The sequence below is a fragment of the Parambassis ranga genome, chromosome 4, assembly GCF_900634625.1.
Source record: "Parambassis ranga chromosome 4, fParRan2.1, whole genome shotgun sequence".
In the NCBI taxonomy this organism is placed as follows: domain Eukaryota; kingdom Metazoa; phylum Chordata; class Actinopteri; family Ambassidae; genus Parambassis; species Parambassis ranga.
The window spans coordinates 15,181,904-15,253,992 of NC_041025.1; the positions used below are offsets into that span (position 1 = coordinate 15,181,904).

At 42.8% G+C, this 72,089-nt stretch overlaps 1 protein-coding gene across 10 annotated transcripts; it reads right to left on the reverse strand.

Moving 5' to 3' along the window:
- Window positions 1–2,043: 2,043 nt before the first annotated feature.
- On the reverse strand, window positions 2,044–53,531 carry ephb3b (eph receptor B3b). Of its 10 annotated transcripts, none has more exons than XM_028404857.1 (16): window positions 52,822–53,531; window positions 27,469–27,533; window positions 23,014–23,686; window positions 19,915–20,070; window positions 18,643–18,978; window positions 16,351–16,475; window positions 15,641–15,803; window positions 15,397–15,505; window positions 13,800–13,852; window positions 13,508–13,630; window positions 11,289–11,536; window positions 10,546–10,761; window positions 9,670–9,819; window positions 8,717–8,916; window positions 5,801–5,956; window positions 2,044–3,937 (listed from the first exon to the last, which is right to left on the reverse strand). In XM_028404857.1, exons 1-16 carry the CDS (start codon window positions 52,883–52,885, stop codon window positions 3,829–3,831), a joined length of 2,946 nt encoding a protein of 981 aa, XP_028260658.1. In that variant the 5' UTR covers window positions 52,886–53,531; the 3' UTR covers window positions 2,044–3,828. The 10 variants fall into 10 exon arrangements, with proteins under 10 accessions (XP_028260658.1, XP_028260663.1, XP_028260654.1 ...); XM_028404862.1 differs by having other exon boundaries at window positions 13,508–13,642; XM_028404853.1 differs by having other exon boundaries at window positions 13,424–13,642.
- Between the last annotated feature and the right edge of the window lie 18,558 nt (window positions 53,532–72,089).

Sequence of the window (72,089 nt, forward strand, 5' to 3'; positions counted from 1 at the left end):
AAATAATTTAATTGCAAAAAGGGTCTTTTAAAAATATTTCTACAAGAATGCATCATCATCATCATCATCATTTTTTAGTAATTTGTTGTGTATGTCTGCACCATTAAATACATCTCAATGCTTTTTTAACGAGGAGTTAACAATTGCATTTCTCACTTCTTTGTCCACCCCCCCAACCCATAGACAATACTCTCTATAACATGGTTTTCTGAAGAAGGATTTTTAAAACTGATGTGCAGTGAGTTTGTTAGAAGACAGAATAAAAGACAGTACTGTATATGTTCTTCTAAAGTAAAATGGAAGAAAAGCCAAAGAGGGGCTTCAAGGTGAAAACAAGGTGTGAGGAATAGTCTGAATCATGTTGGCACACACAGATAACCACAGCCTAAAGCCTGTTAATCAAAATGTTTCTGTATAAAATGGCAACTGTTTTATTACACACACACTCGCACACACACATACAACTCTCACCGTCCATCTTCATTTCAGCAACATGCAGTCAGACGGACGAACAAAAAAAACACACACACAGGAGGCCCGTTTCCTCTCTGTGACTGTGTTAAATATGAAACACTCCCATGAATGTGTGAAAAATCCCCTCAAAGATTCATTGTTTGCAGTTGAAGTGGTGGCGGTTTAATCTTTTAAATATGTGCAATTTCTGCCAGTTGAGCTCATCACTCACAGTCGGTTTGACTTTGGTGAACACAACTCCCAGAACCCAGAACAGCATGTGCACCTCATCAATAGTTCATGCGAGCCATAAACTACCATTTTTCATGAGTAGGCATGTCTGCCATCTGATTGTGTTTAGCCTCGTTTATCCTCTTCCCCTTCTGCTTCTTCCTTTTTTTCTAAATATTATTATGTCTATCAACTGTGTCTTGTTTGGTGCCGCATGTTTGTAACAGCGGGGCTTAGCCAAGTGAGTGAGTGATTTAGATTCTGATTAAATTAATTCTGCTTCTCTGTCATTTCCAAATGTTTCAAATAAAGGGATTTTTCTTCAGCGGGAAATGACTTATTTTAAAGTTTTGGCCAATACTTCTGATTCTAAGCATAATATGAGAATTACAAACTATGTTACTGTTAAATAAAATCTCCTACAGGTTAGTAAGCCCTTAACAGAGTGTGCTAACAGACAAATATGTGAAATAAGATGTAAAACAGGAAACACATTGACCTTTTGCATAATATCTTCCATGACTTCTGAAGGAACTTATGAGGGGCTGACAAACTGGCGTTACACACCTAAGTAATAATGTTCACATATTGCATTGATAGTTCCAACCCAAACAGTATGGAGAATGTCTGGAAGATCAGTCCCAGTCCTTAATCCAGCACCTTTGAACGTAGCTGTGTGAGAACAGCACGGTCTCAGTGATGCAGCTGCTATCATTTAGAACGAGGGGAGGGTATGCGCTGCAGATTTTGGCTTGTCTGCATGACAGGGCTGTTGATCCTGCACTGTACTAATCATGCAGCAACCCGAGCTGAGACAGGATGATTGCAGGCCAGACAGGAAATGAAGAGAGATAATGATAGGTCAGCCAGCCCTGTGTCACTGCACGATCATATCCTCGAGATGCCTGATTGGCTGCTGCATTAATCGACCTAACAGACGGACACCAATAGATTTCTCTTCTGACAGGTTCTGCAGGGAAGTCTGGTGATGGAGCTCCAAAATCTGTGGCTCTGTGAAGGGATTGGCAGGTGGGCTGATAAGGACAAACTCTCTTCTAATAACTTCTTTACAGTCCTACATAAGCTGCATTGGACTATATTTGAATTGAAAAATAATGTGTTTGGAAGACGATCAGTAACAGCTCAGTGCTTCACAAATGCTTTTTAGGGTTAAGAATGGATTGAGGAAGCTTAATATTGTTCAGGCAGTGCACGCTAAATCGTCACAAAATCCCACACAACAAAGTACCATACTTAACTTTCCCTCTTCTTTCCCACATCCCTCCCTTTGCCTTCAGTTCATTTCACTCTGAATCAAATATTTCACAACAACACTTCCATTTTTTTGTCAAAACACCATTTTTCTTTTGTTATTTATCTTATTTTTGTTACAAAACATGTACAGGCTGTTTAGAACAACAACAAAAATACAATATCCAATTTATATGCAATTTCATTTGTTTAATAATCATCAATTCATTAGGTGAATCCTTTTGGAGCTCCTTCTGATTGTTTCAAGTCCATTGTCCCAAAAGGCCTAACTTCCATCTGGGCGTTGGTTGGTAGGTGGGGTGGGGGGGTTGGTGGGCGAGGTACAAATAAATACATAGGGCAGGATGTCAAGAAATTAAAATAAGGATTTTGATTATTTCTAAATCCAGGTAATAGTAAGTAGAAATTAAGGTGTCCATCAGGGTTTCTCTCAGTTCTCTGCATGAAGCATACATATATATAATTTTCTATATATATATGTGTGTGTGTGTGTGTGTGTGTGTGTCCAAAGTCCATTTTTTTGGATTCGATAAAAAAAGAATGTTTAACAGTTGTCCACAGAATATAGCGTAATTGTTTCAGATATATTTGCTCCTTATCACAGTTCAGTTCATGCGTTAATTCTCCATGATGGCAAATAGCAGGAAGCTGTATTGTACAGTATACTCGTGTGCAACTTAACACACTCACGCATCCAGGCACACTTAATCACACTTCCACGCATTCACGCACACATACAAAAAAATGCACACAAAAGGCCAAGGGGTCTTTCTATAGTGTTGCCACAGTCCTCAACTGCCCCCCCACCACCACCATCAATCACATAAAGTGTCCTGCTGATGTGAGGGGAGGGGGGGGGGGTTTACTTCGGTTTGACCGGCCGTTTTGAAACCACAAATCTCTCTCAAAAAAAATGTAAGAAAGCCAAAAAAAAAACAAAATTGAAAATAAAACAACAACAAAAATGTAGTGTGGACAAACAAAAACATTTCTTATGTGTTAAAAAAAATAGTTGATGAGCAGGTATTCCAAACGCTGTGGAACTATCCTGAGTCGCAGCAGGTCAGAGCGAAGAGGTCGTCTGGTGACTTGTTGAGGATCCAGCAGCCAAAATAAAACACGGCCGCCTTCCTTTGACCTTCTTGACCTCTGTCATCCTCTCAACCTTTTGACCACAGCCCATCATACTTCCTCCTCCACCGCCTCACCCTTCTCCAGCAAGTGCCCTTTTAGATAACACACCTTCAATATGAAGATGGAGAACAACACACGTGCACAATAAAACAACTTCTATCAGGGAAAGAATTGTCCTCTATCTCCTGTGGTCTTAAACACACCTCTTTTTGTTTGTTTTTGTTTAGTTTTTTTTGAAAATGTGTGTTTGCTTTTTTTTTTTTTTTATACCAGGGTGATAACTTCTTTACTATGTCCAGCTTAATTGGGGCGGGGGTCAAGGGGAGGAGCTCTAACGTGAGGATCAGAGAGTGACATTTCAGTTACAGTACTAAGGCTGACCTCACTATAACACACATGCATGCAGACATCAACCCACTCCAGAGCTGGTGAGGCACGCATTGGGGGTTAAAAAAAAAGGTTCTCCTCTTTGAAAATAAAACGCACAAATTCAGTTTGGATGGAAAAAGAAACAAAGAATAACAAAAAAAGGCAGGAACAGGAAATGTAAGTGGTAATGAGAAACAGAAAAAAATATATTCAGAGGCACTGCAAGCCAGTTTCATAGTGTCTAATTGGCAGAGATGGGTCAGGCAGCTAGGGTTTTCCAGTGGCCCTCTCTGGCACAGTTTTCACCCCCCCCCTCTCTATTCCTGTCTGGCTGTCCTTCGACTGCATCGGTCTGTTGTGTCCTGTTGCTCACACCTGGACAGGAAGTGTTTGGTTCATCTGTAGTCTCATGTCCTGAATGCTACCAAGAATCTTCTTCTGATGGCCAGCCAACGTTACCCCTATCCGCAGCAGGTCTCTGTGGAGGGAGGGAGGGAGAGAGAGGAGGAGGGGGGAGAAAAAAAATAAGAACAGGTGGCTCAGTCATAAAGGCAGACAAACATCACGTGACCTAAGTTGAAGTGCAAATTTTACTTTTCACCAAACACTCTACCAGAACGGACACCGTTGCGTCACCTTGGCAATCACCCATTAAATGGTTTCCTGAGAGAATATTAGCAAAATGGGGACACTCATCCGGCTCTGTAGTGAGTGTTAATGCAACGTGCTTATGTTACCCAGCAGGTGGGCCAGAAGAAGGGAGTCAAAAAGTCCATAATGATAGTTAATGATTAAAGAGCAAACTTCTGCTACTGTTTGGCAGCTGGTAGATTTCACAGAATCCACACTAACCCAGTGAGAAAAACAGGGCAGCGAAGCAACAGCCTTTAAAAAAAAAAGAAAAATATTTCTCAGATTTCTCCATTAATAGGCTGTCATTCATACTTAAAATGGGCCTGCGTGTCAGTAAATCAGCTTTAAGTTGCCCACTGTTGCAAAACATTCCTCAGTGCTTAAAAATACATCCGTCAAAAGAAACTACAGCAAAGACTGTGGAAGTGTAAATCAGTCTTTCAGCAAAGAGCTGAAACCGATATGAAATTGTTGACATACAGCTGACATTACTACACTGTTAAAAAGGCCTAGGAGAGAGCACACCTGCTTTTGCCGTCATTAGTCAGACAGCATAATCTAATCATCGTAGCCATGTTGGTTTAACATTGTACAATAATATCACGAGAACCTCTCTTTTCCGCCTGCTTGTTTGATTTCCCCTGTTGATAGTTGAGGAGAGAGCAGACGTCGTCTGGGGCGGCGATTATCAAACTGTTGGGGCTCTGCCACTGTCTGCGTCCTCTCTCCTCAGTCACACACGCATAAATACTGGATAATCTAATATAACAAGCAGACACCATACACTGCTTGTCTCAATGACTTTGTGGCTTTAAAACAAACATGTGCATCCAATCCCACACACATGTCCTTTCCAAATCAGGTTGTATGATCGCGACTTCACACAAATAAATGGTGTATTTTAGTTTTTTTTCTTCTTCTCCGTATTTTGCCGTCCCCATCAGCACAGCGACGGAGGATGAAATGATAATAAATGGGCACCATTAGACGAATTACTGGCCATTAAGGGCAACAGAGAGCCCCAGTACACCACACCTGTCAGCCCAGCCAAATTGAAACAAATTACCCCCACCTCCATTGCCTATTATGCAGCTAATGAGAATGATTTATTTATCATTATAATCCTAATTCATTTATTTGATCATCACTGGCCCTTCAATTTCCATGACTACCATTACATCATTTCCTGTTTGTAAACATGGCGAGAGCTGGTGTGTGTCATCAGCTGGAGATTCAGGAAGCGACTAGTGAAAAAAAACATTCTGTGAAATTGTGTATTGATTTGTATTGTATAATTCCAGAGCAGGTGATTCCATTCTACTGCAAACCTATCCTGACTGAACAATTACATATGAAATTATTGAAAACAGAGTAGGAGATTTTCTGTTTCCTTATGTTGCTTCCTACATAATATTTTTCATCTCTTTCAGTTGCAACAGGAGTTGTGCTGCCAGTAGATCATTGCCTTTATAAAATCTGGTATTATGTCTTCTAAGCATAAAAACATATATTTACAGCAGAATGTCCGCTGTATGTAACAGTTTGGTCAAATGTCCTTTATTTTTCAGCCTTTGCTCACTTATCTATGTCTTATCGTGTTCAGTTTAGCCATGAGACTATTTTTACTCCCTCAAGGTCGGTCTGTACACTAATTTGACTCTCAAACTCAGCCCAGTCAATCACGTTAGGCCTGATTAGCTCCACTCACTCTGCTGTCATCTGGGCCACCAGGTCAAAGGAAGCGAATCCAGCGTTGACGAAGTTGTCACGGTAGCGGCTCATCTTGATGGCATCCAGCCAGTCCCCCACAGTAGTGAAAGTGGTATAGTCTGGCACACAGCGGTCAAGCAAGGGCTGGGACACCCTACATTGGAGGAGGGAGGAGGAGAGAGAGAGAGAGAGAGAAAGAGAGAGAGAGAGGGTTAAGGTCGTCACTCTACTGCCTCTACGGGCCAACCTCACCCCCAAACGCCCCCCTGCTGAGTGCCACCTCTCCTCCTCCTCCCCCCTCTCCTCTCCTCTCCTCTCCTCCAAATGTAAGGAGTTGTGTGCAGGGGTAGGGAGTACAGGGTGAGGGGGTGTTGGTGGAGCACTTTTGTGACTGTAGAGAGACTGGCTGGAGGCTTGGGCGGTGGATGCTGGTGCTGCAGCCGGTCAGGCAAGGTCATGTGTGTTCATTGAGAAAAGTCCTTTAATGAGTACTATACCCGCATTTTAATGCAGCTAAGAAATAAAACATATGTGCTAGTTACTGACTGGACATTTGTCAAAAGATAGAGAATGTTTTTAACATGAACTGTCACGAAACTCCCAAAGTATCCGAACAACTCTGTGCTTCTCTGGTGGTTCATGTTCTTCTTGTTGCAGTGAGATGTCAGAGTGTTGCAGTGGGATTGACAAGACAGTGAAAAAAAGTGAAATTCAATCTGTGCGGTTGTACTGAGTTGCACTTTTAAACCACCTACAAATGTGGTTTAAATCGGATCTGGGAAGATTAGATTCCGTGCGGTTTTTCTGGTCACTTCAAATCAAATTCGGACTGCCTGTATGAATGTGAGCTTAAACAGCAGGCTATAAGCCATATGCCTGTTAGTCCATAATTATTGCATTTGCAGTATATTCTCTCAGGAAGTGTCTGAATGTTTAAACATATGCTCTTCTGGGACATCCATACAAGGATGTGTGCAACACAAACCCCACAGAGGTGGAAAGACTTTGTCTGAAAACGCTTTGTGAAAAAGAGAGAAATATCCATGGCATGTAAACACAGATGTCGTTTACGCGTGTGTGGTTGCATGCTAAGACTGAGTCACGATCTTGTGGAGTCTGGAAGAGGTGACTCACAAACCTGTGCATCTGTTTAGTTGTGTAATTATTCCTTTAACCATCTTGGCTGTTTCTGAAAATGTGTTTGTTCTTGCATAGACCAAAAAAAAAATCCCCTCATGTGCTGATCAATGCTGTAGATAGAGAGGCCACCTTGGAAGTTTTAATAAAACTACGCAACAACTCAGAGAGTGAAGCAGAGCAGATGAACAAGAGAGGTGGAGGCAGAGAGGATGACGGGGGAGTTAAAGGAGGTGAAGAAACAGATGAAGGAGCAAGCAAAGAGAAAGAGCGCCACTGTCTCCTCTCCTCTCTGCTCTGTTGATCCCTGTCATCCTTTTTGATGGCATTAGATTCATTAACAATTAAAAGAGGAATGGGGAGCGAAAGAGGGAGAACAGAGAAAAAGGCATAGAGGGGGGAGTTAATAACAGTGGTACAGAGGCTCCATTGAGTGGTGTAGATGGAGTGATTTTTAATAAGGCCTGTGCTTTGGAGCCCAAGGCCTCAGGCTGTCGTTAACGCCAGACTCTGGCTTCTCTTAATGGAGTATTGTTGGTCCTCCTCCTCTAAAGTTGGCTTCAAAAAGGTTCAGACTATTGCTGGACACATGTAAGCCACAAGCACAAACACAGCAGGAAAGCTGGATAATATTGCAAGCTACTGTAGTAAGACTGCTACAGGCCAAGCAAAATCCATAATGAATACATGTCAAAGTTTCACAGAAAAGTTCGAATTTAACATTGTTAATTTCTGAAGTGTAAACCTCTCTATAGCACTTAACAGTAGGAACATGGATGTCACCAAAGTTCCTTAACGGAGTCAATTACATGCATTATATACAGTACACATACTGTACACATGACCAAATGACTCCTTTGTCAGACAGTGTTAGCTGGGGAGCTGTAACCTCCCGCCACCCTTCAGTGCCGACCAGGATGACTGTCATCCCTCACTCCTCCCTTGTTAGGTTTGTCGGCAGGAGGCCACCTCTCCGCTGGCCCGTTTAAAATCTCGTTAGTGGCTAATTAAAAGGCGCTCCCATCTCTTTTTTGCATCGCCCTAATCGAGCTAATTAACCGCAAGCTTAATCTTCTAAGAACGTCACTATGGTGGCCAACCGAGACCCCGGTTTTCCCCATGAGCCCAACCCAGGATTGTCTGCGGCCCTCCCTCAGGACATAAAGACCCTAATGCAGGGACAGATAGGTAGGTCACCCCCTCCCCCACCTCCTGCTATGCGCTCCAACTCTGCAACCTCCAAAGTCTTTCCAAGAAACAGGTTGCAAAGGAAGATAGTTCAGCTAAATGTAGATGTGACATCATTGATTCGGCTCCCATTTGGTGGAGGAGTGTGCTTTAAGGGCTTTATTGAGTGATTTGGATTTGCATAATGGCTCAGCTCTGCATTTGTGAGAACTAAAGAGTTGCATGGAAAGAAATCTGCACTTTATAGCAGTTAAGAGACTGTTACAGCTGAGTCAGAGTGACTCACATATGCTGTATCAACCTGGACAAGGAATATTTGCACAGCATAAATCATTATCACAGCCGCTGTGGCTAAGGTGTGAATAAAATAGCTCGGCCGGTACTATAATAACTGAAAGGTAAAGTGGCTTCACTCAATAAACTAATTACCCCCTGTACCGTATTACAAGAGGTCTTCTCCAACAATAACATACTAAGAAACTCCAGGGAAGCTGAGACACAGCCGCATAATTAAAAAATATTTCTGAAGTTCTACATAACACACACAACTTGCTTTGATAGGGCTTTCATTCTGATGACAAGGACTTACCCAGTGGACTGTGTGCTGTTGGTGACCACCTTCAGGCTGGCAGCGTTGCGAATGAGCTTATCCAGCGTGGCCACAATCTGGGTGAATTTAGGTCGTAGGTTCCTCTCTTTAACCCAGCAGTCTAACATGAGCTGGTGTAGGGCCGTGGGGCAGTCCATGGGTGGAGGCAGTCGATAGTCCTGTTCCACAGCGTTTATCACCTGAGGATGGACAGACAACAGAGAAATCACAACCACTTCTAAACACTAAGAATGATAAAGTGGGAGGATGGACAACACTAATGGCAGATGGGTTGATGGTACGTGTGAATGAGGCATGAGGGAGATAATGGAAAAGGCCATAAAAGAAGGATTTACATTATATACACAAATTGTGGAGATAAAGGCTAAAGTGAGTGGCGGCTGTGGGTGGTTAAAGATTTGCATTTCATATATTATATGTAAATGTGTGCCTCACAAATACAATTGTGTATATATATATATATATATATATATATATATATATTCAATTCAATTCAATTCAGTTTTATTTATATAGCGCATATTACAATCAGACATTGTCTCAAAGCGCTTCACAGGAACCCCCCTAAGAGCACTGTGGCAAGGAAAAACTCCCTTTAAGAGGAAGAAACCTTGAGCAGGACCCGTCAACTTAAGGGGGAACCAGTCCTGCTGCTAGTCAGAGAGGATGAGGGAGAGAGAGAGAGAGAGAGAGAGAGAGAGGATGAAGGAGAAAGAGAGAGAGAGAGAGAGAGAGAGAGGAGCAAACATGATACAAACATGATACAGTACAGAGCAAACATGACAGCAAGATGAAACAGTGATTATATTGCAATAGATATCTATATATATCGTCGGTCCATAAGTAGGAATAGTAATTTGATAGTAAAGATGAGCATATATATATATATATATATAGTACCACTTATGGGTTCAAAAAAAATCTTAACTCACATCTTGATTGCTCATATCCCAGTACGGTCGCTCGCCATATGACATTACTTCCCACATGACAATACCGTAGCTCCACACATCGCTGGCCGAGGTAAACTTCCTGTAGGCAATCGCCTCTGGAGCTGTCCAGCGGATAGGAATCTTTCCTCCCTGTGGATATGCGAATGAGTAGGTGAGCATGAAATACTGGAGGGATGGAGCACAAACACAGAGTCACACACATACGAGAGGGAGAGAGAGGGTGAGAAAAACAGTCTAAGGGAAACATTGATGCACAAACACATGGGTGCATGCTGTGCCCAAACAACATGCACACACGAGGTTAGTCGAACATTTACAGGAAAATGGTACGTACAAAACAAACATGAAAAAGATACAAGAATACTTGTGTGTTTTTCAACATCAATACATCACCACCATGTTAAAGTCAGCTGTTGCAGATGTATCTCAGAGCCGCAGAGTTTATTAAGTAAATTAAGACAGTTGTAGAAACTGTACACCCATCACTACTCCACCAATGCTTCAAGTGGTTTTTATGCCTGCTAAGACCATTGGAGTTGAATCAAGGCACACAGTTTTTAGGAGGATGTCTCTTTGGCTCTCTGGTTTCACAGAAAACATTTGGAAACAAATGGCTTTAAAATACCCAAAAGTCTAAAAATGGATGTAGCCATAATTCTACCATTTGTAGCCCTTCTGGAAGCTCTGAATTGTTGGATACATACAATATGTTTAAATGAACTGCTTTTACCATTAAATTCAAAACAACCGTGATGTATTGATGTCAAAAACTTGCATTTAGCATCTTTTAATGTTTCACAACACAAACACATATACAAAAACAAACACATACACACAGTGTTCACACTAACTTACCAGTGAGCTGGTGTAGGTAGGATCTGTAGGGTCATCCTCCAGGAAACGGGATAGGCCGAAGTCAGACACCTTACACACCAGATTACTGTTAACCAAGATGTTACGGGCAGCCAAGTCTCTGTGCACGTAGTTCATATCTGACAGGTACTTCATGCCTGCTGCGATGCCGCGCAGCATGCCAACCAGCTGGATCACAGTGAACTGCCCGTCATTGAGCTGGCAAAGGAAGAAAGATTTGTTGGTCAAGGTTGCATGTTCAAAGGAATACATACACAGTGTGTCTGTCTCTTTACCTTCTTGGTCTTACTTGTAGTTCTATTTTCAGTGTCTCTTACTTTCTTTGTATATGTCGTCTTACCCGCATCTTTCATCACAGTGTGATATCTTTCTGAGCCCCCCAATCCCTCCCTGCTCTATATTTTCTTGTACTACACCCTTTTTGCTGGCAGACAATCTATGATGTGACTTTGAGGTGGAGATTCATTTGAGACTTTGCTTTTTTACAAATGTCACCAACTGCCTGAATGCAGCATTTGTCAGATATCTATTGTGCCTCTGCACCTGAGCTTAAGAAGACCTTTTGAATTTCCAAAGAAAGTGAGATAACCAAAAAGACAGATCAAGCAGATTTGGATTGGCTGATTTGCTTGGTAGTGTTGCAATATTGATAAAATCTCATATACAGGTGTAGCCAATATCAGAGCTGTTTGTGTCCGTTTAACATTTGTTTTTTGTTTTCTCACCCTTAGAAAAGAATCCAGCGCCCCGTTCTCCATGAACTCAGTTACGATCATCACCGGTCGACTCTTGGTGACCACACCTTCCAGACGGATAATGTTGGGGTGGTCGAACTGGCCCATGATGGAAGCTTCGGACAGGAAGTCTCGCCTCTGGCGGTCAGTGTAGCCCACCTTGAGAGTCTTGATAGCGACGATGATCTCCCGACGCCCCGGCAGCTTGAGACGACCGCGGCACACTTCCCCAAACTCTCCTGCGAGAGCCCAGGTAAGATAGCCAGAGAAGGGAGAGGTGGAAGGACAGAGAGAGAGAGAGAGAGAGAGAAAGAGGGAGGGAAGAGAGGCATGACGGAAGAGTGGAGGAGAGTGGGGGGAACAGAGGGGAGAGGGGACAGTTAACTGGTTAGAACCAAGGAGCCAGGGAAGGGTAGCAGGAGGGGTGGGGCAGGGAGGGAGGGGCTGCAAGAGAAGCCAGAACTCTAGGACAGTCTCAAGGGATGGTGGTGGAAATGATGAGCATACAGTGACTTTGTACTGTTAAACTACAGATTAACAGAAACAACATGGTAAGTGAGAGGGATGGTGATAGAAAATATGGTGCAAAAACAACTAAAAACAAACAAAAACAAAGTAAAGTAATGATCTAAAACATAGGAGGGAGGGGTCAGGAACAGGGGGTCGGTGCTAAGCTTCAGAGGTGTTGGAGAAGCGAGCACAGTAAGAGGAGATGGGTGGAGATAGAAGCTTGGGGGTTTTCGGAGTTGTGGACGCTGTACGTTTAGAGTCTACACCAAGCGTGTGCAAGAAAAATTAGGCGATGAGCGTGACATGTGGCGAGATGGGTGCAAAGGTGACAAAGTGGGGGAAGTGAGGGGAGAGGGGTTGGGGGGGTGGGTAGGGAAGGAGGGTGGGATTGAGGTTGGGGGCAGAGGAGAGGAAGGGGACAGGGAAGACAGGGGTTGAGGGTTTGTCACTTTAAAGGCGAATGCTGGGAAGCGCGACGGGTTTCAAGTAGTAGCCTCAGCAGTAGAAGAGCTGTCGCAGTAGTAGTAGCAGTAGTAATGGTAGTAGCAGAAGCAGTAGTAGGGATTTCCCATCTCTGCCATCACAACGTCCTCCACTTTGGCTCAGCTATATTTGCCATAATAAAAAACCTCAACTTCACATGGAAAAGTCCTGCAGCTTTTAAGCAGAGATATTACTTTCAAATATATAAAATACATCAAATACTTCACTGTCTAAAAACATCATATAAGGGAGGGGCACTACAGGGGAAACACAACCACATAGTGGAAGAGAAGTGTCAGGAACAAGGGTCACATAGAGTTCTAAGCCCTCTTTTTTTAATAAGAGGTTCAAAAAAAGTGGGCATGATCAGAGGCAGCCGATCCTGGACTGAAAACAATTTAACATCACACACTACATCCAGATAGATTTATTATTTTCGGAGGGATGCAGCAGATAAATATTAGCCGTGCCCTTTGGAAACAAGACTCATGTTATGTAATCCCCAGGCTAACACACACGCACAGCGATTTAATGTAAGATAGCCATAACCTTTTTTGACATACTTGTATGTTTATGACCAAGGGGAGGCCGACTACTCCAATTCATCAATTCTGTTGATGTTTCTGTGTCAATTATACCAAAAAAAAATAAAAAATGTCAGAGCTGTAATTAGTACTGGAGAAGATACACATGTGCTCAAACAGGATTAAAATGTCCCCTTGAGAAATAAATCCTGTCTGTATGGTGTGGCAGTCTTACAATGTCCAAAATCTGTTCCCATTAGATTTACAAAGATTTTCAATCAGTTAAAAATGACTGTTATGTCATACTTGAACAAAATTAATTTCCATTCAGTGCATTGCTCTCATTCCAGGATTGGGCTGCATGTTTTCAGGACATGGGGTGAAACAGTAAACCACCATACCAAAGGTATTACAGCTACTCTAAAATCCACAATAAGGGTGCTAGCACTGTGAGTTACACTATGACTAAAGAGGACACAACTAGTAATACTTTAAACATAAAAGAGTGCTGGGGACATCTGTGAGACTGGGAAAGGGGATCCTAAGAGGTGACGAGTGCGGTAAGAAGGGGAGCAAGAAGAGGGCTAGCGATGAATTGAGTGAAAGTACCGCTTGGTGTGAAGTCCTCTAACGGTATGGCCTGGAGGTGACTAGCAGTCTTCCCCCTGTAGCTCAGGAGCTTTGCTGGGTTACCTGCGCCAATGACCTCCTCGATCTTCACGCAGGACACGTCGATCTCCTTGGCAAACTCGCGCACTGCCTCGTTGGGGTCCTCGTAGGTGAAGGGGTCAATGTAGACTTTCATTCCCGGCGTTACTATTGGGGATTCAGTGGCAAGAACGGGAAAGTGAATCTCTGCTGCCAAAACAAAATCTGCACAATAGATGGCACTGTGTAATGGTTTAACATGCAGAGTTATTATACACTGAAGTACGGGAATGTGGCGTAAAGAACAAAGAAGGGGAATCTTAGCAAAGACACTTACTGTACTGCTGCAGTTTTTCTGTGTACTCCGACTCTGAACCATTTCTCTGCTTTCTGTAGAGACAGATAAAAGACAACCTGAGTCACGTGGACTTAACACAGCAGGGCACAAACAGAGGAATGGAACAAAGGCAGGAGCAGAAAACAGATCCCTTAATAACGTCTGGTTGCAGCCTGAGATGCGATTGCACTACAATGTGGCTCGGTGAAGATGTTTCTGCACTGGGAGCGAAGGACACATTGATAAAGATTGTATCAATGTCTGTTGGTACAGTGATTCATACTTGGGGACTGTAAGGCAAGTCTAAACAAAAGGATATCATGCCATTGTCTAAGGCAGCAAGTGAAAGCCATTCACTGTCGGTACCCCCAAAATGAGCAGTCAAGACAAAAGCAGACTAAAACAGCAAGCTCAGCTGTCTGCCTTCCTCGCCCTACAGACATCACACTGTTCATTTTCATTCAACCTGAATCTTATTTTCTCCACACGGAATCTTTCTCTCTCGCTTCCATTTTCTTTTCCCTCCTTTTTTTTTTAATCACTTATCTGCGCTCAGTTTCTGTATACACACCTTCCTGCACATATCCCTCTTGCACTGTGGTGGGAGGGGGGGGGGCAAAAATAGGGGGCTGGGTTGTTGAAATTACATGTTAATGTGCTTCCTTTGTTGTCTAACGAGTAACCAGGGCAAAAATACCCGATGGTGATTTGCATCTTATTTCAAATTCTAATTTTGGTCTGGTATATGCCGAAGCTCCGTGTGTATTATTACTGTTTTTCTCCTTTTTCCTCCGTGGCAGGCAGAGCAGCGGCTAAGCCAAGACCCTGAGAGAGACACAATGTAGCGGTGTGAAAATAGAAGAGAACGAAGAGGCAGGAGGGAGAAGGAGAGGAGGGGGATCCAGGGAGATTATTATTCAGTCTAGCGTGACCGATGCCTACGCTTGTCAGCCGCTGCCTGAACTGGCTTGTGGAGGGAACCCAGTGGGCGCCAGTCAGCAGTGGGTGCCAACCTTTCACACACACATATATATATATATATATATATATATATATATATATATATATACACACACGCACTGAGCTCGCTGGTTGACAAATGAGTGGTATAAGGATAAACGAGTGTGGTTAGACCCAGCTGATTCAGTGTCAGACTTTTTGAAAGGTATGAGCAGCCACTCGCATCTTCCTAGTCAATTGGGCCCAGCAGACAGGGGCGCATCTGGGTTCTTTGTGGTCGGGCAACTGCACAGTTGATTCTGAGTGCTGGGCCATGAGGGCAGGCCTATCAGGCCCAACAGCTGCTCCACCATGCTGTGTCCAGTGAGCAAAGTAGCATTTTGGCCAAAGCTGTTTACTATTCACAGATTCAGAAGGCTAATCTGGCATTCAGTGGCCTCGCAGGTGTCGCAACAATCCACTGAGACTGTTCTGGGGTGGTTTGGAGGACATGCAAACAAAGTTGACATTTGAAGCTATCTCAGTTTTTTTTCTCTACTTGAAGAAAAAAATATTATGCATGAATGTTTCTGTAAGCCTTTTCTGTTTAAACATGACAACATAATGCAGATATGTTTTGCAACACTGAAATTCTGACCTGAGACAGACGATTGCAATGACCACAACTGCAATGATGAAGACCAAGGTGGCTGTGGCTGATCCGACAATGAGTGGCAGCTGCTCCTGCCAGGATTTTGGAGGGTCGGCTTTAGGGGGTCAAACAGAGAAAATGGTTACATATCTCAAACATATATAACATTCATTTTGCTGTTATAAAGCCATTTCTGCTGAGCCTGAAATATTCTAAAATATTCCAGGGTAATAAAGTAGAAGTAGCATACTTTGCAGATTGGTGCTGAAGTCAGCTGGGCTGCTGTAGCGACCATAACCAGCCACTGTTCGTGCACGGACCTGCACCACATAAGGCGTACCAGCCTTGAGGCCTTCAATCCGGGCGTTGCTGCGTTGGGCAGTCATAGTATGGGCGATGGCCTCACCTTGATCCTGCACACAGAAAGACAATGAATAACAGATAGAAATCCCTCCTGGTCATTCACATTTCTCATTCTTTCTTTTCTGATCCTCCACACTTCCTGACATAGTCTATACTAATCTAAGCTAACCATGCAGGCAGAGTAAGCACATTGTACACTGTCGATGGTATGTTAAACTGACAGAGGATATACAGTGAATGCCTTTGTTGTCTTCCCAAAGCAAATCCATTCACATCTCTCTGGGCCTCTAGAAAATACAGCAACTTTCCAATGCATGGATTGAGGGAGGATGGAGGACAAGAGGGGCTCAGAAAAGGGCAGAGCATAATAGAACCATGGGAAACGATTGAGAGAGAAAGCAAGAGGAAGTCAGGGTAGAGGGAAATAAGTAGAAGAGGATGATCACAGAAGAATGGAAATGACTTGCCTCACAGCAACCATGTGTTTATCAGCAGAGTCATTGTTTTCCACATTTACAGAAACACAGATGAAACAGAGACCATGCTAGTCAATGAAATTGGATTGAATTAGAGGCGTTCACTTACATTGCTGCTTACCTTCTCATGGTACTTAATCTCATAATCCAGAATGATTCCATTGGGTTTCTCTGGAGGCAGCCAGGACAGGCTCATGGTGCTCGCTGTGGCCGCCATCAGGTGAACTGTGGGCACTGCAGACGGAGCTATTAAACAAATAAAAGAAAATCCGCTTTATTTATCGTTTTCTGTGTTATGTCTTTTGAAGTTCTCTGCCCTTTGTGTTCCTACAGAAGCCTGCAGACAAAGTCTTAGGCTGTGAGCTTTGTGAAAAGCTTTGGCCAATAGTTAGTATGCAGAACCATTCCCCACTAATGCTCAAATTCTCCCTTCCTGGAGTCCTAGGGGAAGGAGAGGGGATGTCTAATTCTCCTGTGACAAGGGAATCAAACAGCAAAACTGATGGGTAGGGCTTTGGTACAAGCAGCCTCCTCTGTCAAACTCTAACTGTAGACAAGCTAAGAAGTAAGCTCACACATACAGATGTAGACCTTTCACACCTATAGCTGAACTAACATCATATGCTTCAGGGGATGTCACTATACTGCACCCATGCATGCATTGGTTTGTGCGTATACAACACACTGCCACTCCACCCACTTAAGCTTTCCATGCTTTGTTCGCATGTGCCTATTAACGGCCAAGCGCTGTCTGCCTCCATGTCTCTCTTTCCTCTTTTCTGAGTTCAGGCTTGTTCTGTACCTCTGACTCACTCCCCCCTCATAGTCTGCTTTTGTTTCATAACTTCCACTGTCTTACCTGGTATTTTCCTTTCAAAAATAAAATTCCTGTACTCAAATAATCATCTTTAATTTCCTTTTTCACATTCTTTTTTTTGGCCACTGCATATGAGATTTCCTCTCTGGTGTCTTAAAGTGTCACAAATGAGTCTCTGTCTTCACTCACACAGGTTAAGGGGTGCTGCTATGCAATCATCCAACGTGCAGTCTTGCTTTGGTTTCTCACCTTTCTCCTCACCCCAACCCTCTCTGGTTTAGTTAAGAGCACTTACATCCTCAGGTTTTAATTCTTTGATCCTCCCCCCTTGTATTTCCTTTCTCCCCCCTGCTGCCACTATGTGTGACCAGACAACCTTCTGTCTCTGTCTCTTTCTTTGCTGCCCAAACCTCCCCTTGCTAGAGTCTATCCCTCCCCTGCCATCTTTCCATGTCTCTCTTTCTCCTGCTGAAGACAATACTTCCTAGGCAGATCTCCTGGTTACTCCAGCCAAGGGATTAGGGGCCCTCCTCTGGGAGAAGACGTTGCAGTAACCATGGAGGTGGCCCCTGGGGCTTATCACAGCCCTAGTATTTATTTTGGTTCTTAAAAGGTGAATGCACACGCACACACCGATCGTCTTGGGACTACACAAATGGATAATCTGCTCCCAGTTGATGCTCTCCCACCCTGTCCTTTCCCTTCACTGCCGTCTCTGCACACAACTGACCCCAAGCGCCCATATGTGGACAGTGGTCTCTGTCAGCTCAGTGCTGGACCCCTCATAAAACAATGTGGCGTTCACATGGGGCCCTGTGTCCTTAAGCATCTTTTAAGAAGCATGCACACAGGGTTAGAGGTGAGAAGGACAAGGCCATGCAGAGAAGAAAGATGATGGGGGAGGAGCACAGGATAATCCATAGTGTTGTCTCAGAGCAAATTTAACAGAGCGACTAAACACAGCCAAGGAATAACTTAAGATCCCTGAGAGATCTTCAATAACAAGAGCATGAGCAAATGTGCAGGGTAAATTCAAGAGTGCTCAAAGTTATTCAGATTGTTGATGGTACACCGAACCTGTGAAGATAACGAATGACGAACGAAGCAATGTACCTATTTAGCTGTTTTGTATACATGCTTTATTAGCTGGGTTTCAATTTCCTGGATGCAAAATAATTTCGTCTCAGCCCTGATTGCTACATTGGCCTAGATACTGTTGTTGCTGTGAGCTGGGGGATCGGTGGGTTGGAGCCAGTGGGCAGCTAGAATACTGAAGGTTCAACACTTTGAATACACACTGCCTCGCTATTGCTATTTGCAGCAGTGTTAGTACAGAGCATGCTGTGGGCGTGTGGAAAAGGTCCCTTTTCTAAGCTCATTCAGAAGAATGTCTTCCTTCTCAATCCCTGTTCAAAGGGAAACATGTAACATACTCCTACATGCAGACAAGAAATTGATCTCTGCTTCTTAAGCTCAGAATGTATTCTCTGACATTCTTTTGTACCTTTTTTTTTCTCTAGCCTTTGAAAGTTGGCACTGCCCACAAGTTCAATATTGATCTTTGACAGGTAGCCACGAGGCTGCAGCTGTACTTACCGGCCTGATTTGTGGTGATGTTTACTGCAGAGAACTGAGGTGTATAGGGGCTCTTGTTGGAAACCCCATTGACCGCCTGGATCTCAAAGCTGTACTGAGTGTGGGCTTGCAGGTTACGGACTGCCACGCGACGCTGCGTCAGCCCAAGGTGGCGCGGCGAGATGTCTACGTTGTCATCGCAGCGTGAGCACATTCCCCGCTCGGGGAGGCACTTCTTACAGATGACGTTGTAGAATATATCATCACGGCCGCCCATATCACGCGGTTCACTCCATTCCAGCACGAGTGAGGTTTCGTTCACGATGGAGATGACACTGCGTGGGGCTGATGGAACAGCTGCAGAATAGAGGTAAAGCATAGATGAGATGGGGAAAATAGGTTTGGAATGAGAATGAATTTAATCTCCATGGACAATAGGTGTAAAGAAAAATGTCTTGGTGACACCCTGACAATAGAAAGAATAATATTGGAAAACACAGTTTACATATCATTATACACACACACACACAAACATTCATCATTACATAGCTGCAACTCATGACCCAAGAATAATGCTTGTGTGCTGGTATTAGTACATTTCTCATGCATTAACTAGAACATTTTTTCTTCTTCTTAACAAGACACTGTTCCAGCAGTTCTTCAGAAAAAAGAGGACAGGAGTTCCAATTTGAATTGCATGCTTATTTCTACTGTGTGTGCGTGTGTGAGAGAGAGAGAAGTGCTGGGGGGAACAAGCAAGACAAACTATTGGCAGAGTCTTGGCAATTCTTATCCAATTACTGGAGTCTTATCTCTCACTGCTCTGTGGGAGAATCAGCCCCCCCACCCCAGCAACACTATTCAGTGAATTTTCTCAAATGTGTGCATGTTTGCTCTTAACGAAGACAGTGCAACTAGAGAAAACTGCTCTACTTTAATGCCTGTAAAGGGGCGGTCACATAGTGAACGACTACATAGCGAGAGGGGGAGGGGCTGGATGATAACGTTTTTGATATAGTTGGGAAAGCAAGCAGACATGTTTGCCATCCGTGTGGGTGGTGGGAAACGTTGTCGTGAGTGCTGTTATCAGCTATTGTGGGCATAATTCAAAGAGGGAAGTTGGACTCACTCAACACTCAAACTACAGTTTGAGTGTGAACCCTGTTCTGATTTTGACAGGAGAAAAAAAACACAACAGATGTTTAAGTGTCTGACTGAAACAACAGTATTTTACTCTGTCCAGGAAAAAAATAAAAGATACAAATTCTACACTTAAAAGCAGACTTCACTTACTTGTGCAGGGTGAGTCTGGAGAATCTGTGTCCGAGCGGTAATAACCGTTTCGACAGGAGCAAACACTGGCTGCCCCTGAGCTGGCACGGCTGTTGGCTGGGCAGGGCACACAGAAGCTGTCCCCTTGTTTGGACTTAAAGGTGCCAGGGCTGCAAGCTGATGGAAAAACAGAGAAAGATGGAGAGAGAGGAAAAATATGAGTAACAACTTTAATAGAACTGAATTGTTTAAATCGTAGCCACTGGCAGCTGGATTGTGTCTACTAATCTCATTCTAGTAGGAAAGCATTTAACTTTCACTAATCCCCCATTTTAGTATGCAGGATGCAATGACTTACTATACTGAGGCTGAATGTTCTAGTCCAGTGGTGAAAATGATGGACACATCTTATCTTACAAGTTTAGCATGTGTTTGTGCACAATTCCCTCACTTATGGTGAGTGTAATTTTCCCCGTGGTGGCAAAATTATGTTTTTTGTCTGTTTGTTTTTCTTGTACTCAACCATATAAAACCATGTTAATCAGATAGGACCACTTCCATTAAATAGGCTATTTTAATTTATAGCAGTTGTTTGGATTTTTAACTTTGTAACTCAGGTGATAAGTTACAGACATACAGGGATATCTTTCATTAACTGTCTTGTTAAAAGATGAATAAGTTTGCCGCTGTCCATATATATTTATATATAATAAAAGACCGGAGCAGGTTAGACAGGCAAAGTTTACAAGGACCAGTTGATTAGCTGACCCACTAGTGTGTTAGCTCGTCAATGTCAAGGACATGCTGCTGTGTTTGTCCGACTGAATTATAATTACCACCACAGACTCTGGGTTGGATTTATGCTCCCTCTGCAACCCGAGGTTGGAGGTCGAATCTACAGCAGACCACTTACCGCCCCTGCTGTTTTCCTGTTTTTTTAGAAAGTTCAATATTAGCACAAAAGCACCAGTTGGCTGCACCGTCTACATTAGCACTGAGTGTATTTGCTCTTCCACCATTAATCAGAGTCATCCACACCACTGGCTAACAGGAAGTACCGCTTGATAAACAGATAAGAAATGACCTCCAGTTTTACCAGGTAGTAGAACGTCTTCAATCTGACCCGTGTGAGTTCATTTGAGTTCACACAAAGTGAACTACCAGACATTTTTCAACTCACAGGAGAATGAGAATATTGGTTTTTGAACAAGTTAGCCTGACCAAAGATGTCGAGAGAGCATTCACTTTAAAAGAAGCTGTTTTTTTCAGGAAAAGATTGAAAGTGCTGATCAATCACTTCCAGTGAGTAAAGGGGTCATCCTGTTCCTTTCATCCATTTTCCCTTAGAGGAACTATTAAAGAATGAGGAAGAAAGACAGACAAGGGGGTAGAGGAAGAAAAAAAGGGAGGAGAGGTGGAAGAGGTGGAGGCATAGAAAATGCTAATCCTGTAGGAGCTCTTTTTTCCCCCTCTCTCTTCCTCACTCCCCTGTGTCTTATCCTCTCATGCAGAACACAGAGCTTAAGGAAGTGATTAGAGTGTATGCTGAAATTGGAAAGTGTGAGGCACGAAAGAAGTAAAGAATATTGGGGGGTGAAAAATGTGTGGCAAATGAACGGAAAGGCAAAAATAGGAGCCTCATTGATTAATATTAATGCTGACATCCTTACTGTAAATCTGTTGGCTTATTAATGAGAGCAACGGCCTTCAGATTAGGCAGAAATTGGAGAAGTACAGACTGGTACAGAAAGAGGTGCTGGAGAAGATACTGAATGTTAAAACGAGGACGGGAAAGCTGAAAGAGGAGGAATCTGTGAAAGGATGATGAAAAATAGTGGGGAAAAGGAGGGGAGTGGACCTGAGAAGATGTGATGTTGGGAAAGAAAAAGAAGTGAGGGAGATTTATCTCTTGTGGTTTCCAGTGATTAGAGAACATTTTATCAGGGCCCAGTCACCAGGGCTTTAACCTTGAGCTGCCAGGAACAAACAAATGAGTTCTTAACACACACACACATACACACACCGCGCTTTAGATTTACTATGCTTTCTCACACATACACTATCCTTCTAAAGGGGAGCTCATATTCAATATCCAAGGGTCTGCAAGAAGCTGCTACAGTATCCACCCACTCTCTGGCTGATCTCCAGCATGGATGTTGGAGAAAAGGTCTACTCAGCTTCATCTTTCTTTGCTATAATAAAAAAGAATGAGCCCTCTGGACCCAAGCAAGCAAGGATGATGCACAAGACGCTCATGAACTGAACACCTTGCAATCAACCCCCCCCCCCCCCCCGATCAATATCCCTGCCAGCTCTTCCCTCTCTCCCTCTCCATTTGACCTAGACAACCCTAAGCCTAATTTTACGCCCCTGTACCCCTGAACACACACACGTACATTTTCCATTTATCCTTCATTCTTCTCCCTCTGTCACCTGCACTCCATTTCAGCCAAGACCTTGCTGTTTAAATTCACCTTTCTCTCAGCCTCTGTGAACCCGTCATGTTTTCCATCAGACCTCCCGGCTTTCATAAAGAGACAGCCGAACCTGCATTTCCATTTATTTAGTGAGCAGCTGCAAAGCAAAACTGAGGTCAGAGGAGTGAACAGCACCCTGCTGACAGCGTCATCTAGTGTGTATTATTCTGCCTTGTAATCATTGGATTAAAGTGTCAAAGACAACAAGGCAAATAAATGACTCATAATAATGTGGCAGCTGGACAAAGTGATAGAGACTGTAACCTGTATGCCACAACAATCCCCACTCAATCAGCAGCAATGTGTCCAGATGAGCTTTAGTGTCCTTTAGACTTTGACCCCTTTTGACCCCTTACTACACACCGATTGTAATTCACTCTGCATGCAGACTACGCAACTAAAATGTTGCAAATAGTGTATCTGTATCTCTGTATTTATAATGTGATCCATTATTGATTGCCGTTAGGAAATCCCCCGACTCCATGATCTTCCAGGAGGTGGGACTGTGGCAACATAGCACACTGTTCTTTAGAGAATGTTTGAACCCTGTGTAACCTAGTGAAGAATTTCTTAATCCACCACCATAAACACTGAGCAATAAAATCCTGTCCTGTCCTAAAATATCTGTTGTGAAAACACTCACCTTGACACTGTGTATCCTTCATAGCTGGTTCAAATCCTGCAGAGCAGGTGCAGGATCCTACAGGAACCATCCACTCCCCATCTCCGTTGCAATAAAGCTTCAGTGGAACAGACACCTCCAAGGCATTGGGGACACAAGTTCCTGGTGCAATGACCAAAGATGTCGCCTCAGCCCCTGTTGCTGTCTCAGGAAAAACTGCAAAGTTGGCAATCGTGGTGGAGCACTTCTTGTAAAACACCCTTACTGAGATCAGTGACATGCAAGCACCAAGGTCCTGGAAGGCCAAGTAGAACCCGGCTTTTGACAGCGGCCCGAAACTTCTGACTTTTGTGTTTACTCGTCCAGACTCGAGCATGGAGAAGCTCTCATCTGGGGCAATGGTGTCCACCTTCACATAAGGGTTCTCCATCCAGAAAGGGCTGGTGGCTGTGGCTGAGTCTGAGTCTGACTCATAGTAGAAGAGGTTGAAGGTCTCTTTGCAGGAACCTGGTATGTTGGGAATGCTGTTGCAGTCACGCACTGTGAATTTCATCTCCACGTACACACGAAGAACGTCTTTTCGTGGGATGAAGTCGCTGCGTAGCCAGTTGTTCTGGTTGAGCTCGCGTACGTTGCAGACTTGATACGTCCGGATGGGGTTCATGGCATCATCGTAGCCGCTCACCTCTTCCCACTGAGAGGAGAGACACAAGGAACATATAAAAAACAAATTAGATGATAGAAATGTTGATCATATTGCTTAGTAAACAAAGTATATAACAGCAACGTGACAAAAAAGACGACCTAAAGAGAAAGAGGCAAAAAAAATTGGGACTTTTTTTGGCACCGTTTTCAGTTCCATTTCCCTCTGCCACGGTGTGGCTTTCATCTCTGATTAGTGTAGCGAAAAGCCAGGGACAAGGACTGCAAATTCATCACAATTACAGCAACCTGTCACCTCCTCACCACAGAGCCACCACAGCATGTTTACCTCATATCTGTTTGGAAGTAGCAGCCACATTGCTTCACAACCAATTACGCTTCAATTATAGAGCAATGACTGCAACGTCCTCTAATAAAGGCAGGGAAAAGGCACTGGTTAACCTTCACATTTCTCTGTTTTTACACTACTCTACATCTTTCAATACAACCACAGCACCCAGGGGGAGAATTACTCAGGATAAAATGGGATTAAATTTTCTAAACTTTGATTACCAGCTTCATTAAATGAGCTCAAGCGAGCTAGACGGTAAAAGCTTTGCTGTGAGACACTGTAATCTAATGTATTTTTCAATCTGGAATGAGGACACCACGATTAAATCATTTCACTTCAAACATTCCTGTGTGTATAATATCTGTGTGTGTGCGTGCGCTGTGGGATCTGTTCCCCTTTCCTTTTCTGTCAGACAAACATTTGAGTGCATGTACGTCTCAGCCAGACCTGGCAAATATATTTATTGGCATAGCACTTTTAAAATACAATAGAAAGAAATACAAAGAGTTGGCAACATATTTTATTGTGTAAAGGTTCATAATCTTCACATGGCTGTTGGACTGAACCTGGAGAATGCTTAAACTCCCCCACCTTGCCATTTCTAAAAGACTAGAATAATTTAGTTCCAAATGCAAGGACTTAAAATTAGAGACAATTAACTGTCTGTGGTTGCACCCTTGAGACTGAAGTTTGCCCAAGTATATTTGACTCTCTCAAAACTCTGGTAAATAGGCACCAATTTGTTCCTCAGAGCCAGTTGTTTCTATCTGTGCTCTGAGCATCTTAATTAAAGCTGTGATATGGATGTGGTGGAGACAAGGCTATTCATCCAAGACCCTGGAGGCCTTGAGGGAGAGAGGGGGAGAAGTTCGGCTGTGGCATTAAAAATGATGGGCCAACAAGAGAGAGAGAGAGAGAGAGAAGGAGGAAGCAACCAGAGGCAATCGATAATCACCAGCCAGGTCAATGGGATGGCTAAAAGCATGAAGTGTCAATGGGTATTTAGTTCTGTGTAATAAATCACCCTCTGCAAAAAAAAGCGATACAGCCAAGTGTGTGTCTGTACAAATTTGTGTGTTTGTTGTGCCTCTGTGGGTCTGTCTGTTTGAGCTTGTACTTGCTCTGCGTGTTTGTTCGAGTGTATACACATGTGTATAGGTGCGTGTATTTCAAAAGAGAGAGAGGTCATCCCCCCGAGACATGCACCAGTGGGCAAACACTCTGAGTGCCTGCTTACCAGGCCTGAACGAATTAAGTAGGTCGTGTGAAAAAGGGTCAAGTTTCTTGGCATCGATTTCCGGGATGATGAATCGTTATGCAAGGTTGGCGATCCACTCCATTTTCCATGTGTCCTTTCCAATCAAAGCTTCAAATTTTGCTTTGACGTGACAATGAGCAATGTCGCTCTGATGCCTCTGTGAAAGCCAAAATAATGTTCTGCATCACTTTGGCAATGACTACTTGAAACAAAGATGACTTGTTTTCCATTCATTGACACTTACTGTCAGCCATGTTTATGGAAAGTTAGATAATCTGGGATTATTTGATTTAGAAATTACCTGATATACTAAAGTCCCAACAAGCTCAAGGGTACTAATTAGTGGGATTTCATTTCTTTTTTGTTTGTTGCTAGTATAAATAAGCTCTCCTAGGCTAATTTTCAGAACATTTAAGCTTGTTTATGACATGTTCAAACATGCTGAGCAGACACTCTATGCTATTATCTTCACAAGCTAACTACCATGCCACATTGTTGTCAATGTATGGTTATGAGAAGCCCTGCGGGTGTTATTCCAAGGTTTGAGGAGGAATTCCCCATTCATCGCCCATCTGGTTCGGAGCATAAATAATATGGTTTATGGACATATATGCGCACAATCTGGGAGACGCGGGGAAAGCTGAAAATTCAAACAATAACACACCTTTTGATAGGTGTCGACACGCACGTGCATACCTACACAGACACAGCATTTTGTGCTGATGCCGCAGGCTTTTCAGACAAATGCAGACAGTGAAGCTGAGAGATGTAAACACCACAGCGGAAACACAGAGGGGAAAGGATGTATGTATGAATGTAGTATGCTAAGAAACTTCCCTGCTGTTATCAGTAGTAAAATATGTACCTTTGCTTTATCTGCATCTGTTGTGTAACACTGATAAACGAGGAGATGCTGAGACTCAGACATGTGTACATGTGGTATGTAGTCTGTTTGTGAGTACATGTTTCTCTTAGAAACAGATTTTTTTTTCTTCCTCTTGTCATGCGGAGTTGTAGATTTTACTTTGTCTCAGTTTCTCCCCACCCTTAGAGCTAGCTTGTTTGTCCTCTCTGTGATTTTTAAACACTCATCATCCATAACATAAACACAGGTTGTGTCGTTCTCCTTGCACGATGACAAAAGCATAAAAATAAACACGTATACAACATGGTGGACATAAAGGCGGGAACAAGACAACAGTGATGATTGATTGTTTTTTTGTGGCATGTATGAGAAAAATAAAAGGAGAGAAAACACAAAGGGTGGAAAGATAACTCAGGGAGGACAAGCAGCGTCTGTGGCACTGCTGCAAAACAACAACAACAAAAAGCCTGGGGAGAAATACATCTCCATTCTTTAGGTGATGTGGGAAGTCTGGAGTGCAAAAGGCTCGCCACTGTATGTGTTGAAAAGGAGCATCTGTTGCAGGTTTGGTTGGAAAAGAAACAGGGAGGCAGCTATTACTTCCTATGCCATGCCTGCTTGGAACTGGTGGGAGCATCTCTGCTGCATTGTAGCTTCACAAGAGGGAGGGAGTGGGGGCAGATGGAAGCAAGGAAGATGGACGGATGGGAGGAGGGAGAGGGGCAAGTCAAAGAGGGCATGACAGGCTGTGAGGGGGTTTGTAATAGTGATTGTTTACAGCTGAGGTGGCTAGCGGGTCTCTCGTGAGTGCGTTGGGGTAAAAACAAAATATAAAAAATGGGGGCCCACATTTTAAAACACAAGGGCCAAGTCAGAGGACCACACAAAGGCGAGGGGAGGAGTGCTGGCGGTCTTTGAAGTATCACTGAGGAGGGGTCAAGTCTCCTTTTGCTGCTCTTTAGCCCATTGTGGAGCCCACATGGGAAAGCAAGATGAGGCTGTCACTGGCACTTTGTGTGAGGTAGATTTGGGTGCCCGGACGTGCAATGGGTCAACGGCAAGATATATTTCAGTATTTAAAAAGCTATTTCATGAGAATAGTGATGCTTTTCACATGTTTTAAGCGCACTGATGCAGAGGGGAAAGAAACATCTGTGACTGGGTGGGTCGGTCAAATCGGATCACAGTGAATCTTTTTCTGCTCACTAAAAGGCGCATCCTGTTGAATGTTAAAACATGTCGCGTGATTTACTGATGAGGATGGTCCGTTAACTGTCCATATGTGAAGTTTAAATTTACAAAGACCCTTGTCGCCTCTCTTGTGTTATCATGAACACATTCGATGGCCAGTAAACTCACCCCGGTCTCAGGATGCGCAGTCCATGCTAATTCTGTCGTGGCCCACTTTGTGTCCATCAGCGTCTCTGCAAAACGGAAGCAGACAGGAGACAACCAGGTCAGACAAAGAGGAACAAGGTGACACAGAAGATCAATAGAACTTTCAATAGCTTTACAACAATGTCATAAAACTTGTAAACTGATCTGATAAGAGGCTTTGACCAAAGCTGCTCTCAGATAACTGGATGAATAACTCCACAGAAAGGACGTTCTTAGAGCGGTATTCCATTCAATTAGACAAAGAGGTACTGTATGTGCGAGTCTGTGTGCAAGAGTGTGACAGAAAGAGACCTAGGTGGGTGATCACTGAGGTATTGTATGACATTTTATTGAGGCTCCTTGTTTGGCTAATTAGTCTCAATTAGACGCCTGCTTTAAACAAGGGAAAGGAAACAACGGCAGGTCTCACTAAGAAGCGGTTTCGCTTCCAACAGGGCAAAGTAACACACATACACACACTTGATAGCACACACACACACATACAGTGAACAACATGTCGTAAAACTCCACAAGATATATAACCCAACAGAAGGCTTGAATGGAGTGAGTCCCAATAAAGTTAGGTGTCACAAAAGAGTGGCTCTTAAGTGGAACAGAGGTCAGAACGCTTCAGTTAGATTCGCTTTGTGTCAATACATAAAATATATGCACACTTTAAGCTCACCTGCCAGTTGGCACACACAGAAAAAGACACAAACTGGGGGATGAAGATCCCTGTTCTCTTCTCTACTTTCCACTCGTTTTGTTTCTACTGGCATAGAAGGCTGCATGTGAGAGCAGGAAAAGAAGACTATAAATGTCGACTCTTTTACTACCTGGCGCTCAAGGCGCAATATGCAGCCACCATTATTATCTCAACCACTGTGCTGTTCTACAAGATAGTAAAAAAATGATGAAACGGCACAGCCAGAAAGTGAGATTGCACTGTCCCCGGTCACGGAGGGGGAATGCAAGATGTTCCATTTTTTCTTGCCTCAGGTTGCAAGGCATGAACCTGAAGAGTTCTCTTTGCCCACTTCACTGCTTCACCACCATGTCTCAGTTTTCTCTGTTTCACACTTTTATGTTTTTTTGTTTGCTTGGCAAGCTGAAATATGGAAATATGATATGGGTACAGCATAAATCAGTATAACCCAAGGATTTTGCCATCTCTTCTCCAAATACCTGCTGTCACCACTCCTGCATTCAGGAGCACCAGCAGTGACAAACGCAAACAAACTCAACCCCCTCGTGAATTATGTCTAACTCTGTAGAGTCGGCATGTTCCTACAGCTGGGAATTCCCATTGAATATCACCCCTGCATACCTTGAGTGATGGTGTCTCTGACATCTCTATGCACCTATTACAACTGTGGGAAAAAAATATTAGGTCCAAGCGAGTTCTAGCCAAAGTGAGCTGTCTTCTTAGACATGTAACACATACAGTCAGATTTCAGATGTAACTTTGACTTGTTCCCCCCCTCAAGGAAGATGGTGTGAAAGCTTCACTTTGAGGCAGTTCACGCAGCGAGAACTGTCTGCCTGGGAGTGGCTCAGAAGTGAATATCTTGTTCTCTCACAGCAACACAGGGTCAAATCCAACTCTGTCACAAACCCTCTCTTTCCTGTCTGCCTGCAATATTCTCTCTGTGCTGACACTTTAAAACAAACCACGCAGGCAATCTGCTTTTGCCGAGAGCTCTCTTTGTAACCAGATGCAGCCACATTTTTCACTTGACCAAGCTCATCTACGAAGGTGTGTCAGTACATCTTAGCTGCTGGACTTCCCCCTGACTAGATAGGCTGGTTAAAATGATACACCTCCGCTGTCTGTTCTTTATTATTATTACGACTGGGGGTTTGTGTATGGTGCGCTGGCTTGTCATTAGAGCTGACCTTGCTGAAAATGACAACATGGTGGAACACAATGACAGACAGAGAGGGAACGGGAGGGGGAGGCATAGATGAGACAGAAAGAACGGGAAGCACAGAGCAGAAAGAGAGACATGCAAAGCACCCACACACACACACACACACACACACACCTGCGCAATCTGACTCAGTAGTTTGGACAGTGGATCATTCTGGAGCGCATGTGCATCTGCATTGTTTAACCCAACCAGGAGTGTGTTTGTGTGTCAGAGGGCAATTGTACGTGTCTGTGTGTGTGTATATTTGGTGCAAAGCCCCATATTGTGCCCAAAGTGGAGCACCAATCCTGAGTCAATGGGCCAGAGCAAAAGCACTGAATGACCCTGACCTAACCCAGCCACTCCCTCTCTGTCAGTGTGTCCCTATGTGTGCCATTATGTATGAGTGTGTGTATACTGCTTTGCTCATTTGTCTTTATGTCAAAAATTAATCAGGTAATACATTTAGATGCAGATAACACAGGGACAAAACAAACCAGAAACTGCTACATATCCATGGACAACACAGCTATGTTCAATGTGCTGAGGGCGAGAGTGGCAGGTTAAAAAGGTTTTTTTTTTTTTTTTTTAAAGCAAACAAAGAAAACCTCTAAAACCATGCTGGCAGTTAGCCTAATGGGCCCGAGAAAAGAAAAGAAAGAAAACCAGAAGTACAGGTTAGAAGAGAAACGCCACTGTGTGACAGCAAGACCCTCCCCAGTACACAGAAAGTGCACTTGTTTGCCTTTTAGTTCTAACTTTACTTTCCCAAATCCTGGAAGTGTGAAAAATAAAAAAAAGGAAAGATTGTAGGGTGGAGGAGTAAAGAGATTAAATCAGGCAAAGGAACATGCAAATTTACTGCAGTTAAGCACACATACACACAGGGTGAGAGTGAAGCATGCAGATGTGGGAGGTATCACTGGATCAGAGATACACAAGGCTTTTGAATCCATCTTCCACACACGCTCTTGTTTTCCTGTTTTTTTCTGTCTCATCAATCCCTGCAAAATGATGGATCTAATTCCCCATTCCTTCCCTTTGTTTTCATTGATCCTCTGTTTATCCCACATTTTCTCAAATTTCTTTTTCTCTCTCTACCTTCCACTTAAAAGCCTACACTTTTTGTTCCTTTTCTTGCCAATCACCATGTCTGTGCTTATGTTCTCAAGCTGCGCGGTGATGGATGTGACGTGCAGCGTGAAGACGACTGTTTTTCACCCTCCTACCGCTTACGTTAGACTATTCAATTAGCAAGTCGCTGCTTGAGCAACCTGAGGATTGCTTTGGCAAAGTGTTATTTATGATAGAGGTCAAATGCGCCTGGGATTATCATAACAACCGTGGGGAGAAAAAAATGTTTTTTTTTTCTGCATGCTCTGATTGTGTGAGAAAAACTGAAGAAATACAAACAGGCTTGGAGAGATCATATGCAGACAAATAAATGCTTACTCGCACACACACATACACACACATGCACGCAAAGCCAACCCCTACACTCTAATCCCGTAATGACAGGGCAGACCTAATAACAGGGGAGGGCACTGAAGCATTCGTCCCTATGGCCACATCCAATACACACACAGACACACACAGCGTTACAAGCCTCTTAAAATATTTCTTTGTTCAAACAAGCAGAGTTCTTAAAAGAAAGAAAAAAGAGAAGGACCGAAAGAGGAAAGGGGAAGAAAGGCTATTATTGAGAGAGAGGAATGTGTAGTTGTTTCCCCAGGTCGCAGGGAGCAGGCAGCAGACAGGTGAGGGATTTAGTTCCTATCTTGCTGCAACTTCTTTGAGCTTTTTGGCATGCTTGCCTTTGTTCGCGTGATTCAGTCAGATGACAACTTGAAGGTGCCTCCACAAGCTTGAGTGTTACAGTCATAGCTTCCTGTTAGCTAACAAAATGGGTTCTCCTCAGGCATTAAGTGTATTAATGAGACGTGATGAAAGCAGAATTTTGTGGCCAGTCGAAAAAAAAAAAACAGAAATAAAAATAACCTCCAAACCCCCATAATGACTCCTTCCCAAAAATCCTTCCCTTGAGGCATCTCCACTAGTTAATTATCTTCTTCCCACCTCTTCTTTGAGTTCCTTTTGTTGTGTTCTTCTACAGTCAAACAGACCATGCACATGGCAACCTGGCATGGGGTAGCCACTCCATTAAATTACTATGCCGTCTGGTTGCCAAACACTTGAGCCTCTGTTTAGCCACAGAAACAGTGAAATGTGTCAACATTGAGAGTGAGGACCCCACGCTCAACTTATTAGCACTATTAGCCTGATTGCTTTGTGAGCTATCTTTGTTGGTTCCACTTTTGTCATCCAATGTGAGGCAAAGGAAGAGAAAGAGGAAGAGAGACACGGGGGTAAAAGAGAGCAGGAGGAGAGATGCTATTCAAATTCAAATTGTCCAAGCAGTCTTTTTGCCTTTGTGCAGGGCCAGAGGGCGATGATTAGGAGAAGTCCCCTCCATTTTATGGCAAGACCTCCCCTTCAGCACCCCTCACCACCGCAACGCAACACACACACACACACACACACACACACACACACACGCTCACACAGTAATTGGTTGCTGCGACATGGACAAGCCAAGGAGTTGATTCCTCTGTGGAATTCCTGAACGGACTCGCCTCCCATGACAACCCCTCCCGATTAGCACACACAGACACACATGCTTCATCCCTACCACTCACTGTCAGTCATCCCACAATGGCTGTCACACAATGGGTTCATCCTGTGTGTGTGTGTGTGCGTGCGCTACCCCTGCCGATGCCTCGTAAATAAGCTCTCTTTCTACCTTTCCCTCTCATTTTCTCTTATTTATCAATTTATATTTCTTCCCCCAGACTTATCTGTTCTTGCATCAGATCTCCCAGGGGGGAACCCTGATGAAATCAAATCTATGCTCTCTCTGCATTTGTGACTAAGACCCTGCCCTCAATTATTTTTCTCTCGTCAAAAGATACCTTCAGGCCAAATCCTTTTTTGGGGGGATTTTGGACAGTGTGACAGTTTTTTTCTTTTCTTTGTCTGTCTGCTTAGCCCATCTTGTCTCCAGTGGCAATTTCTGACAAGCAGCTCTTACCCGATGACGCTGCGACTTTGTGATAAATAAACAAAAACAAACAACAATGTTGTTTTCTGTTGGAGGCTTTGAGAAAGCGGAGCCAAGCAAAACAGTTGAAATGGAAAAAGAAAGGAGCTTTGATCGCAGCAAGGAGGACACTGTAAGCTAGAGCAGCTGCTATTCGAAATTACATGTATGCATGTGAGCGAACGTGTGCGTATGTGGGTCTGTTACAACTAGGGAGGGTATTGCCCTCTTTCAAGGGCTCATGAAGTCTAGTCTAGTTCCTGTACTGGCGATGGTATGGGCTTCTTTGTCTTTACCCTCCTCCTGCTCTCCTCCCTCTTTACCCCTCCCTTTCCCCCTTCTACTCACATAATTACAAAGCACGGAGGATCTGACGAACAGGTAGCCCTGAGGGCATCTGTCTGCAAAACCAGGTGTGCCTCAGTGTGTGTGAATACATGTGCGTCAGCATGTGTGCATGTTCAGTGTTCAGAGAGCCCCATATTGCTATGACAGGAATGAGCAATGTGGCAGTTTGATGTCATAGATGAGACAATGTAAAGGGTTAAAAATGGATGAAGCACTGTTGTTAGGTCAATGTTAAGTGTGGATGGATATCTAGATTTAACTTTACTGGTGACAAAAGATACTCACAAAAAGTCTCTTCCTATTATTTTCTGTGTGTGTGTGTGTGTGTGTGTGTGTGTGTGTGTGTGTGTGTGTGTATGCATGAGTGACTGTATACATTGCCTCAACCTTCCAGTTAATAACCCAACCCTGCATTCACAGCTGCCCACATTGTCTCCTGTTTTTACTCAATGGCTCAGTGTTGGCTTGCTTTTGAATAAGTCAGAGCCCCCTCCATTGACAGCATTGACAACGTAACGCATACACACTCAAACATGCACATTCACTGTCGGAGCTTGAGCCATTATCATTTGTTTTATTGGCTGAGACTCTTATTGTGAAAGGGACTATGTGTGTATGTGCTTCATCTCTTGCTTTGTTAGTCTATTTCGATCTGGTTAGAAAATTCGAGTCATTGTTGCCCTGCAAAGAAAAAAACACTGAGACACTGGCATCTCCAGCTAAATGCTTTCAACCAGATAGTTGCCTCTTTATTCACTGTGAGAGCAGCACTTAGAAGGAAATGTGAACACTTTTGTTCAACATTCATAACATCCATTTTTTTCTGTCTCTCCCTGCCCTTTTTTACTGAACATGTACATAGTCATCAGCAGGTAATGTTGAGACTGCTGATGCGGACTGTCGTGACTTAACAGCAAAGCTTCGGGCCTTTGCCTGAGAAGATCTAACCACCTTTGTGGTTTCTTTAACAGTCATGTCTTCCTGTGTGACCTAAAGTTTACTGGATTCCACTCCCTACTGAAATTTCCCTGTGAAGGAGTCATCCCAGACCCTGCAACTTTTGCTCCATTTAAATACTGTTTCACTCCTTCTATGCTTTTTCATGCACCCTACTTTGGGAAAGGTATGTTCCTCATTTGCAACTGATTATTTTAGGGGTATCAGGTCTGCCTGCATTTAACTACCACCAGGAAATGGGCATAGGACCAGATTTCCGTAGGGGACATGAGGTGTTTACCTCATCCAACATGGAAACTATTGCCTCAAACTTCATCATAAATGAAGCAATATTTTCACTTACAACCTTTCCTGGAAATGCACACCTCTCCTGTAGCTTTTTATATATATATAAAATTCAGTCTGAGTGTCTGATTTTATTTTTCCTACTCCAACCAAATTAAACATCAAATGCTGACTGTAAACACTACTTAAACACAACAGTGTCGTCATGAGTCCTGCGCCTCTGTGTGCCATCCTCTGATTTCCTGGGGAATGACTCAGCCGGCTGTGACCGAAAAATGCAAACTAGCAAGTGCATAGCAGGTTTGCTTTCACCTCAAAGATCTGCATATGGAAATGCAGGTCTTCTTGTTTTGAGTTTTGTGGAAATGTTTATGTTTTATATTAGATAGAGGAAGCTAGAAAGATACCTTTGTCTATTTGTGTGTAGTGGAGTGTGCGTATGTTTGTTCTGCTACAGCTGTTGACTCCATTTCATTTTACCTCACGCTCCCAAGGGAGGCAGCAATACCTGGAATATGATTCATATTTAAAACACAATATAGTGTAACTGCAACCTGAGCAAGCTCTGATTGATTTAGTAGCCTGCCACACAGATGAAAGGTGAACAAACACACATCAACACATGTAGATGTGCGTTTTAAACGGCTATAAAAAGACACACCAAAATAAGAAGGCAGGCAACACACCTCTTAGCATCAGCTCTACCATTATCTTTCAACCACACCTATTTATAACTGTGTAATATACTTTTGCGCTGGGATGATTTTCCGAAGAGCATACTGGCAGAGGGTTCAAAGCCTTGCTGTAGGGCACCTCAGTGGAAAGCAAGGGGAAAGGCGCATTCTTTGATTATTTAACTTTTCTATTTCCTTCTAAAAACACTGCAACGCAACTTATCACATATTTTATTGCAGCTAGCATCAAGCAACAACTCATCCAATATCATTATAAAACAAGATCAAAAAGACGGGTCTGTGTATTTTGGCATTTATTTAATTGTGTGTTCTTTAACAAAGATAAAACTATAAAAGAGGGGGGCATCAGAGTCATTTACTTAAGATGGATTAGTGTAGGTATTCTTTAATTTGCTGATACTTCTTGCCCAAACCTGCAGACGGCTCCCATAGCTACTCACTGGATAAGGCCAATGAAGAAATGGCACTCCATATCTCGCAACCTTGATAGGAATCGCGTGACTTAGTGCAGATGTTAATACGCATGAAGCGCCTCAAAGGTCAAACTAGAAGAGGGAAAGATAGATTATAATTTAATTAAAATTAAACGATAGAATTCTAATTAAATTGAATCATGCAGGTAGGAAAGATAGACTAAATATGATTATTCACCATCTTTGCGTGTTTTCCTGTTAGCACAAATTCCCGAGGCGCCTCTGCCTCTCTGAGGGATTTGAGGTATTAGTGGTGCAGACAAACACTGTGACAGGTGAGGGTCAGGACTTCATCCAGGTCACATTTAGCATACCACATGTGACAGTGAGGGTTTTTTTTAAAGCCATCAATCTGCCCGTATATGTTACCTTGATGGATCAGTCACATTTCTACAGATTCTCTGTGTCATTTTGTGACATCACAGGATTTTTGTGAAAGACCTTGTGATCACAGAGACCACACTGGAAATGAAACATCCAGGGTTTGCTCACCAAGGTCAGTTTATGCCCATTACTAGACCGTTGAAATGCTGTTGAGAGAGAAAATGAACTGGTATTTGCTCAGTGATTGGATTGGAACGCCAAGTTAAACTATGTGCAGTCAGTTAAAATGTTAAAGAACTAAGCAACAATGGACTATGCATTTTCAGTGCATTACATACCAACCTTGGAGACCCAAAGGAAAGAACTACTGAATATACTACTACTGAATGATGAGAGAGAGAATGGTTCCTAGCTTTGGGTGTGGCTGTTTGTGATTCTTTTTAAAGTAATTCAGTGTACATTCTATTGCTAGTAAGTCTCTATTGAATTCAGCAAAAGCAGGAAGAGAAAGAGCAAAAAAGGAAGATAGTAGGTATCGTGGGGGGAAATGAGGGAGGAAGTAAGAGAAGGGAATGCAAAAAGGAGAAAGGAGATATTCAAAGCAGAGACAAAGAGAGGGAGGGCGGGGGGAGAAAAGGTTGGACTGAAAAGCAAGAGGGCCTGGTGAGTTAACAAAGGGGTGAGTAAGAAGGAGGAGAAAAGGCAGAGCAGAGAAAAGGAAGGAGAGGAAAAGATGGAGAGCTGGTACATGCTCTCTTGTATTCCCCACAGCTCCTGCACTTCTTTCATTGCCACTGTGTTTTTGGCATGCTGACACACAGAGGCCTTCAGAGACTAAGAGTCGACTGTGTGTGGATGTGTGTGTAGACATCTACAGTGTCGTCTCCATGTTTGTGTGTCTGCCTGAAGTGCCTGTGTTTAACGTGCAGCCTGATGGGAACTGTTTTTGCTCATTGCCTTACTGCAGCCCAGGGAGTCATTGTCTACTTCACTGCTGTCCTTTTCTCCTCTCCTCTCCTCTCCTCTCCTCTCCTCTCCTCTCCTCTCCTCTCCTCTCCTCTCCTCTCCTCTCAGCGACAGCAGACTGTATAAGAGATAGCAACACAGCTTTCCAGCCCAAACATACAGAACTGTGATAGCAGCAACATGTCCTTGGGGTCTTATGTGTGGATTTCAATGGAAAAAATGTCACTGGTGCCAAACAGTGTTTGCATGTGCACACACTCACCTGTGTGAATGAATGAGTATTTATCTTGCATGGGTGGAAGCTGCTGATTATCTGAGTGTCTCAGAGGCATAAACATGCACACACAAACACACAAACGCACACCTTTGTTCAGTAGAAGATGGGCCTTTGTGCTGCCTGTGTAGTTGAATTGTGTGTGTGTGTTACCTCACAGCTCTAATAGCAGGTTTCAGACAATTTTGTGTCAGCAATGGCTGACTCAACAAACAGAGAGGAACGTAAACTCATACTGTACACTTACATAATGCTAATACATACGCATTATGCGTAATACATACAAACAGAAAATGAGACATGTTATTAGGCCTCACACACACAGATACACGCACACACAAATCCTGTTTGTTCACTGGGGGTGTAGCCTAGAAAGAGCTGGAACCGGGCATTGAATAAAAGCTGAGGTTTTTTGAATGGCTGAGCACCACACGAAAAGGGCTTAGCACCCAGCTCTGCCATTCTGTTTCAACAGCCACTGAGTCTCTCACACAAACACACAGCTCCCCTCCCTCTCTCTGACTTTTTCTCTTTGCCTGCCCCTCTAGCTGTGTTTCTCTTCCCCTGTCTCTACCTTAATACACTCATCTGCCAACGTATCATATCACCTTACGTCGCACTTCCAGTCCAGCATGTAATGATTGAGTTGAATCTAATTAAAGATGGCTACTTCCTGTTACACCCGGAACAGCTGCCCAATGCGTCTGCAGTGAGGGGCAAAGCCCCAAATGTGGTCCACATTTTCCACATGCCAGTGGCTTCCAATTACTTTAAAACAGTTTAGAAAATACTGTGGTGGTAGAAACCAAAAGTCTTTGAGGTTTGCATGTTACTTTTCTGCTTCTCCTCGGAAACTTACACAGACAGGGTAAACAAAATAACAGAACCAAAATAGGACCTGGGGACTGCCCTATTAGCAAGGATTCCAGCTAAACATACTAAAACCTGTCTTTTGGCTCATTGAGCAACCGCTGATGATTTATGAAGATGTTGTAGGCTAATTATCAAGTCAATTATCACCGCCAGTCATGTTAATTTCCCAGGTATGCCCTCATTTACCTGTGAAGAGGAAAAAAAGGAGGAAAAAGGCAAATGGGGAATTTTAGTAGATGAGTAATTATACTCTACCCCGTCCCACTTACACACATACACACTATTACACCCACACTGCCTTTTCTTTTAAAGAAGGGATAAGGAGGACCAGGTGACATGCGGCTAATGTACCTGCTTGCAAAGCCATAAGCCAATCAGGACAAAGATACTATACGAACAAAAGGGAAGGCAGGGCAGTTAAAGTCAGGAATTCAACCTGCCAGGCCAGGGCTCTGTCGGGCCTGTGTGACTGACTGCACTGAAACACGCCCTTTCTGCAACAGCCACGCAAATCTAAAAACACAAAGATCAACAACTTTCTCTTTGTCCCCTAACATACAGCGTCGGGGAGTGGTGCATTATGTAAAAAACAAAACCTTAATGTAGCATGCAACATCGAAAATGCAAACAGGAACAGGAGCAGTGACCCAGATGCACTCACGCACAGGATGCTGTTTGTATAAAACACTGGGCACGGTGAACTGGGCAGACTGGCTGCATTTCTCTTCCCCTCACAAATCCCTTCTTTCCTTTCTCTTGTGTTTCTACCTTTGCAACAATGCCTGTCTTCCACAAATATGGCAATAATTCCTACCATTCTTCTTTTTCTCTTTGTAGGTGCAGGTTTGTGGTTCATGTTTCTGAACCTTGACAGCGTCATTGCTCTCTTGAATCACATACAGTAGTTGGATACAGCATCGTTTCTCTTCGCCTTTTATTCATTCTTTGCAATGTGAACAACAGTTAATGGTTTATAATGACAAACAGCTGCAGACCGATTCCTGAAAAGGTTTTATATATTTATTTTCAACAGGCTTAATTTTATTTCTGAAGCTGGTGGTGGCAGATAAATGTGTCTATTTGTTATTTGGCATCATTAACTTAGAGTGAAAAAGGTGCAGAGGGAGTAACCATTATTATTTATGGCTATTTTGTTTTTCAGTGCCACATACCCACAAACGGCTCAGTGAGATTAATCATGTTGATCTGTTTTGGAGGGGGATCTCTCTGTACACACACACATACACACACCATCTCTGTCTCTCTGTCTCTTTCTCCTCCCCTTCACCGCCACCAAGATTCTTGCTGGACTTGTGTTCTTAATCGCCAATGAGTTAATTAATCTCACACTTGGCTGCTATAATAACTTGACTTGTTAGACCTCCTCTGTGCAAATGGACTTCTCCTCTTTAGCAGCTAAAAGCACCAGTAATGAATTGGTCAGGAGAATTGCTTAGACAGAGAGAGAGCGAGGGAGGGAGAGATAAGAGTTTTTTGTAGCATCCATAAAAATCTTAAAATGTGGCAGTGTCAATGTTAATATTTACTCCTCCTTACACATGTACATTACAATTGAATTTTAACCATTTAACTTAAAGTACTTTGTGTAAAGGATGTATGGTTCTGTAAGAGACAGATGACTATTCGAGAAAGGAGGACTACAGAGCTTTACAGTCTTGGCTAAGCTCAGCATTATCTGGTCCATCTCATGGTCAGGGATTGGTGATGTCCCAAACCTTATTACATATTAATGTATTTAACCTATGGAGAAACCACTCAATAGACGGCCGCAGCACAGAATCCTGGCTCTGGGCAATTAAAAGAAATTGACGGATGGACAGACAGACATCCAAGGCTGCTGAGGTCCATATGGCAGGGGGCTTTCAGGGGCCTGCTTCAATTACATAAAGACCTCTGTGCATTGGCATGACACACAGAGGGCCCCAGACAGCAGCACCAGAGAAAGAAGGAATAAATCATACACCAGTTAGCAACACACACACACACTCACAGAGACACACATGTATGCACATGCAGACAGGCTGGCAAGGACACAAAGCCTGAAATTCAGAGTTTTCACACACACATCACTGTTACACACTCAAAAGCCTTTATACACAAACACACAGCAAGTTTACAAATCCCAAACTGGCCTAGAGTTTATGTCTTGCCTCCTCTTTCATCAGCAGGTGTCCTGTTGTAGCAGCATAAATCTAAACTGGCTGTACTTCAAAATAAGAGAGGAGAGGGACACTAGGCTGACGTTACCGGTAAGTTTTGTGTCTATTTATAGACTATATACAGTGAAGATATGTTTTATTTCTTTATCTGTCTACCTCTCTATCTCTGTCCTTCTGGGACATGTAGGAGCATTGGGGTTGCCCTGGCTAATGTATTATTCACCCTTCATTGATGTGTAACTAAAGCTGGCAGTTTAGAGGGAGAGGGGTGTCACCAATTACCCCACACCACCAATACCTACACACACACACAGGAGCTCCAGCCACAAGGCCGCCAGGCAGCCATGGCACCCATTGATTAATGTGCTGACACACAGTGCATGTTTGAGCACAGACACACACACAGATTTTCCGCATGGATGTATGCATACCTTTGAGCTTTAAAATAATATTATCTGGATTTTTTTTAGACTAACTAATAAACAGCAGTGTTTGAAGGTGAAGTAAGAGGTAACAGGTTTCTCACCATGTGTCTTTGAACATACAAATATATGGAAAACAGGACATTTTTTTATTTCACCCATGGCTTGTCCAAGACAACCAATGGTTAATTTAAACTAAACCACAACTTGCCCCTTACCTACCATCTGCCTTATTGTGATACTTATAACGCAGCCAGTGGCAAACCTAGCTAGTTAAAAAATAACAATCCCAGTGTTTATGCCTAAACTCACCCATTAGCACATGTTCCGCTGCATTCAGTTCTGTTGTGGCCCATGGCAATAAAATCAGCGGGGAATAAACAAGAACGAGGTGCGAGTTTGTTTTCTCTTCAACAACCGGATACTTGGAGAATGAGAGACACCAAAAAAATATCAGTATGTTTCCATCCAGCTCGTGTGTGTTCCATCTGTCTTCAGCACAAATACATCAGTTGGGCCACTTGGTGGTCCAAGTGAGCAAGGTTGGGTTGGTATAGCTTCAACCACAGGGTGTGGATCTGCACTGACCTGATTAGTCATCAGCCCTGACCCTGAACCAGCCTAAGTGGGAAGAATACAAATGAATCCCCAGGGCTGCTGACTAGTAAATCTGACTCGGGACCAGTGTTTATGGGATTCAAACTGCACCACACAAGGCCGCAGTGGATGGGCTTACTGACCCTGAACAGTGACTTCATCATTATAAGGAAGGGGAAAAATGCTTTTGGGCACAGTGTTTGCAGTAATTATACAACTGGGGTTATGGGAATGATGTCATGCTGCTGCCATACTTTGATCAAAAAGGTGTTGTGAAGTCAACAGTAAGCACTGTTTATAAAAAATAATAACACATATCAATAAATTATGGAAGCTTCTGCAAAGCCCACGCTGCTGTGGGAAAGTGTGAATATTTCACCAACTTCAGGGCTGTTGTTCTGTATCTTCAGGTCATCTTCCACATCCACACCACTTTAGTACCGAGCTAATGAACAGGTGAGGAATTACTTAGACAGATGGAGATGGAAATTGATTTTTTTAAGTGTTGCCTCATTATCCCATGTGGAGCACTTTATCCAGCACCACGGAAACACAACACCAGACAATGCGGGTTGTGTAACGTCAAGGTCGTATGAGTGTTATGGTTTGGTGTGTGCATACACAAAATAAGGGTCTGGAATTGTCTGGAAGCAGGACCATTAGTGGGGGACTAATTAGGGGAGACCAAGTGGTTTCCAGTACCGGTCGAAGCCAAGATTCATAAATAAGTAAGTGCAGGGGCAGCTTGGTCGCTTAATTAACAAAGCGTGAAAAAAGGGCGTGAATCCCAAGAGGCACGAACCCAATCTGGTTGCAAGGATGGGCAATCGGTAGTGATCCTGTCTATCTTGGTGGCATTGATTGATAGCAAGCCAAATTGAATCTCTAATCATCACCACCCTTTTAGTTCCTGCACCCCTGGGGATTTACAGAGGCCAAGAGTGGCACAGGGGGTAATGCTTATGTATCCCTTTTCTGACACTGGTGGCATAAACACTGCAAGCCACCCCCCTCCCTACACAACCTTTCTCCTGAGTTCCTTTGACCATCCCCATCTGGCCGGAGAGGGCGGGGGGGTTATCTGACCTCTGTGTGTGTGTTCCCACTTTCATGTCTGTGCTGATTGTTTTCACACTCTAAGCTGTTTGGCTAGGTATTTAAAACCCAGACACCTACTGCAACTCACACTTAGACTCCCTCTGCCACCTAGAGCAGCATATTAAGTTACAGCCCACAGAGGCACTCTTCCCTTTCTTTTTTGTAGCCGTTCTTCTACGCTAATCTTTCGTATTGTCCAAGCTGACAGGCGCAGAGCATGTTTTTGTGAAAAAAAGCCGAGGGCAAAATGACATGTTGAAAGAATAGTGCATGTCAGACCTGTCATGTAAGCAAGTCTTTGAACATTACTTTTTTGTTTCCTGTTTGTGTATACAGAATGCTATTTGGCTTTCGTGAGATACAGGAAACAATTTGACTCCATGGAATGAGCAGGGGTAAGGTGCATTTGCCATAGCTTTTAGCTGAAGACTTTGCTCTTCTATTCCACAATAGGGGAAGTCATCTCAACAATCAAGACCTTATCAAGTAGTAGACGACAACAATGGGTTTCTAAGCAGTAAATAGCATCTGTCTCCCAGCTGCTTACTGTCGCTGTTGGGATTTTGATATCACAAGGGCACGAGATAACAGGCGGGGGAAAATAATACTGCAATTAGGGCCTACTGTAACTGTGATAAGCTGCAGACACAGAATAGAGAACTGAAGAGGGCCAGAGGGCAGAACATTGGACAAAAAGGATGACATGAAAGAAATAAAGAGCTAGACTGACAGTTTAAAAGTGGGTGCAGGGAGATCATAGGCCTGAACCTTCCAGTTTTTCCTCTTGGCACAGGACTGCCCAAGAGGCCAAACAGTCTGGCTGGCACAATACATGCAGGAGACCTGAAAGATTTTAGCAGATAAACATTGTGGCTTTCCACCAGTGCAGCTATACAAACCCAGACATCCTCTAATCAGATGGCAATGAAGTATATTGGTCTATATAAATCAATGACCATTTGAAGCAAAGGTAAACTTTGGCACTCAGTAAGGATAAACAGATGTCGGAAAGTACTTTGTTCTCATTGATAACCTGGTTTAACAAGGCGTTGAATTTCTCGGACATTTAACCTTGGGCAGGTAATAAAACCACAATGCTCGGCTATTAGTAAGCCTGTGTGCACAACTCATATACAATGTGTGTTTACCCATTTGTTCCCTCTGCCTCTTGTTCAACTCTAATTATTTTGTTCCATCTGCCATTCTGACAATATCAGAGATTGCATCTTGAAATTGTCACACAATGTTTCTATTGATTGGCACTGGCTTGCTTGTCGGATTCATTAAAAAAGCCTGCGGCAGATTACCTCCAGACTACATCAAAGTCTAGACCTTTCATTTGGGGACCAATATGTGTGTGTGAGGGTTTTTTCAGGTAAAACTCTGGAACTGGGAGGAAGCTACAAGGTGTAAAAGGAAAAGCTTGAAACGACAGAATCAGTGGCAATATTCCAAGTCAGGAGATTACTCAGATCTCACCATCTCAGAACCTACTGCTGCTCCGTTGCTCATCTCTCCACACTACTTCCCTTCTGTTCTTCCGCTACCTACCTGTCCCCTGCCATACTTTCTCCCCTAAACTCAGCTGACCTTGGCTCCCCACAACCTCTGGCCCACATAGTTGCTTTGCTCAACACCTTTAGAAGTGAACTGCCAGGCCAATAAACAGAACTAAGTGGCTTTGGAAAGAGAGAACCCTTTGAACCCTCTTTTCTTGCCATCTTCTCTCACTCTGCATGGCCGTGCGCACACACACAAACACACGGAGCTCCATCTTTGATGGGCTTTAATAAATGATAACCTTTCTGACTTTGACTCAGTAGGTGTGGGAGTAGAGCATGGTGAGAGTTGGACTCACCAAGCACATCATTCACCAAGCCAAGTTAGATGCTCGAACTCCAGAGGAGTGTTGGGTGCTTTCATAGCAAAAAGAAGGGGGCATCCCTAGAAGTAAAATCTGCTATCTGCTTTTTCTTTTACCGGAACCCACAGTACCAACAGGCGAGTATAGCAAAAGGTAAAAGGAAGGTCAGATACTATGTATAAGGTTTCTTTTCTGCTTGATCTTTTTAATCCCTTCTCTCTCTCTCTTTCATTTCGCACACATACTTGCACACTGCTACACACCATCAAAACGCCATATTTCTGAGGAACCAAAGTGGATAAGAAATGAGGAGTCTTTGAACTGTCTGGATGTTTCAAGTCCCTTCTTCTCCTCTCTATCTGTGCTCCCCCACTGCTCTGTCAGGATGGGGGAGAAAGAGGCTGATCGATTGGGACTGACAGAAATGAATTGAATAGAACGAGCTGATTGATTCATTAACAGATGAGTGGATGGATGTGGGCTCTGACCCTAAGAAGTGCAAGGGTGAAGATTGTGCGGGGGCTTGAGTGCATGTGTATTCGGTGGAGGTAATGCGTGTATATGTGTGTATTGCTCTGCGTCTGACTGTCACCAGTCATGTGTGGTACGTGTGTATTGGTTAGTGGAGAGGTCAGAAGAGATTTCCATAGGGTGTGGGAGCAGAAAGGGAAGCTCTGCCTGATGTGGCACAGAAGGAGGGGGTCAGCCTATATTGTTTGATGCTTTCATCTGGTTCATTGCAATTAGTCTCTCACAGCACTTGTTGTCAAATCCCTGGTAAAATCACAGCTAACAACCACCATCTCAAACAGACATGCCAGCACACAGTACAAATATTGAATGTGCAAAGAAGTAAACAAGCAATATTTTATAATGAAAAAAAGGCAATACAAGGAAATTAATTTACAGCTGGTCTTACTACCAAAAGAAAAAATAGTCTTTCTTATAGCAGCTCTGCGAAGTGATGACAACCCGCAGGGTGGCCTCCCCTCCCTTCCGGTGCCTGCTGCTGAACACTCACCACGAGTGCTATCTGTGTCACATACACACACACACACAGTGCTTGCCCCCATCTACCAAATGGACAGGTGTTAGGGCCGTCTGAGTAACAACAAACCAGAAGCAACACTTCTACATTTGCTAGATTGCCCTCATAAAAAAGCTTGCTTTAATAACAGCCCTCTGATCTTCCTTTCATTGTCCTCTAAATATTGTGCTCACTTAAACATTACAGTGTCACCTTAACGCCATTTCAACTTGAGCTGAGGTTAAATAAATGCTCCCCGCAGCTGGCAGCGTCTGCATAGAGATTATGTAAATATCTTGACAAAAGGTCACATGTGATTGGTGCTGCTGCCAATGAAATGTGTTGGATTCACCCTATACGAGCTGTGCAGAGAAGTGCGTTTAAGAAGTGGATTCAGTGAACTGTTGATAAGAGAGCAGGGGTCTAGTTAAACCCACCGCTGGTCTCGAGAAGACGAGAAGAGAAAGGGAGAAATATTTAATAGAAGTGGGGAGCCCTCCTCTCGCCTGCGGGCCTTTTGAAGTGTAGATGAAGTGCAGGTGGTGAGTGTTTTTGACACCAAGGATGAGAAGTGGGACAGAATAAGGTGTAATAGTGGCCCGATGCTACGCTGCACTGTGTGAACGGGAACACTCTCTCACAGACCCCTTACCAAGTAAAATATACACCATTCAACCACTCTAGTTCTCACACATGTATTATGGTTAATTACAGTGGACATCTGAGCCCATCACATCAGTCCTGACTTCAGCTTTCCTTTTGAAGTAGTGCCTATCATCACACATAGGCTTACTCAAGATGGCTGTTTGAAAATTAGCAAAAGCTGTTTCCCTGCTCTTAAAAGGAACAAGGCCTGGAGCTAGGCTGTCTGCTTCACCATTAACCACCCAGGCATGGTTAAACTCAACAAAGAAATCCCCTTCACTATTTCCTGCAACCCTATTTTACTTATATATTTAACAAGGCCGGCAGAAGCTGAAACCAGGTAATGTGGCCTTTCTTCCCCTCCTTAAGGCATGCTGTTTTACAGCTGTGTCCACTCTCCAGACAGATGTAACTGGCCATTTTTAAAGACAAATATCAAAGATCTCTTTCTGCTCCGTTAGCAAAAAAATTGTTACAAGAGTCCATGGCTCATAAAAAAATGGTAGGAGGAGGCCCCGAGGAGGATCAAACTCCTCAACTGCTGCATGAAGAAACTGACCTATTTAAACTCCACCCTTATGCTCCTTCAACTGTCCCTTCCTTTTTTCCTATTTGACAAATGACACGCAGAATAAGGGCTGTCGTGTTCATACTTGCTCTTAGTCATCTCTCATGAGCAGTTTTTGATGCATGCCCTCATATGCAGGCTGCCCCTGATGACCAACAGAAGTCAAGCGTGCCCGGTCCCTGACTGTGCCTTTGACCTGCTCTGTTTGTGTGTGTATTTATGTGTCTCAATGAGCCGTGGAAAGTTGCACAGCCGGTCTCTCTAAATATACACATCCTCTTACAATATATTTTTATTCACCCCTGGAACGGGATAACCCCTGGAGCTTGATTGTGTTAGGACAACTATTGTTGAGAAGGAACTAGACTATAGCGTTGGGGGGAGTGAGCCCCACCTCAAAATTACCCAGAGATCCGTTTATGACCTATGGATGGGGGTCACAGGACGTGGGCTGAGCACGGAGGGAAATCACAGCAGGTACTAACTCAGTTTTATTCTGGACATTTTGACACAGCTGCACTTTATGGACATCCGGTGCAGACAGGGACTATAAAACACCAAATCTGATGGCCATTAATATTATGTCAAACATTTCGTCAGTATTTTGAAAGTCATTAATATAGTTTCGGTAAGGGACTAGAGGGGGGAAGATCCCTGCCTAAGTGCGCTTGGCAGCATAAAACACCCATCATCCACCTACACGAACAGGCGCTGTAAAATTTCCATATGCTGGGCTTTTCCATTTGGAACAATATACATGCAAGGGCCTGTCAATTAACTCTGTTTTCTTTTCCCTTATGCAGGGACTACAAGACAAAAAAACAATAAGTCTGAAAGGATTTTGTTTTTCTGTTCAATATGCACAAGAAGTTTCTGCAGCAGCAATCAAAACATCAGCTTTATTGTGGTTTGAGATTAAACTCAGTTCTTCTCATTCATGAATAAAATAGCATCTCCATCTCTGTGCAGCCATCACATTACTTTTTGTTAATCCACCTTAGCAGAGCGAGCATACCCGTACACACTGTACCCCCTAACAATGCACACACAAACACTCTCTAACCTCGGTAACCTTCCAAACACACACACACTCCTGCTGCGTAGATATGCCACCCATCTAGCTCGGCCCTCTCTCCTTTGCTATCTTCTACTCCTGCTCTCTCTCTCTCTCTCTTGTTCTGCTCGGCTAACTACAGACAGCAGCAGTGTGTCTGTGTGGTGGGCTGGCCCAGACACATTCACCCTCCCCTTGCCTGCTCTCGACGGTGGGTGTCAAAGACCTGCCATCCCACAAGGCCCCCTCTGTCGGATGCCAGGATAGACTGTGCACATAAATGCCATACACAAAACAGATGCATACACACACAAATTCTGGTCATTTTTGTTACATGCGTAAAAAAGAGTGATGTCAGATTATGTACACTGGCTTGTTTACATGAACAATAATACTGTTTAAGCTTTTACAGCAATCATGTGAGGTCCCATGCATGCCATATTAGTGTGATTGAGTTGGTCAGGGTTTAACTGTATCAAAATGTATGTTTGTTTTTTACTTTAGTCAATAGACCACTTTATAAATATCTGTCACTGCAATCATTATGTTACATAATCACAGCTGATGCTACTTTACATCAGGCTATAGAGACAGATGACATATACTATATTTGTAAAGATGGTGTTTGGTAAGATTTAACCCCTGACTGTTTAGGTCCTAAACAAATACAGTGAGATGGGCTCAGTTTCATTCCTCAGTGATTTGGTTTCATCCTCAATAAAGACTGTGTAGTACAGTGTAAGGCTGCTTTGATAGCTTCCCTGTTAGGTGTCTTATTTTCACTGGTCACTCTGCTTCGTCTGTTTCCTAGTGTAAGAAGGCCCCAGCAGGCCTGACATGGCTGCTGGTTGCCTTACATGTGAAATTCCAGCTCGGTGAATCTTTCCATGCCGCCATTTGAGCCATGAACCGTCAGTCGGTGTGCATGAGTGATCCCGCAGACCCGTTGCATCTGTAAAATCTGTCAACTCTGTTGCTCTCCGGGTCCCTGATCCAAATCCTCCCTGTTTACTGACCACCTACCGGACCTCCCTATCCCACCCAACATGTCGTCACCGGCTCCCCCCTCAAGTCTTCCTGAGCGCCTTACGCCAAATCTGAACCTAAGTCAGAGTACATCTGTTCAACATGGCAGCAGCCTATATAGCATATGACCTATATGGACAGGCTGGGATCCCTGTTGAGGTCAAAGTACCATGATACTGGCACGGATGACAGACTGGCACAGTTGTTTTCTTATATGTTTTTTGTTTTAGTTTTATATATATTTTTTCTTCCCCTTAAAACAAGTACAAGCATCTGAAAGATGAGATCAGCTTGTTGTCAAAGTGTAGCTTTGAAGTATTAGAAACTCAATTAAGACTGTATTAAAATAACAACAACACTAATAAATATGTAAACAGTTTATTCTTGGTAGAAATTAAATATGTAAGTCATTTAAAAGTATGGCAATTTTCTTTAATTAAATGTTATCTATATTTTGATTGTTTTTTATTTAAAAAATGTTTACAGTTCTGTGTTTATTAATACACACAATTACATACGAACATAATAATAATAATAATAATAATAATAATAATAATAATAATAATAATAATAATAATAATAATAATAATAATTTTGCTGGGCAACCAAACTAATAATGGACTAACTTGTATTCGTTCGTATAATGCACATGAGACAAAGTCAACCTTCGGGCGTTAATGAATATGTATATGAATTATAAAATATGAGCAGCCATGTGACATGAAATGCCTTTTAGATTACAGAACCATAGATAGATAGATAGATAGATAGCTTCAGTTGCTGATCCTTATTAGATCTGGCAGGATGTCTTTTTATTTTGCTAATTTACTTTCCACTTGGCTCTTGAATGCTCTGTATAATGGCCACCATAGAGTCACTAATACGTCCTTTTGTTACTTCAATGGCGAACTTAAATACATTTGTTCACTGATTTGCCTTTGAATGTTATGTAAACGAGCTGCTGAAGTAAAGTTTGACAGAGCAGCTTTGCTCAGGCCACACACACACACACAGATGCTGCAGTTCTGAATTAGGGCTGTGTATGAAGGCCTTTAGGACAACCAATGTGCCGGACAAAACGGGCCCATTACGCACTTTATCACGAAGGTCAATTTCGCTTTAGGAAGACGTTAAAACCAATAAATGGAACAAATTTGGTCTTAGAGTTTAATTTGAAATTGAACAGATATAAATCAAGCTGCCACCGGACGGCTTCTGAGACGTGAACGGAGGTCAGAAACAACCCCGTGGGCATTTATCCACTGTTCACCAAACTTTACAGCTTTACTTGATTCGAAGTTTTACTTTTTTTAAAAAAAAAAAAACTTTCCTTTATGCGTAAAGTGAATACAGATTCTTCTTCGTAAATAAATTTACATTTTGCTGCAGCTCTGGTATAACTGCCAGGGGGCACTAATAACAATTTAATAATAAAACAATGATAATGATGACGATGAAGGCAAGAAGGAACCTATCACAACACACTGAGGAAAGGAGCGAGAGAGAGAAGGAGAGAGCGGGGATTTTGATGAGAAACGTGCCAATTGAAAACATGCACAGGAAAGCTCCTGTGGAGGTGTGATCTCACCCACATAAAAACATAAACATGTGCGCTACAAAGGCCATGCTTGTGCGTAATCACGCCACGAAAACAGCCATAAATAGAAAAAACAAAACACGGAGACTGAGTGGGGAACCCTTAGCTGTGACAATAAAGTCCGTTTGTCCTCCTTTTGGACCAGATGCAGTCCAAACATAATGTGGCTCATTTGTTTAGTAAGTCTAGTAAATAAATGTAAAACCTCAACGCGTCCTAAGTAGTTTTCACCTGAAACTGTATTCAAATGAATAAAACAGTCACATTTCCTGCACATATGAACACAATAGATTGATCCTCGACATTGGATTAATCTCAGACAAAGACAAACGGCACTGAGGTGCGCGCACTGCGCGTTGGTGCGCCCTGATTATTATTAAAGTGCCCTGGCTCATAGCTCTCTCTTTTTTCTGTGCTTCCTCTCTCCATCACAGGTAATTTACACCGAAGGGTAAGCAAACCGCATGTGCGCTACAGAGGAACTGTCATCGACGCAATTTGTCTCCACTGCTCCCAGATAGCAGCCTTAAAAGTTCAACAGCCAAGGCCTTTACTTCTTATAGCTCACACTCATCGTGGAATATACAAATTCCAACAGCAGTGCAACAATCAACTAACAAAAACACATGCTCATGAATCTCATTATCTAATAAAACGGAAAATAAGTGAAGCGGAATAAGAGGTCGGGGGTATCCGGCAATTAACAACAAACACATTTGAATATCCAAACTCATGAAACCCTGATTCCATGAAATTAAAAAATAAGTGACCTAGATATTTAATTATTTTGTGGCTTTGTGCAGGAAACCCCAACACAAAACAACTGTTACTCATTTACGGGCCACATTTGTGCCACATAAAAAACAGCCAACCAGTGGAAATGGGGTAAATCTGGATTCAGACGGTTTTCTGCCACAGAGTACAGACAGGCCCTGGCTGCATTTGGGCCAGAATTTCATAAGTAACAGTACACTGAAGAAGGGATGAAGACGTTTAGTAAACTGGGCAATTGCATATATTTGAGAATTAGACGTGATCAGAAATAGAAATCATAAATCTATTAGAAGACTTTTCATCGTGTTGTGTTACTCCTGACCACGAAGACGCACGCTACACCCGGGGACAGCGTCCTCTCGCCAGGCCGCTTGTTTCTCCCTAACTCGCCATAAACCCAGATATCCCAGAGAGAAGTCCCAGCAGCAGCCATAAATCACTCGGCTATATTAAAAGCTTAGGTAAACCCCCAGCCAGGTCAGTCTGGTACAATTTATGGAATCACTTGTGTGGGGAATAGATTGTTCTAACAAAATACATCAACTTCAAGCGTGTGCGCGCAGCAACACTACACTCTGAAGAAAACTGCCTCTGTCTTTATCTACCTCTGCACCCCCCAACTCCTGCTGCACGACAGCAATCCACTCATCCACGCAAACCATGTGTATAAAGTCAGCGGGGTCACGCAGGGGGGTCCCTATGAAAACGAGAAACTTTATTTTTCATCAGGAGAAGCTGATGATTCTCACAGAAGGAACTTCTGTATGGCAATCCTTATCGCTTTCCCACTTCGTTCTCCTGTTATCTATAGAGGCAACAACACCTTATCAGATAAGCGTTACACTATTTTCACCCGCGTATTTATTTTTTACGCATGGTCCTGGCAGAGAGAGCGAGCTGTAGTGTGAAAAGCAATTTAGTCTGAATGGTGATTTCACGAAGAGATCAAGAGACAGTGCGATCCCTTTCTCCGTAACGGACCCACGGATGTTTTCGTGAAATTAAGGTCAGAATACATGTATGGTGAGTTGAGAGGTGACGCTGAGTCTCTACGAGCAGGAACAGTTCTTTCCAGGTTATTTAGGCATCAGGAAGAAAATATTCCAGTGAAATGAAACGTGCCTCGAAAATCACATTTTGTCAAATATACTATCTGTACAGGTGGAAAACAAAACTCAACCCGTGTGCGGACAAGGCGAGGAGTGAACTGAGGAAGAAAAGCCTTGCCTGAGCCAGTGGCCCACTGTCCTACTTTCCTACTGGCATCACAAGCCAACCGGGAGCCTCGCCTGGGCTCCAACATTCATAGTTCAAGCTTTAGGCCTCTTTCAACCCTATTTCCACTACATCTCATTCTTACTTCAGAACTGCAGAGAGAGAGAGAGAGAGACAGACACACACACACAGAGAGAGAGAGATTTCCTATCTGTAAGGGAGACACAGCAGAAGACTGGGTCTCCAGCTAACGACAGATAGAATTTCTCATTGATTTTACGCACTGCAAACATCTACACTCAGCTAAAAGAGACGGGCTGTCGATGGCAGCAACTGTTGAAAATATGACTGTAAATAGCAAATCGATACGACTATTACATACAAAAAATAAACATGAATTAAAGTGATGAAGAAACGAAAATAAATACCAGCTAATACATTTTTTAATTGTAATTTTGTATAAGTTAACAAATATCTGTATAATTTAGCTACTCTGCTCACTGGCTATCAAAACAGATAATTATGGTATTTTTGTGCACTTAAACCGACAGTCCAGATGTCAAAAGGCCACACACTCAAACAACCCTAAAATACACGCAGCCGACCTGGGAGAAAGTGTGTGAGGGGAGGAGGGGGGAGAGAGGGGAGAGAGAGCCACGGCTCCTCAGTGAGATACAGCGTGGAGTTAATTTCCCTAAAGTGACACAGAAAGCACCAGCAGCCGGCTGTACCTGGTGTTACAAAAAAAAGGGAATACACAACTACCATTGAAATGAATGAGCTTTAGTTGACGCATAACAATTGTGTATTGAATCCACAGTGCGCCTCGCTGCCGAGAGCCAATAATACCATTAGCGATCCCCTAAAAACAAGCCAGATGGCCACTTTGAAAATTAGACCTAAGTTTTGGAGAAAATTGAGATTTTTGGAGGGCACGCGCGTGAGATTTGGGCTGTGGTGCTCAGCCCGTGAGAGGCATGGGTGCAGGCTCGTCATGGCACAGAGAGAAATAACGGATAGCAACAGAACACACAACACAACACATTCTGAAGATGAATTTTCTTACCTTCAACTGCGGACACCACAGGCAGCAAGAAGCCGCATAAAAGCAGAAAGTAATCCATTGTCATAAAGCGGTCAGGTTGGACATGTAAATAGACCCACGAGAGATAGAGAGAGTGCGTGTGGAGTGAATACAATCCTGGGTGATCCGACGCTCCACGCCACCCAGTCCCGTCCCAGCAGTGTCAAGCCTCCAGGATCAGAGTTACCCCCATTCACCAAACCGCGTAAAGGTGAGAGTTCAGAGGAAATAACACCCCCCTGGAATGAAATGTGTAAAAATCAGCAGCCCTCCTGTCCTTGGTTTTTTCTGTGATCTCCCAAAAGTGCCTGATTAAACCACAGAAAGGGCAACGGGCGCAAGTCTTCCAGTCCCTTCCCTTCGCATTGAGCGTGTAAACTGAGAACAGGTAGTCCAGTCCGTGGTCAGCATCCGGAGAATATTTCCAGCAGTGTTTCGTTGGTACTCAATAAAAAAAGAGAGAGAAATAACAGCCTTCTCCGGGAGATCCGAAGACTTTTCTGTGGTCAGAGGAGCAGAGATAGCCGCACTGGTGGCACAATCATAGTCCTAGTCCCATACAGGCATGTGCACGCTCACATGCGTCCACGATCAAGTGGTATTCCTATAAAGAAACAGCCGCGGTTTATAGATGTTTATTCCCTGAGCGAATTTATCGGCTTTGGCTGCTGCGTAAAGCGTCTGCTTCGCTCGGCTTGTGCACTGGAATGAAGCACACAGGACGGTGGAGGAATAAGGAGAGAGAGAGAGAGAGAGAGAGAGAGAGAGAGAGACCAAGGGGCACCAGGAGGAGGAGGAGGGCTTACGGTTTAAGCAGCTGCACTGAAAAATGTCTACCTTGACAATCATTTAGTCTCACGTTTATTATCAAAATAAAACTGTTGTCCGCATTTTACGCGTTTCTGCGTCTCCTCAGCAGTTTAAGCAGCACAGCTTCTTCTTCTCTTCCACACATAATAATATGTTTGTCATAAAATTATTTAATATTTTCAATAGCTTAACATATGTGTGTGTTTCAAGACTTTTGAAACACTAACTACTAAACATAATGTGAATTTGCTCCTTATTATTTATCTACTTATTACTTATTTGTCTCTGTAGTGTGCCACTCTTGCCTTCTCTCTCCTCAGGGCTCGCAGCCCAGTGCGTGGACGCACAGCGCCCCCCTGCGGGTCGCTTCCGCTCAAAGGGGGAACCGGGCTTTGTGAGATGACTTTTTTGATTCTTAAAACTCATTTCTCTTCAGCGGCGACACTTCCAAGCTCTTCATTGTTTTAAAGAAAGCTTCTGAGGACATTCTGAACATTTTTGTGTCCTTTAAAACAAATCCTTCTCCCTTTTTGAGTTTCAGTGAGAAAGTGACATCATCGCGTCCAGTGCGTTTAAACACCTTCGTATCGGTTTCAAAACAATGTATAATATATAAACTCGGTTTTGACGCTATAATTTGAAAGGACAGCCCAAGAAGAAGCACAAAGACGTTCATTCCAATTTATATATTTACTCTGGCATCGAACGATTCTGTAAAATTCAAACTTGTAACAAAAGCAGAAACTTTCCCAGAAGCGACGATCGGAATATAAAAACTGCGTAATTATTTAAATCGCTCTGAAGTCTTTTTTGTTTGTTTAATTCTGTGAGGTATTTAACTCTGCCGGTCAGGAAAACTGTCCTCGGCAGCGTTGTTTTTTTTCCTTTCAGGAGGACACTTTACTTTTCCTCTTCCTTGGATCAGTTGAAGAAGGAGCATCTGTCACGACCAGGTTTTTACAGCCTTTCTCCTCGATTTTCTGCACTTTTATCACAGTATGTGTCTCGGGTAAAGTTTTAAAAAGGACCAAAAACTAACACACTTCAGTTCAAAAATGCATCCATAAATATACTGCTTCTTTTTTAGACTGTTAAAAAGGTGCTCTATGAATTGTTGGCAGTTCTTTAAATGAAGGGAAATGGCCGTTTGGTCGCTGAGGTAATTACAGGACTGCTGACAAAACAAAAGGCAGAACATCATTTCAGTAGCTACTTAGATGCGGAGAAACCTTTTCTCCACTTCATCTTGTTTAATAGTAACAGTCAGCTGATGCATTTAATTAAATTAGAAATATAGAACAGAGGCAGAACAGCCATCATATAGCAGACCACTAAATCACTGCATTATTAATCATATTGAATATTGATGTATGGAGCTCTTTAAATAAAAGTTACAATCACTATTAATGTTATCTATTTTTTTAAGTACAGCACTTCATTTGTAACTGTACAAAAAACTTGTTTTTAGACGGAAACTGTGACGTGTGGAGGTGAAGATAAATGACCGCTCTGTCACTGTTACTGTAAAAGCTGAAAAGTGATTGTATGTCATATCCTGGAGCAGGCAGCCGTGTGGTCTGCTGCGTGTCTCCGCAGGCTGTTATGTTGCCACTGTTTAAGGGCCGCTAATACATAAATAGAGCATTATTTTTGGCCATTTCTGTAAATTAAATGTAATTCGGGCCACTGTTATGTTTGTTAGAATAAGTCAGAATTTCAGTAAAAAATAAAAAAAAATAATAAAAAAATCTGTGGTAACGTCAAACTTTTACTGTTAGATATGTTGCTAGTGGAACATCCTATTTTTTTTTTAATTCAGCAATTTAGAGCAACTGTCTGGCTTTTATATAAAAGATATGTATACATAGAATAAATATAAAGAAGAAAATGGAGATGTTATTAGGATATAAATTACTGCTCTAACACATTACCTATCAAACTTACCGTAACTCATGTTGTTTGTTGACTCAACAATAATATCTATAACAAGTGTATACAGCTGTTTTACTTTGTATAAAGTGTATTAAGTTTATTTATCCAAAGGCAGTTTCTTTGCTTTCCATACATCAAAACTGAAGCAGTGTTCAGTGTTCTGTAGACCTGAACATCATTTTCAATTCATGTCCCTTAATGGACTTAAATGGGTTAAACATTCATTTTGTCTGTCAGCAGACAGTCAGTGTTGTATACTGATAAAATCTAAAGAACAGCAGCCTAACAAATGATACGATCTCATAAAATAACAATGCGATGACCAAGGTCTGACCGCAGCAGAAAATGTTTGAAAATCCAACGTCTGCTTTAAACTGGCAGACAGGGAGTTCACCAGGAGCTTTGCATGTGAACGGCTGAATATTAAAGCCTACTGGTGGGGCAAGATGGTGGAGACACTTAAGTATAAGTGTAAAGTTGGAATATTTAAGGAAAATTAAGTAAATTAAATAGATTTAAAAAATATTACAAGAATGAAAAGCCTATGAAGCTTTGAGTTTGGTTCTAAAGACATAGTAACAAGAGAACAAATCACAAAATTAAATAAATTATAGCTTCTAACTTTCCTCATATTTTCAATGAAGGATAAAGTGTTTTAGTCTAAATGTGTTATTATGATACTTACAGACCAGAAGTAGAGAAAGGGGGAAAAAAGCAATAATGTCTCCCTCGTGTTTGGGGGTTAGTTCTCACTGACACAAAATTTGTCAGTTTCCCATAAGAATTCCTGTGTGTACCTCACAACGACATAGTCCATTTGAAAGGAAAATCATTTCGTAAGTGAAGCGACGTGGGTAAGAGGATCTGTGGCGGCTTCAAAGAAGACTTTCTCATTTGTTGCCAAAACCACTGAAGCCTATGTCTCTCCTGTCTGCTTGCTATTACAGGGCAACCAGAAGTTCATGACTGCCACCTTTGTTGCTTCTATGTGCTTTAAAGGAAATGAGGAGCAACTTGCCGAAGAAAAGTAAACACAATGATAAAATTCAGACTTTAATATTATTATATTACTGTGCAGATTGTTAAAAAATTGCTCTGTGATGAATTGAAGATTACCAAGAGTAAGTGTTGGAGAATTCCTGAACCCCCAGCTGTTTGCCAGTGTAAAAAATAAATGTGTCAAGCCATAAATATGGGCTTGGTATAAACCAACACACTGTTTTTCCAGTGACTGAAATGTCCACATTAATAAATCCAGGTCTGTATTTAACAGCAATGGTTGGGTTTTTTTGGACAAAACTTATGGAGCAGATATATTTTTCTATAGTTTTATAGTGTGTGTGTCATTTGGGTCCAGTTTAACGATTGAGAGTTTTCCCACCTATGAATGGTAACACTAAAACTCTATACACAACCATATTTGTTATACAATGACTGTAATAGGCTGAAATCACCCAGATGGCTTTTTTTTTTTAAGAGAAGTTGCATTGATATATTTTTGCTTGGACACTTAACATAGCCATTACCCATAACGAAAACATCCTCTGACTCCAACCCCAAACTGTGGACACCGAGTTTTACCCTGAAGAAGTGTGTTATCTGGTCTGAAGCCCTAATGCAACCTCAAACACATACATGTAAACACACACTGTACACAGACACGGAGAGACGATTGGCTAAGTGCCCCTGAGAGCATCACAACAGCACCTGGCACACATTAGAAACTCAATAAGTAAAGTGGCAGACATTTTACTGCCATATGGAAATTTCTCATGCTTACACCTACTGAGCCCTCGCCAGACCTTCGCTAACCTCATCCATCCTTCCTCCCACTCATCTCGTGCCAGGATATCAGTGTCTCTACTTTTGCTCTCACACAAAGCTTTTCTGACACACACACACACGGAACCTCCCTCCCTCCTTTCACAAATCACATGCCTGGACAAACACACACAATCAACCCCCTCCTTATAGCATGCATAACGCTTTTGCGGACGTCACACACCCCAACATACACACCCTGTAGCTCTCATGTCTGGGTCTAGTCTAATAGCGGCACTAATGTGATGTGAGTGTGAGAGGATCGCTTTACTCTGGCAATATTAAGGGAATGGTGAGCTGTTGGTCATGTTAGAGTGTCTTTTGATGTGTGTGTATGTGCCATTGGATGTACATGTCTGTGTGTGTGCAAGTGGAGTGTACTGGTAGTACTGGTGGTGGAGGAGTTGGGTGGCTCTGGAGAATCTCACAAAAGCTCAAAGCTGGAACCCTGGAAGTGTGTGTGTATGTGTGTGTGAGAGAGAGAGAGAGAGAGAGAGGGGAGGAGGGGCTGTTCACAAGAGTTTTGAATGTGGGGGTTTAATCCTCCAGGCCTTCACCACTGACCTAGCACTTAACACAGGAGACCACCATCATCTACCCTCCCACTCTCACACACAAAACACCATATCCCCTGTGTCGCCTCCAGCTCCACTCCTGCCACTGCTGTAAATCAGCACCTCCTTGCCACCTCCTCTTCCCGTTACCGTCACCAAGTCCCAAACTTCTGCCACAACCAGCTACTGTCTGTCTGCTGCTCGTGACTATCTATCACCTTTCAGCACCTTCTCTACCTAACTGAGAAAAGATATATTTCAGTCAGTCTCAGCTGACTGCAGATTTATGACTCAAACTCCCATCACCCCGACCCTGATGTCTGTGTGCCGACAGACAGACCGACAGGAAGGCATTTAGTCAGACAGGCAGTCATAGACAGACGCAGCCAGATACATGCATGAGGATCACAGTGTCATGCGGGCACATACATGCACAGCTGACAAAAAGCCTGAGCATGCAAATTACATGCTGCGTAGACAAAAAGCAAGAGAAATAACCTTTCAGCTCTGACAAGAGAACATTCAGCGTGGTTGACAAGACATGCTGTGTGGTAAGGGGTTCAGGTACTAAAGTGGCAAGAGGTAGTGGGCATGTTGAGGGCATTCAGTTGTATGTTCAGCCACACAAAAGCCATATCTTTACGTCGATAACAATTCAGTATACTATTGTTTAGCCCTAATTTTCCACTCAAAAAGAAGATAGGTATCAAAAAGCCCAGATCAGCAGCAGATCAGCATGTGGGCAAGCAGAATAAATATATGGACCAGTATGGAAATACTAAAACTAAACTACACTGGCTACAACCAAGGTATGGGCAGTGTTGTTTTGCTACAGATTAAGAAGGACATTTTAATAAGTTGTGGTTTGTTACACCAACAGGTTGTTTGTCATCAAGCAGGAGGAGAATAGAATAGAATAGAATAGAATAGAACAGAATAGAATAATAAAAATTAATTTTTAAATCATTGAAGGTAAAAACAGACATAGAACGCAGTTTTTTCTAAATACTAATGCTCAAATCTCATTTTTCATTCTGTACCTCTACAGGCAGGCCATGTAAAAGAGGAACTGTACATCAGCTGAATCATAGTTGTAGAATAAAAATAGGATTTAAAGATATAAAGTTTTTTATTTGTCATATGTGCAGTATTGACAAGGGGGTCACCTGAAAAAAGCAGTGACATATTTATATAGTTAAATAACTTTTAAGATAGTAGTCTGAACGGTTGCAAGTATTGTAAACACTTCCACACACCTCTGACTCACCCCTTTAATTGTCTTTTGACATTCTTCCCTGCCTGCTCTTGGCACGGCTTCTCTGTATTTTGTCTGGCCTGAGTGGCAGAGTCGGTGGAAGGAGGTCAAGTCAGTGACACTGGCCAGCAGAAACACTGCTGTATGCTTCAGAGCTTTCCTTCTTCACACAATGGAAAAATAAAATCCTGTGTGCTGCACATTGCCTCTATCATTGACATTGTGAAAGCATATTCTTCCCAGCATGTGTGCCCTTTTCCTCCTGCCTGTACAGTTCAGATTTATATGCTGTCTTCTAACATCCATGGCCGAGCTTGAAATATCTTGTGTGGAACTTGTGCCAACACAATCGCTTTAAATTCATAAATATTCTAGACCTTTCCATTCTAGCTGTGGATTTCTTTCATGTTGGACTGAGAAAGAAAACACTCAATTTACTTTAATAAGTAAATTTTCTGATAAATTACAGCCGTGACAAATGCCCAAGGACAAAGTCCAGACAGTAAGCAAGTAAGGAGGCTCATGAGGGATCCGTTTGACATCGGCTGATATCAAAGGTTCAGGATGAATAATCACCGGAGCTGGTCCAATAACAGAATGATTGATTGGCTCATAGCCCCACACTGTCTGAGATAACATTGTTCAAAGTGTCCAAAAACAATGTCAACACGCTGTCTCCCTTGTGGGCTCCATTCTTCCTCCATATCCAGCATCCCTCAGTTGACCTTTGACATTTCAGCATGTCCAGCTGCAAAAAGCAATCTTCCATGCAGTCTGTGACCCTAAGGGTTGGCAACAGTGGCAAATGGTGGCAGATGGTCTCTACTGTAGGTTACTGAAGGTCAATATCAACATTCCTCAGAAACAAGCCTGGAAATTAACTCATGGAGGAATGTTCTGCTGCTGGGAAGCATATCAGAATCTGTGATAGTGTATTTATTGCTGCACTCCTAACACTATCACACACAGAACTTATACTTTAAAGGCCCCTGACTGAACCAGAGGTCAATAGTTTTGGGGTCAAATTTTTATGGGCATCAAATCACAACAAATCGTCCCTGTCTAGTTACTGTCAGTCAAGTGAAAGGGATTTTCTTCCCCCCTCAGTGTCCAGCTCTGTGTTGGCTCTCCCAGAGGTAGTTAGTCATGACAAAATTTCAAACCGCAGGAGCACATGGTTTCAGTTTAGGCCTTGCTACCATTCAACATGGCTCCCATCCGGTTGCACTCTCTCTCTGCACGATCACACTACCCATATGACATACCATAACTGCAAGAGATGCATAATGGGAAGCAGAGGGCCTTAACCACCACTCCTGAATGTGGGCACCCCATAGGAAATGTCTGGGTAAATACTTAATACTTAATACTGAGTAAATACTGATGAATTTCCCTGTACGGGTAAGAGGGTTCTTCTGAATAAAGACATGTGAGTGGGAGTAGATCCATTAGAAAGGTGTTGTGGTCATGTGACTGGTCTGCTGCCTGTTGGGAATGCGGTGATGCTGCACCTGGCAAGATGGTGCAAGACTGTAGTTATTTAATGTGTATGTCTGTGTGCGTGTTTGTGTGCAAGCCAGGCAATTATTACCTCAGTGTGAGCTGGCATGATGTGCTCTCTGCACCATATGTGTGTGCGTGCTAAGTCCTTATTAACTTAGCATATGCGTAATGTAACTAAAGCCCTTATTACTTCGGCATGGCATTGTGTATGTCCCTACTAGCTTCTTCCTCTGTACTACTTGATACTCCCTCAGCACTTGTTAACACCCTAAGCAACAAAACACAGCAGAAACATGCCATGACTGCCACAAACACTTTCATACAGAACCAATAGATTAGAAATGTAATTCTTTAATGTGTACCTGGCAAAAACAAAACTAGAAAGTTCTATGATTACAGTTCCTACAAAAAATTACATTTTGTTAACCCTGATTTAGTCATTCCTGACCCAGGACAAAGGTGGCTATTTGGTTATGATTAAAAAATCAGTTGCCCAAACACTCACAGGCCTGCTCCCTATTCATCTGACAGCATCAGAGAATGTCAGCCATATGTCTGAACTAGCACCCGGTCACACATAAGACAAGATTACTTGAAGAAGTAAAAATGAAGTATCTCTTTCAGCATGGGTAAAGGTCAATTCTGAACTGCATATAGTCAGAGAGAGACACAAGATTATAACCGAGAAAGACATCCAGGCATTAGCAGATTTAGGAGGACCTGCATAGGACTTTCATTTAGGTAAGTCTGCGTCAAGTGGCAGAGGCAAATGTGTCTGCTATCACTGGAGCTGATGGAGCCACCCGATTGGTTCAAACGTCAGAGATAGCAACACAATCCATATTTTTGTGTAATGCTAAACATTGTAGAAATGTAGTGGAGTAGAATGTATGATTTTATTTTTACTGAGTACAAATACTTAGTTCCATTCCACCACTGATCTGAAGACAGAACTTGCAAGAACGAGCAATGTGGATGAAGATGTAGGAGGCCCAGAACAACTGTTTGTGCATATTACTGCTGTCTAAATGAAAAACAAAAATCCACAGCAAAGTTACCTTGGAAAAGAATGCCTGAAAGTGCTCACAGCCAGTCACAGTATCTCTTTGTGCGCATCTTTTTTAATGTGCTTGAGAATCCACTTAGTAAGATTCACAGATGCAGTGTAACAACAGCAGGTCCAGCTGCAAACACTTGTAGCAGTTAACATTCCATCTTTTATGTCTGCACAAATGGATTACTATCACATTTTCTTATGACTGTCCTCCCTTTACTGATTTCTTTTACATTTTTTTAAAAAGGTATTTTCCAGATAAATGCCTCTACAATCACAGGCCTAGACACAGATGAAACTCTCACAGTCACCCTGCAGTTTCACACATGTCTCCCGAACACATCCTATAAGCACAGAAAACAGGGCGGCTGTGTTGTTTGCTTCAGGGCTCTGACATGTCCGTGCACTTACACATGCGATTACATCATCAATATTTAGAGCATCAAGTGATGCTTGCGCTACTGGGATATAACTCATAACACCTCACCTATGAGTCACAACACGTTACGCTGCATTAGAGACAGGTAGGCTGATTCACGGATAATTACTATTGTATTTTGTCTGGTATCAGAGGAAACTTGCAACATAGTCAGTAATCACTGAGTTACTGCAGATGACTGAAGCAAACAAACTTATTTATTTATTTATTTTTAAATAGGTGCTTCCCAAAGTTTCACAGTCAACAGTGCATTTATGTGGAGGATGTAAAATGTTGAAGTACTACTATTTAATGCTACACAAACATAAGCAATGTAGCTGCTTTTGTGTATAGTGTTTCGAATAATCTTTACTCACTCTTTCTCTACTCATCCATGCTGTAACAATTGAAGGGGGACGGACAGAGGAGGGGGGGAAGCAAAGATCCCTGGCAGAGAAAGTAATTTGGTAAAGCGGATATGTAATTTAAGAAGGTGCACCCATGCACAGACAAGTCTGCACAGTATGCACATGGCAGCAGGGATGAATGCATGCAGTTGTGCTTGCACACTCTCGCACACACAAACACATGACTGTACCCAGCAAGTATTTGACAGACAGCAACACACAGGAGGTGGCCAAGTTCAACCACTTTCCAATCCCCAGTGACATTTACATGACACACAGGTTGACATTAACCCAAACAAGCACACATGTTTTTTTTTCACAATATGATACTATAACTTTCTAAGAAAACATTAGAATACCTTAGAAATGTTTGAAAAATAATATAAGGAATTCAGTTACTGATTTTAAGAGTAAATGATAAAGCAGGACTGTAAATGACACAAATGTGGTGTTTTATTACTTGGTTAAAATGTAAAAGTATACATGTGCAGACACAAAGAAAAGTTATGTATGTGCCGACTTTTTCCCCTCCCTTTAGGAAGCCCCACCTATCTTTATGGCACAACTACACACGCACAAAGAAACTGTTGCACTGCCAGCACCTACCCACAAACCAACCCGTAACCACCATTCAGCCGCTGTATGCCTGTTGCTGATACAAACAGACAACACAAAGCATTCTGCCAAGAAGCAATCAGTCAAAAAGAGTGCCTCAGTGATTTGTTATGAACAGGTGCTGTGAAGAAAATTGACAGGCAATGTATTATCAACGACAGAGAGAATTTACAGCCGGTAAATTGATAGTGGACATAATGAAACAATAAAAGCGTCTGCAGCACCAGCCAGGGCAAGAGACCGGTTGCCTATGAATACAGTATGTGTGTGTGTGTGTGTGTGCACATTCTGTGTGTGTTCACTACATCCTCCACATAGTCTCTCTTTTTATGCCACGCTGTTTTCTTAACTGATATGGAAGTACTTGAGCTATTTGCAAACAGTGTGTCAATAAAGTGAGAGAAGACAATAGAGCTATTCAAAAAGGCGGAGAGAATGAGAACAGGGTAATACGAGGGTAAGAGAAGCAGCAAGTACAGCAAGAGAATGGGCTCAGTTCAAGTAAACATACTCCACCAGAGTGGCTAATTTTCAGCATTGTTGCCTTATTTCATGTTTCCCTGCTGCACGACATCACATGGTGTTTAATGACTTTGCACAGGGCTTTCTATATCCTCATACCCCTCCCATGACACACACACACATACACAGGTCTGTCACCCATGGCGCTGTGAGTGATCTCTGTATGGACGCTGCTGAGCAGCTCAAGGGGGCATCTGGTCTTTTTCCCCTCTCAGTCGCTGAAATGTAAACACCCCAGTTGCCTGGATTTGCCAAATGAGCACCTGGTATTTCAAAGTGGCCTCCTGGCTGTGACTTTTTTTAAGTTTAAGGCAAGGCTGTTATACATTACCCACATACACACACACTCACACAAGCAGACTCACACACACACATACACACAACAAACGTATAGTGTTAGAGGGGACACGGGTGAGACAGGCCAGCAGGCCCCCCCACACACACACGCTAACATGACTACTCTAACCAAAAATGCATGCTTAGGTATATGCACATTGTAAACTCTCTCTCTCTCTCTCTCTCTCTCTCACAGACACACACACACACACACACACATGTCGCTCTGTCATTCTCTCACCTGGCCTTGTGTTTAGTCTATATGTAGTGTAATGGTATACGGTAGGATTATTGCGACCATCTGAGGTGGAGCAGTGCAGCGGTGTGGTGTGTGTCAAAACTGTCTGTCCTCATCCCTGTGGGCTGCAGGGACTTGTCATCAGAACTGTTAGTCACACAGAGATAAGCCAGACCTGCAAAACTTCACACTGTTAATCTGAGAAAGAATTGGGGTCATCACACAGAATATCCATTGTAAAAATAAAACAGGAAAAACCCAAAGGTTCCACTCTGTTTCATCTTTTTCAGTTTTCTCTTACATGAACAAAGAAAAAGTGAAGAGATTTTTTTTTTCATCCAATTTAAGTTTTTCTCACAGAGAAGCCCAGAGACAGAACGTAGCCGGGCTTCAAAGCAGATAACTGCTTACAAAGGTACAGACAGGAGACCACGGACTCCAGCAGTCTCGAAAAAAATGCCCTCATACATTTAATTTAGAGAATAACACAAGTGTTTACAAGAAACTCTGCTGAATGTACCAGTGCCACAATGAAAGCCAAGACTGCAGCGGATTGAAGTGGAATTTCAAATAAAAGCTAATTAGCCTAAATGATTCATATGATAATCACATCGAAAATCATAATATTCAAAACACAGTGCAGCATAGTAATTCTAGTAGTAAAAAAAAACAAAATAATGCAATTAATTTTTTCGCTGACTGTATTTCACATGTTTTTTATAGCAGCGTGTGCCGTTTTAAATCCCTATTTGCCATTTTTAACAAAACGTATGAAGCGTATTTTCTGTGCAGTTTGATGTACACCCCTGCTGTTTTAATGTTGCTAACAAGCCTAAACCCCTCCTACTCTCTCTTTTTCTTTTTTATACTGACTCCTCTTCAAAATAGTAAAAGGAAGAATTAAAATGTGTGCAGCTGCTTTGTATCATTTTTGGGGTAACTCCATTTCCTGTACCATAAAGGAGGACGGTGAGGTTCTCTGTGGTGCAACTGCTGCTCACAGACTGGTTTGTGGTGACACTCGCCAAGCCAGATTTGAATTTGAAATACATGCCATGTTTTTAAATAAAAAAAAAATGTTATTGTCATTTTCTTTGTCTTTTTTTAGCCAAAACAAACTGAAAAACACTGCAAATGAGAGCGGCCATAAACAGCACAGAAACCCTATGATATCATTTTGCCTCATAAAATACAGTCTGCCTACCACAAAAAAATATACAAATACAGACAACCTCTCCTTTTAGCCCGAGGGGCCTTATACTCATCTCCCCTTCCTAAAATGGAAAATGTTGTTGCTTTCGCTGATGTGATTTGTAGTCTGTTGCTTTTGGGGCTGATTCACATTCATGTGATAACAGATTATGTCATGACACTGCATGCCTCGACATTGACAGTGCAAGGCCCACACTGCCTGTCTGTCATCGGTGCACACTGACATAAACCGGCCCACACCCACCCAAACCTGAATGAGGCATCGTGTGGTAGGACGTGAGGTGTCTGTTTTTAGCCTGCCAAATGCATTCCATGACAATTAATCCCGGAATCAACAGTAGAATCTGAGTATGTGGGATGTTGTGAATGCGTATGAGACAATGCATGGCTGTCTAGCTGTATGCCAGCATCCTTACATGCTCAAATCAGGCACACTTCTCCTCTCATGCTTTCAGGAAACTTCTCGCAAGGGACTGTGATACCCTCTTTTACCCACTCCAGCACAAAAGTGATGTTCTGCCTTTGTAGCAAATCCCTGTTTTCTCAACTGGCTGGATTCACTGGGGGAAACACATTCTACAGACAAGCATGAGAAACACCCTGACAAAACAGACTACAAAAGGGGTACAGAAATGCTGATAACGTCAGTCTCTGGTTTTCTCTCTCTCTCTCTCCCTCTCGTTTCCCCTGTCTCTACCCAGTACTATCTGTCACTGTTTGTCATTTTGTCTTGGGCATTATCTGCTGCTCTGTGTGAATGCTGAGACGTTTCCCATGGGTGCTGATGGGAAAAAATCCTGGCAGCATTTCATGTAGTTTCCCCAAGGCTTTAGGACCTTGAGTTTCTCACCCTCCGCAACAGAGGCCCACCTCAGCCTCTTTCTTTCCCTCTCCCTCTCTCTCTTTATCAACCTCTCCTTCTCCTTTTGCCCTTTCCTTTCCTCGTTTCCATCAAAACTTCGCTGAAAAGGAGCTCTGTGGTCTCCAATGCGCTGGGGGCAAAGGTGCTCTAGATTAAAAAGAACTTTGCAAATTGAATTCACACTTGATGAAACAAACAGATTTGCATGTGTCTATCCGCCTGAGACGGGGTGGCCAGCTCCAGGCAAAGAACTGTCCCACCTCTGAACAGTGTAATGCACTCAACTAATTAATGGGCTGTTATTGGAGAAATGTGTCACCGAGTTTGAGGTGAGGATGTGTATAAAGTGGTGTGACCCAGGCCCAATAAAGGTCGACATACTTGTTAATAGGATGGAACCAGGTCGTTTCATGACCTGAAGTTCTGTATCTGTCTACCTGATCACATCAGACAAAGATCAGATTGATTCCTGTGCTGTTGGTCTGTCTTGTCAAAAGGCTTACGCTGTCATTTCGTTTGTATTATGGTGACAATATGTAAAGTGTTCAGGTTGCTTTGAAGTCATATTGCAGTGACAGCTGTGTATTTGAGTTGACAGCTGAGTCTATTATGCCCTTCCCATTTTCATCAAAGGATGTGTTTCCTCACATTACATCAACTTACAGTGATATGCTGAAGCAATGAGGCTGAGCGCTGTGGGGTTCATTTATGTGATGCATTCCCTTCCTTTGGTGCCCTTTGGTCCCAACTGGTGGTGTTATTTTATGATAGCTATTTGTGTGAGCACTCAGGCCACACACCACTACAGCAGGGCCTCTTCACCTATAGTGCTTTGTTGGCCTTAATGGCAGCCACCCTGCTGTTTGCCAACAGAGGTCAGTGGGGAGATTGGTCGGGCATCGGCAACCACGGATAAACCGTCCTTCTCTTTCCATGGGTATGAGGGGGAAGGCTCAGGGGACCCGTGTGCAGAGACAGGCTGACGCGCTTCCTCCCCTTCTCTGTCCCTTCAGCTATTTACCAGACGGAGGTCCCATCTAAGCAGGAATTTCACACCCTATTGACAATGTGGCTTCTGTCAGCTGCCGCTCCAGCACCCATTAACAGGGGCTCATCCTTCCATCTCTTCCTAGCTTCCCTCTGTCTCTTCCTGCCTTATTTTAATCCTTCAAGGGGGTTCTGCCCTCCGGGTCTTGAAAAGAAAAAGTCAGGATCTGGACTTAAAATCAAGGATTGATGCCGGTAGGGGATGTGTGGCTAGGGTGTGGCATTGTTTGTAAAGTGTTCTGTTGGTTTAGCTGTGGGGGAAGGAGGTGCTAAGAGCCAACAGAATAATCAATCACGTGACCTAACATTTAGGAAGGTGCACGTGTCTCCATCCTGGAAAACAATCGGACAGACCCTAACACTGGCTTTCAAATCCTGGTTGAGTAAATTACACCCCCCACCCATTCACAGCTAACGGCTAGTCTCATGAAGGTGTTAACCACTCCGTTTTGACAAACACTATAAGGGTCTGAAGTTGTTTGGTAGCTCTGGTCCAGGTCTAAAATGGTTAAACACAGTGACTCTCAGCTTGAGACGCACTGCAGCCACATATATCTGCACACTGTGCTCGGGTATAGACATCAAAGGCTGACGAAATGTGCTGCTCAGTACAAAATACCAGTATATATTCACAGTGAATGGAGGTCAGTCCTTCCCTCCTGTGGTGAAATTCAGACAACACGAACAGTCACAGTGATGTTACAGATGATAATTCAGGAGACAGAATAACATTTGATTTCACTGCAGTTTAGAAAAGTGTGATTAAAACAGTAGATATACATTAGCCCTGCTTCTCTGACTCAAGCTTTTATATATATATATATCTGCAATCAGCAAAAATGTGGAAAACACCACATAGGTAGGTAGAAAAAAGTAGCAGCTACACTCTGGAAAAACATCAACATCATCTACGCACTCATTTCCTCGTTGTAGGAATCGCCTGCTCTATTCACACATGGGCTCAATGGTGAGTATATTGTCTTCCAACACCTATGACCTGTTCCTGTAGAGGACATTTTCTGAAGGTGGGTTGCATCTGTTTAAGGAAAGCAATGTAAAACATGCCATACCTAGAATGACTGTTATTCTAAAGAAGGGTAACCTGGATTCCCCTGGCTATACTGTCATAAATTGTCTCTCATCACACTTAAGTGTTCCTTCCTGAAAGGGAAAGGTCACATCCTGTACTTTGTCAAGATGTGCACTTCAGTAAAGGGGAGTGTGACTTTCTCTCCTGTGTGTGTTTATGTGTTGATGTAAACACTGAGACTGAAGAGATTAGAGGTGGATTTTGTGTTTATTTTAAATTTCACCTAGCAATCCATGGTGTGAGGTGTGATTGATAGGAATGAAGGCGTAATTCTGGGTGTTCCCTTTTGTGTTGTAAATATTTCCAATAGCAACAAAGAAGTGTAGAGATAAGCCTGCATGGACTTTGTGCAGTCATTTTTTATATTGTTGAATTCTTTGCTTAAGACTGCAGCTGCCTGCTAATCATAATGATACAGATACTGTAAACTAATGATACAGTCTCAGACATCTGAGACTGAATATTGACTTTTTTTCTACTTGCCAAAATCTTATTCTGGATGAACAAATATACATTTTAATTGAGATTAAAAAAAAAAACAATCATCCAGGTAAAAATCAAAAAGTAAAAATTGAAAAGCATATCTAGTATCAAACTACGTTCAGCCAGTTTTATCTTCTGCTTTTTCCCTTGCTTGTGGAAAAGTCAAACCTAAAACACTCATATGGTATGCTACTTGAAGCTTGACTAAGTCCATATTGCCATGGAAACAGAATATTTTTGGTCTCATACAAGCATTATTATTTTTTTTTCTTCTCCCTTTTTAAGAGAGACAGTTTGAACGAACACACTTTTAATGGTAAGCGCTTCTTCTGCCGCTCACATGACATCCCAGAGCAGGGGTTTGTGGTAGAGGTGCATTAAGTTTACCTTAAACGTGATTAAAGATCGGGATGGGGATGGCAGAAGCAACTAAACGAGATGGAATGGGGTGAGGGGAGGGGAGAGGGTGGGGGCTGAAGGGGGAGAGAGTTAATTAGTTTAATAAGATTGGGGAGATGGGGAGTGGTCGGAGCAGAGGAGGTGAGGAGAGTTGGGGGTTGGTGGTGGTGTTTTGGAGGGGGGTCGCTGTGCCGCTTGTGTGTGTTTCTGACTGGAACATGCCAGAGGTACAATAGTGGTGCTAATCTGGCAAATTGAAAGGTGCTCATAGGGAGGGGTGTGGATACAGGGAGTGGGACCTGGGCTCCCATCCCTGGAATGAGAAAAAACAAATTAAATTTTTGTAGCCTTAGAATAGTCCCCCTCCCATTCCACCCCACACTCCTTTTCTTGATTGAATTTGTGCCTAGCTCACACGCCTGGCTGTAATTTTATGACAGAAAGAAGGCTGTGGAGGTAGAAGAGAGTCTGATGGTGGTTGAGTTTATACCCACCTTGGTCTTATAGTTATTTAAATGACACTGTGATCCATCTGTCCTCGCTGATCAAACATGAAACTGGGGTTTGACATTCAAAAGCAAAAGGACAACCTGGAATTAATTTGCAGCTGAAACTGACCTGTACTGTACACAGTCAAATGAAATACAGTGACTTTGACTCACCTATACAGTCGTATCCAGGCATGGGGATCACATCTCCACATGGAGAAGATCAGATATTTAATATTATGATCCTCCTTTTGTAAGGTGAAAGTGCTAACCACCCATTTCACCCCCCAAAACTGTAGTTATATGATGCGGAGGGTGTACACTATTTATGATGGGAAAAAAAAGCTCTTGACTACAGCAATTTTTGTTTCCTCTGAGGCATTGGTACAGGAAGTGCAGGTTATCCAAGAAATGCTCCATAAAAGCACAGTCTGCAACTTTAAGCATCCTAAGTTTTTTTTAGCATTAATCAATACATATCAAGCTTCCCAAACTATATTAAGACAGCATGTCAGTTTTTGTTTAAAGGCCAGATCAGCTCCTTCATAAAGCACCTGTTTGATAAAATCAACATCCCACTCCCCCTCTCACCCTCAGGAGAGGTGTCCGCTGTGCCAAATCTGACAGCTTAAAACAGCAGAGCCTGCCTCATTCTTGCCTGTGGCCAATGTCAAATTAGCTACAATTATCCACTTGTTGTCAGAATTAGACATATTTTGCCCTGTGTTTTGCTGGCAATAAAATGAGAGGGGTGAATGACAAATTGAATACACAAGCTTAATGGTGGGGTTCTTGATTGATGAGGATCCAGTCAAAGAGATGGATAATGGATGGTAGAGGAGACAAAAGAGCTGTTGTAAAGCAGGATGTGTGATTAGGAGGACAGCATACCTCTGTGCCCTGAAGAAAGCTTTCCTTAGTGGGATTTGTTTCTGAGTTTGATGGATAGGTGGGGATGAGGAGCTGTTCCTGCTTTTTTTTTCTTGGTGAACATGTGCATAGAGGAAGATATGTAATGCCTGAAGCTAGAAAGGACAATTCCAATGGTGAAAACAAACCTGAATCTGCATAACGATGGTTTACATTGTGCATGAATGATCTAAAGGACTGCATACATTAAACATGCAAAGTTTATATAACACAGCAACATCCAGGTCTGAAAAATTAGGCCAACACAGAATAACAAAAACTGTTACTTTTAAGTACCTTAAATGACCACTGGCAGTGTCCGACCTACCACTGTGCAAGAACATTGGAATACTTTCTTTGTTTATCACTTCCACAACAAACCCATGTTTTTCATCAACATTCTGTGTTGATGGCAGCTCATTTGAATTTTATAAATCATGTAAGATGATTTATAAATAAATACAAATGTGACCTTTTTTTGCACATTGTGTCATATGATAGCCACATTAGCAGCTAATCTGAACTGACACACACTGATGGTGGAACCCACTAGTCTTGGGAGATATCTGAGAATTATTGCCGATCACAAGGAATCCCTAAGAGAGAGTAAGATCATGAGCAAACGTCTTTGACTTTTAAAAGTAAAACTTCTGTGTCCCTGTGTGGAAGAGGATCTACAGGACAAGATAACTCAGGACATTCATTCAAATGAATGTGAACCTGCTTATTTTAATCTGTGAGCACTGCGCCTGCTGTTGTAAAGTATGAACGTGCACAGCGATGTTACATTGTAGTTTGCTGCTGACATGTTCAGGATATATTTATGCTGAGTGTCAGCTGTGATATATCTCTTGTACAGTATTGTTGCAGCATGATTCATAGATAACGTCAGTCATACTTTTCTGAAATTGCAAATACACTGCAGAGAACTGGACAAGTCACTACAGAACATTGTGGGAGTGTGTAGGAGTGGTTTGTCCTGTGTATTTTGCAGAAAAATTGTCCTTGCATTGAAACCCTTTATAGTTACATGAGATGTTGTTGTTTTAGTTTTGGAAGGGTCTGGAATCTATAAACGACAGCAACAAAAACATCTTCCAGTTTCACACAACAACATGAATTTTAGTTTTCAGGTCAGAGAGAAGTCTGATGAGAATGTGGTTTATGTCTAACTGGATTACAATGTCATCTATCTTTGACAAAACCACTATGTGGAGTTGCCAGTGGCTACCACACAAACACGGACGGAAAGGGTCACATGCCAAAACCTTATGGCAGACATCAGCATGTTTCAC

Coding starts and splice junctions, on each gene's coding strand:
- ephb3b (XM_028404852.1), bottom strand. CDS start 52,885: ATGACAATGGATTACTTTCTGCTTTTATGCGGCTTCTTGCTGCCTGTG. Junction 15,804..16,338: donor ATGAGAAGGTAAGCAGCAAT/GTAAGTGAACGC, acceptor TTCTGTGTGCAG/GATCAAGGTGAGGCCATCGC. Junction 5,957..8,716: donor AACAGCACACAGTCCACTGG/GTAAGTCCTTGT, acceptor CCTCCAATGTAG/GGTGTCCCAGCCCTTGCTTG.